Source organism: Lytechinus pictus, chromosome 4, assembly GCF_037042905.1.
Source record: "Lytechinus pictus isolate F3 Inbred chromosome 4, Lp3.0, whole genome shotgun sequence".
Taxonomy (NCBI): domain Eukaryota; kingdom Metazoa; phylum Echinodermata; class Echinoidea; order Temnopleuroida; family Toxopneustidae; genus Lytechinus; species Lytechinus pictus.
This window is the reverse complement of record NC_087248.1, coordinates 2,944,176-3,016,264: the sequence shown is the minus strand read 5'-3', so window position 1 is coordinate 3,016,264 and position 72,089 is coordinate 2,944,176. Positions and strand designations below refer to the sequence as shown.

At 35.3% G+C, this 72,089-nt stretch overlaps 1 protein-coding gene and 3 non-coding genes across 4 annotated transcripts; 3 read left to right on the top strand and 1 right to left on the bottom strand.

The window, feature by feature from the left end:
- Positions 1–12,446: 12,446 nt before the first annotated feature.
- On the top strand, positions 12,447–27,065 carry LOC129259704 (glutaminyl-peptide cyclotransferase-like). The gene is made up of 6 exons (XM_064098869.1): positions 12,447–12,783; positions 15,445–15,717; positions 19,847–19,987; positions 22,177–22,276; positions 23,506–23,610; positions 24,822–27,065. Exons 1-6 carry the CDS (start codon positions 12,553–12,555, stop codon positions 24,980–24,982), a joined length of 1,011 nt encoding a protein of 336 aa, XP_063954939.1. The 5' UTR covers positions 12,447–12,552; the 3' UTR covers positions 24,983–27,065.
- Positions 27,066–52,899: 25,834 nt separating this feature from the next.
- Positions 52,900–52,972, top strand: TRNAK-CUU (transfer RNA lysine (anticodon CUU)). Its single transcript has one exon. It is a non-coding gene; the product is annotated as a tRNA-Lys (tRNA).
- A 530-nt stretch (positions 52,973–53,502) lies between these two features.
- Positions 53,503–53,575, top strand: TRNAK-CUU (transfer RNA lysine (anticodon CUU)). The gene has a single exon. It is a non-coding gene; the product is annotated as a tRNA-Lys (tRNA).
- A 13,476-nt stretch (positions 53,576–67,051) lies between these two features.
- On the bottom strand, positions 67,052–67,124 carry TRNAK-CUU (transfer RNA lysine (anticodon CUU)). Its single transcript has one exon. It is a non-coding gene; the product is annotated as a tRNA-Lys (tRNA).
- Positions 67,125–72,089: the final 4,965 nt, after the last annotated feature.

The window sequence follows — 72,089 nt, the reverse complement described above, 5'->3', positions numbered from 1 at the left end:
ATATTGAATCGCGTGATGCAGGTGAGACCGCCAGAGGCATTCCACTTGTCTGAATATCAGCATTATCAGCTCGCGCGGCGCGCTCTCATTATTTGTGTTGTCAAGTACCTATTCGCTCCGTGTATTCCATAAAGTTCTCAAACTATTCGTTTTCAGGATTGATGGTCAAACCGCGCTCGCATTTTGATTTGGGAGTAATTACTGCTATCAAAAATTTCGGCTCGCAATTCGCACTCGCGTTAATTGTTATAAATATATTAACCCATATGCACCCTATTCATAATTACAAAAATGCTTAAGATGTCCAGTTTTCAGGCCTTAATATCAAGAAATTTCGCGCTCTCATTAGGCTTATTAGATTAATAAGAGAATAACATTTTCATCAATATTCCTGATAATTAAATTGTCCTTTTTCAGAAAGGAAAGTCTTATCTCACTCTTATGAAGAGGAATAGCAAGATAGTCATCATTTTCATATGATGACAAAATGTCCTTAGGATGTCCCGGTCCTAGGTCAAAATAATAATTATAAAAAAAAGCTCTTGCTTCGCGCTGGCATTTATATAATCAATGCAATTCATATCCGCTTCACAATTTTCTTACACAGTGGTCGAATTAAAGTTTAAATTGACAATTTTTTCACATCGGAATATCAAATGTATTTTCAGCTCGGATTATTGATTTTATGATAAAAAAATGCAATTAAAATTAATGCCCAGATTCTAGGTCTAAATCTTGAACGCAGATTGTTCTTCATTTAAAACATTCTTACATTATCCAATTTCAGATCAGGCTGTCAAAAATTTTCCGCTCGCGCTTCGTGCTTGCATTATTAATGTAGGAAGTTACCAAATTACCCATGCTTTTCATGATTTACAAAACACGAATAGAGTCTCCCGTTCTTAGGTTTAAATCTCATTTTTCCATCGCTTAATTTAGTTGTATATCTATCCTGTACAAACTGTGCTTAATATGTCCATTTTTTAGGTCGGAATGTCGATCAAAAATGTTAAGCTCGCGCTCGCATATTTGATTGTTGAAATTTAAATCGTCTTCATTGCTAACAGCAAATCAGGCCAGAATGTGTATTTAAAAAAATTATGCTCGCGCTTTGCGCTCGGCGCAGTAATTATGTAGTTACATATGCATTTTTGTTCATGATCAGAATGTTCAATTTTCATGACAAAATACATTAAATTTCCCAAAAGAAACAACCAAAATCAATTTTGAGCGGCAGATCCGGAAAATATGGGTGAAAATATTTCGATCCCCAGCCCCCCCCCCCCCCCCCCTTTGCGAAAGCTGGATCCGCCTCTGCGGTGGATATGATTTCGAGGTAGAACGATATCTGCCGTTAGGAACGATATCCCCCGGACGAACTGTAACTGCCGCTACATCGGCGAATCATGTAGATCCAGGCCAGCGCCATATTATCGAAGCTCTTTTGTTGGAAAACTCGACTGCGTAGGCTTATTGGGCGTATATACTCTAAGGTATCCGGAAGTATCGTTGATTTTAATCACCACTTTAAAGGATACAGACTCCTGTTTTCACGCAAATCAGTGTTGTGATTGTAAGTACAAAATGATATCATTATTTTTCTGATTTAAGTTTGTTTCTTTCTTGAATATTAAGCTAGTAATAATTATAACTTAATATAATTATGAACAATTGTGAAATTAGATTTGACCTATTACGATTTTACGAATAAAAAAAATTGCAACTGCATGAAGGAAGCTTATTTCAAGGTTGTTGAATAAGAAATAAGGGCATCCTCATCGTTGAAATCTACAGGAAGTGCGGGTTACAATTGCTGATTCTTTCATATATAAAATTCAAAGTTGATCAGTAGCGTACCACTGATCTTTCCCCTATCTGGATGGGAACAATAACGCTGATTGGCCTATTCCGTGTTGAAGCACCGGAAGTTGGTACCTCCGCCCGGCGAGTTCCCCCAAAAAAGCCAAAATCGAAGTAGAGTCTGGTTCACGGCAATAGTGTCAATTCTTAATTATACTTACCAGATAAACTCTTTTTACAGCACTTTTCAATGTGAATTATACCTGATACAAAGTTAATCATGCCGTCCTGTGCCGCGTATGATTGCACTAATCGGGACGACCGTGGAAACAGAGAAAAGGGGGTTACTTTTCACAGATAAGACAAGCTGGTGAACTCATAGTTGTAGACTTTATGTAGTCCCATGTGCTCAAATACATGTGTGGTAATTTTAAATTACCGGAGCAAGTTTCCAAAACTTTAAAACTCCAGGGGGGGGGGTTATCGATTGTTGTGATTTCTCTGGAAGCGTGATGAATTTAAACCGTGATTCAAATAAATATTCAGTTTATTAATATTCATAACTGTCACCAAGTTTTATGAGTTTATCAGTCATGTTTGGACAGAAGAATATCACGAGACATGAAAATACTGACCGTGTAGCCTGTATTCTGAAACTTGACTTAAGTTAAGACTGAAAAATCTGCCGTTTCGGAGGAGTTAAAAATTTGATTTTTTGCGAAGCACAGATCCTGACCAAAACAGACTGATTTTTCGGTCAAGGACTAGATCTACAAGGTATTCTTAAAATTATTTTATCTTTTATTTGTGTTAATTTCCTTGGAAAGGACAACAAAATTTACAAGCTAGGACTTTAGGAGGCTAATGTAACTTGTGGCATGTGAATTTGTGATATTTCTCTGTCAACAATAGATCTAATTATTTATTCCAAGAACTTATTTTTTTTTAAAAGTACGTAAAAAAGACATTAGGCTACAGAGACGGTTTACAGACTTCAGAAATTTCACAGAACTTATTTTTAGATGATGAATGTCTTCAAAGAAAAAAATGTCTCGGTAGAGCAAAAAATGGGGGGTTATCAACCAAAAATTTAGGGGGGTGACGCAAGAAAAATAATCTGACAAGCAAAAAAAAAGGTTATCAACCCAAAATTTAGGGCGGACCACAACCATTTTAGGGGGGTCCACCTGAATTTAGGGGGGCCGGGATGCAGGAAACAAATTTGACAAGCAAAAAGAACAAAAAAGGTTATCAACATAAATTTTGGGGGGTCTGTCCCCCCACCTAAAATTTAGGGGGGACAGGACCCCCCCCCCCCCCACTTCCGCTGCCTATACTATCAACAAACTGGGGAGAGGATAATTGAAGAGGGTCGACCGATGTGACGGAGGGAGAGAGAGAGGGAGATACTCTTAAAGGGCGAGTCCACCTCATGGAAAAGATTATTTGAATAGAGAGAAAAACCACACAATAATGCTGAAAATTTAATCAAAATCAGAAGTAAAATATGAAAGTTATGATATTTTAAAGTTTTACTTAATAAGCGATGAATTTTTCGGTGTTATGCTTGTTTGATTTTTTTTTTGGGGGGGATGACTTAAATAAAAGGGGGTTTCAAGCCCAGTGTTATAAGCCTGCATAACATAGAAAGTCCTCGCCCTATCCCTAAGATGTTATTTGGCAAACCTCCAAAATACCCCTAGACAAGTCAAGGATTTCATCCATTCTTCCTTAGGTGAGAAAAACACCAACCCCTTCAAAATTATGTTTCCGAAATGTACTGGGAAAGTACCATGGTTTCAAGAAAATTGCGAATTCTGGCAAAGTATGAAGTTTTGTATGAAAAGCAATGACAGCTTCAGTGGGCAGACAGCTAGCGTATCGCTCACAATGCACATGCTAGTGGAGCGATCGCGTTCCTTTTGGGGGAACTGGTATGGCGGACAATAGAACTCGCGGGCTTCAAACAAAGGACCCTCCCCGCATATCCAGTTAGTGGAGAGATCAGTGTAGCGTACCTAGGATTTTCCACAGGGGGGGGGGGGGGGCAAAACCGTCCGCCAAAAAATGACAAGCAAAAAAGTCTTCAAGCTCGTCATGCAGGGGGGGGGCAGGGATACGTCCTTTGCATGGGTTGTGACTCGTCAGGGGGGGGCAGACTGCCCCCCGTAGGTACGCTAGTGAAGTTGATGTAGTAAATGGAATTGTGGCCCACATGTCATGCGTTATTCGTTCATATTCATTCATTTTGTAGTAAATGGAATTGTGGGCCACATATATTCATTCAACCTTACCCCTAGTTTTTCTCCAGCAAGCAACCTGTTCACATCTTTTCTTCATATTCTGTTTCAAACGTTATAATCAGCTGCGTAGCCAGGATTTAATTTTGGAGGGGGCGTTGGGAAGGGGAAGGATGCAGGGAGGGGAAAGTCCCGGCCCCCATCCTATTCCTCATGTCGCTTTGAATTAAAATCAAAAGGAGACGTCTCTTGGTAGCTTCTCTAGTACCCATGTCAGTTCGAATTTTATTGACTTGCTGTGATCAAGAACGTTTTTTGTGGAAAAAAATTATCAACACACAAAATCAAATTTTTTGTATTCCAGAAATAAGAGAGAGAAGTCTTCTTGTTAAAGTTTTTATTCCTTTGGGTGAAAAAATAAGAAGGAAACCTTCGCATTTTCTATTTCTCCTTTTTTGGAGGGGGGCGACTGCTCCCACTACCCCCTGGCTACACGCCTGGTTATGATCAACGCACACACACGCACATACACCAATTTTTCAGAAATTCTTGTAGAATTTTTATCCAACTATATAGTTTTTATACACCTCCTTCCCCCTCTGGAAAAACAACAACACGCGAGATCACAAATATGCTTCCAATTGCTGACCAGCTCTGATTTTATGACTTGTTTGTCATTATCTGTTATTACTGAAAGAAAATTGATTGCCATGTTTCCATTAGCCGAATTCTTCAAACTTAAAAAAATTTGCAAAATGAAAAGCTAACATTACATGTTGATTTTGTGTATGCTTACCTAGTGTGCCCTGTATGATTTTTTGTTCACTTATAGATGCAGTACAAATCAATAGTAAATTGATAGGACAACGTACAATTATTTCTGCATAAAATGCAGAAATCAATTTCTCAATCATATTTTCACACAAAAGCTAGTTTCCATTCAGAAATTTAATCTTTAATTAAAGATTAATGGGCTATTATATGAGGGGGGGGGGTAAGGGCATCCCACTAAACAAAGAATAAAAACATAACTCCCCTCTTTGATATACAATAATTTTATAAATGATGAGGAAGTCTGCTGATTAGCAAGAAGTCCGATCATCATAATATTATTTTATGCCATTTTGGCGCAAGCCTCCTTTTTAACCCCAGACAAAAACATTCCGTGTTCGCTCAAGCATGAACGAAATTAATTTTTATAATGGCATTTGAAAAATAAGACTTCAGAGCACCTATAACACCAAAATATAAACATCATAATTTGAAACAAAAAAAATATAGACCTTTCAAATCTGTCCCGTTTTTTATACGCACCGTATAAGCACCCCAAACTTTTGAAAATGGGTGCACATGTGATTGCATCGCCAATAGCTCATGTTTTTAATTATTCAATACGAAAAGGTAAATTTCCTTACGATTTTAAACTTGCCAAGATTGTACCTGTACCTAATACCTTGGTCACATTTGCTCTACGGCGGCCGTACGGCGAGTCGAAAACAGCCGTTTTATTAATTTTGATTCAAACCACCTATATGTAGTTGGACAAAAAAATGTTAAAACGGCTGTTTTCGACTCGCCGTACGGCCGCCGTAGAGCAAATGTGACCATGGTATTAGTGAAAATCATGCGATGACTTATATATAGCTTTCGTCCAATATCTCTTTTATCCGTGGCTGCCAAAATTTTTGAAAGGGCTGTTCATTTACAGTTAGTTACCTGAACACACGCCAGTCCGTCTTTAGGTCAAATTACTCAACCGCAACATGCTTAACTGAAATCAGTGATTATCTGTACGATAGCATTGACAATGGTCCATTGGTTGGCGCCGCTTTCTTGGATTTACGAAAAGCGTTCGACATCATACCACATAACCTCCTTTATAAAGAGGTTAGAGTATTTTAGTCCAGGATAGGCCCCATAGAAACTTGACCAAACCTTGTTTTTTTATATATACAACATTTTTTTGACGGTTTCTTGTCAATTCGAGGGTGCTGATTACGAATCTGGATGATGCCACTCGTGTAACCTTGAGCATTTTCCGCAAATTGGCGAAATCAAATATGACCGCCAAAGTATGCAAATTACCCATGAAAATCATAAAATTGTCTGCACATTGGCTATGAAATGCATGAAATCGTGTGGCAGGAGTGAAATACTCTCTAAAAATAATTTTTGACAAAACATTTATTTTCCTGATATCAAAAAAGGCGGCCATATTGGATTTTGCCAATTTGCGGAAAATGCTCAAGGTTACACAAGTGACATCATTCAGAGTCGTAATCAGCACCCTCGAATAACAAGAAACCATAAAAAAATATTGTATATATAAAAAAAAACAAGGTTATGCCTCTTCTATCATGGGTATTACAGGACTGGAACTGGAATGGTTAAAATCATACCTGATCGTTAGAATGCAGTGTGTATCTTATGAGTGAGTTTCTCCCTGTTTATTCAGGAATGCCTCAGGGCTCCATTTTGGGGCCCTTGATTTTTTTGTATGTACATTAATGATATTACTAGTTTACCCTTCCAAACCTAAACACACTTATCTTTATATGCAGATGATACAGCTATTTTTATCCCAAGTTATGGAAGAAACTGTACAAAAACAGCTGCAAAGAAACATTAATATCCTTACGAAATGGTTTTGGAAGAACGGTATAATTGTCATATTGTTTTCAAGCAGAAAGAAAAAATATCAAATTTAGAAATAAAAATGAATGGTGAAACACTTCAGAATGTAAATAAGGTTAAATATCTAGGAGTTGTTGTACACCAGCATCTTGATTGGTCTCCTCATGTCAACGAGGTTATTAGAAAAATAACATATTCTATCCATTCTATTAGAATTAAAACAATTGTATTATACATTAATTCTCCCCCACATTGATTATTGCAGTACAGTCTGGGCGTCGTAGAAAGACCTCTTAAGATTACAAAGATGTCAAAATAAATATGCCCGCCTCATATTACACGCTGATTATTATACCCCTACTGTTCAATTACTTAATAGTTTAAAATGGCAATCCATACACACTAGATTTAATTATTAATATTGCGTTTTAGTTTATAAAGTATTGAATAGATTATCCCCTCCATATCTCAGAAGATTAATTACTTACCGTCATACCATCTACCCTACTCGACATGTTCTTACCAATCAGTTATACCTTCCTAAACCCAAAACAGATAACAAAAAAACGTTCCTTTTCTTACATTGCAACCAAACTTTTCAACTTCCTACCACTTCATATTATCATCCCCTTCCCTCCTATCTTCAAAAGACGCCTTAGGCAACACCAGACCCATTGAACAAATTTTCTATTTAACCATAATGACCACTGTCTTATGTTCTTTTTTCGTTACTTGTAATGATTTGGGCCCATCATGCTTTGTCTTTGTGTTTATATATTATTTTCGTTGTTCTATATATACTCATTTCATTTATGATTTTTATTTTAATGAAAACGTTGTTTTTATTCATTTTCATTCACTGTTTTTATTTCTGTATTTGTTATGTTTATTATGCATGTATATTTTGACAGGGCTCTCTTGTAACGCAGGCCATTTGGCTTGAATGGGCCTATATGCCCTGTCTTTTAAAGAAAACGTGAATAGATAAATAATAAATAAATAAGCACAAAGCCTTTTGCAAAGACACTAAACAAACATTTAAAAAATAATTACTATATTCTATAATCATAATTATTAGATTATAATCATGACAAAATTATTTTTTGAAATTATATTGTAATTTTGCAATTTTTCGGAATTCTTTGGAATTGTTTCTCCATTTGAACCAATGCATAATAAGCATAATGCGCTAATGAGCATATTTGTGCAACGTATACATTTTATTGTAACTGTAATGTCTAGAAAAAACCCAAACAATGAACAATACAGCTCTTCTAAGGTTCCCTAAGATGAGGAATTCATTTATGACACCAGGTTTCCATTCTTACCAATGTAATCATGGTAATTAACGTAACTAACATAATGCATTGGCGGCGGAAGCATAACAATTTAGGGGGGGGGGGCGGAAAAATATTTTCACCTACATTTTCTTAGTCGGCTGCTAAGAGCTGATTTTGTTTATATTTTTGGTTACGGGGTAGTCCATACTAAAGTCTTAAGTTTTAATCACCTCTTTGTTTTCCTTACAAACAAGATGACATATCAGGCAAGCGCATAACAGGATTTTGCACCCCGTGGGCCCTACCTGATTTTGGCGCCCTTGTGTACAATTCAAAACAATGGCGCCCCCTAAAAATGAATGATGAACAAGATTGGCCTCTAAAAAAAAATTATGCGAGCGCAGAGCGCGAGCTTAAAATATTGATATTCTGACCTAAAATTTTGACATTCTAAGCACTTTTAGTCATCAAGCAGGATTGGTATTTAACTAAACATTTTATGGGAATGCGTAGCGTGAGCTGAAAAATTATTCCAAGGTATTCCAACATAAAACTGGACATTCTATTAAAACACTTTTGTGACCATGAACAGAATGGGTAGGCCTATCTATCCAAACTATTGATGCGAGCGCGAAGCGCGAGCTGAAAATTTATGATATTCTTACCTAAAATTAAGACATTGTAAGCACTTTGGATAATCATGAACAAAAGGGTATCTAACTAAAAGTTTATGCGAGTTAAAAATAAATGTTATTCCAAGCAATAACTGGACATTCTAAGCACTTTTTTCAGCCTAACAAGATCTGTCCAAATAATCTGCCTATCTGTCTAAATAATTCATCATAGCGCGAAGCGCGAGCAAAAAATGATTTTCTGATCCCAAAAGCTCAGATTCTAAGCACTTTTTGAAACGATGAACAGAATGGTCATTTAAGTACGACTTGAAACGGTAACACTTGAATTACTGGATTATTTCATTATTAAGGGTAATAAATAAATCCCATTCGCCCTGGGAAGCATGGGTGTTGAGTCACCGCCAAGATGCTTATTGAAATTTTGTTCTAATTATAATAGAGAGATTTGACCTAAATCTCCTTCATTTTGGTGTGAAAAAACTTTTTTTGGTTGTCAAGTTTTCTGAACAAAATCGCATTGGGAGTGATTTTTTTTTCTATTTTCCATAGTAAACATTGCAATTTTTGACTGTTCAATTTACTTATCTTTTTCCTTTTCCTTTCTGCTTTTCTTTTTCTTTCTTTCTTTCTTTCTTTCTTTCTTTCTTTCTTTCTTTCTTTCTTTCTTTCTTTCTTTCTTTCTTTCTTTCTTTCTTTCTTTCTTTCTTTCTTTCTTTCTTTCTTTCTTTCTTTCTTTCTTTCTTTCTTTCTTTCTTTCTTTCTTTCTTTCTTTCTTTCTTTCTTTCTTTCTTTCTTTCTTTCTTTCTTAGCGCATTATGCTAATTATGCCAATTTCATTGGTTAATATGAAAAAAATGATATCATAAATTAATTCCTCGCCATAGAAATCCATAGGGGGCTGCATTATCTATGCATTGGGAGTGTTCTGAATAGACATTCACAAATACGTATGTATTACACATAATGCCAATTAGCTCATTATGCTAATTAGGCTGATAACGATAATTGCATAGATTATGAATTAAAACAATTTAATTTCATTCACTTCATAGGCTCCTTAATAATATCACATTACCAAAGACATCCTAGCTGATGTTAGAGAAGGTAACATATCAGAGAACCAATGGACATGTGTCTATAAGAATTACACACTACAGCGATGCAAAATGAGAAGATGAATTATCTTGGAACCAGGAAATTCGTAACTTGGCCATCATCAGATCATAAAATATAATGAATTATATATCATTCGAAAGAGGGAGATAAAGCCATTGTTTTGCACCTAGTGAAAAATTGTGACTGGTCACGCATCAATGACTATGAATTATAATTGCAAGAGTGCATATTTTCAGACCTTGCTGTGATCACTGAAGCATAGCACGCAATGCTTCAATGATAATGACTTATTTTCTATTTTTCAGAGAGATAAGATGAAATGCTTTAATTTGATAAACAATTCTTGATATTTCATTCTTTATTACGGATTTTATAAAAACAATTTTAAACGAATTGATGTATAACTGGTGTTGCCTCATTGATTTTATTATTTGGTATAAATATATTCATTTTCATATTCAAGTTCCTGTCAAAATAAATAAAACCGGTGAAAAGGATTACAATCTTATATGAAAAAAGAGTGTCATATCTTCTCTCAGGAAAAATAAGAAATAAAACATGATCATTGAAGCATTGCGAGATATGCTTCAATGATCACAAATAGGTGTGAAAGTATGCATTATCAGGGGCAGATCCAGGATTTTCCAAAAGGGCGGCACATTTTTCCGAGGAAAAATTTGACAAGCAAAAAAAAACTTTGTTTTAATGGAATTCTTACATTACAAAATTTAATTTTGCTTCTTAAAGGGGGGGGGGGGCACGGGTTGGGTGTGCCACCCCCTCTTGATCCCCAGCGCGCATTATCACACTTCATGAATTATAATCATTCATGCATGAGTGATCACACTTTGCAACTAGGTGAAAAAACAAAAACTATACTTTTATCTTTCATGCCAAAGTAAGGCATGAATGCAATGAATGAACCCCAGATGCCAATGATGTCACAATCCTACATGAGTAAGTACATTTGCAAATCCCTTTCCAATGAAATTAACTCGAAAATTGATACCAAAAAGTGTTTATTGAACAATTATAATGTAAATTACTGAAAAGTGTTTTTAAATGAATTTTAATGCAACTCCTGTAGGATTACATGACATCATTGACATCTGAATTTATTTACTGCAGTCATGCCTTTATACTTTGGCGCAAATAAAAATGTATATCATTGCAAAGAATACCACATGAATGAATATCACATAAATATGGGTATCAAAGTATTTAGGAGGATATACTCTTTCCAGCCATATAATAATAATGGTAATGTGTTCATGACACATTTTTTCTTCAAATGGGAATTTGTGAGGTGTCAATTTTGTTTACTCACACGGTAGTGTAGGCTTCAGAAGATTGTAAATAGAGTACCTTTCTTTCTACCAGCATCTACCCAAGTATACCCCTGTGCTTTCTTTTTAGGTGATCTGAGAAATTTGCGAGACCCTAAGCCAGACACAGTGGGCAGTCCTTGCCATATATTTTCTTTCTCCTAGAAGACTCTCTTTGAATATGGATTCTAAATAAACAAAATATCACACATATGAATATAAATGACATCTTTTACTTCAAAACAGATAGTTAAAACAAATAAATTATCTCAATTCATATTTGCAAGCTCTCTTCTGTTGTTTAATCATTTCAAATGTCTTGGCAAAATTAGCATCCCTTCTTTAATGGAAATACCACAAAGAAGTGTTATGATGAGCTCAAATATTATAATCAATAAAGGAAGCTTATATTTTTATTCAATAAAATATTTCTAAAATGTTGCAAAAATAATGTGCACACTATGCTAATCGTGATTTACTTAATGAGACATGCTTACTTTTCATTTGTTGTACAATTCTTGATATTTCAGTTGGTATTACGGATTTCATTAACGATTTTAAACGAAATGATGTCCAACTGCTTTGCCTCATTGACTTTTTAGTCCAGTAGAATTTTTTCATACCAGGAAAAGTTGTTAAGTGCAAGGTGTTTTTTTTTGTTATTGTTGATTCGTGTTCTAGATGGATATTGTAAGTTCAGTTTGGTTGCCCTAATTATAGCAACCTTGAGCAATTTCATTAGACTATTTAGCATAATCATTTAAATGCATTTACACAATATGTAATATGCTCCTTCTCTTAAACCAGAAGGTAGGCTTCGATGTGCCACTTCTTTAGCTGGTAGAACAAAACCTACTTTTTCCTCTTCAAGTGGTTTCAAGGCTGTACTGTTTAGCACAAAAGACTTTTGCCTCAATGTGCGCTCCAAAATAGTGATTTTCTAATACGCATTATACAACAAGAAATAGCCAAGGGGGAGGGGCGTGTGCACGTGCTATGCACCGAAATCAAACTCGGCATCTTGTCTTCTTCTCCTAAACAATCGATTTGAATAACTCGTCTTCTTTTCTTCTTGTCACAAACAAGTTGTCTTGCCGAGTTTCAACAACTCGTCATCTTGTATTCTTGTCACCAACAAGTTGTCTTGCCGAGTTTCAACAACTCGTCATCTTGTATTCTTGTCACCAACAAGTTGTCTTGCCGAGTTTCAACAACTCGTCATATTGTCTTCTCGTCCTTCTTCTCTTCTCTTTAGATTTTCAAGATAATGCTGAATTTTTTAAAAATGTGTTTTATATGTCTAGAATAGGCCTAGATTTTAGTTTTGTTTCAGACCATTTTTGTTTACCTTTCTGTGCTTTGACTTATATATATTTTTTTAAATACTGATGACTGTTTTATATGCTTTCATTATAGGTTGAAACATTTTCATCATAATACGTCAAACGTATCATCACAGGGGTTTCACTTGAGTGATTTATTTCATTAGCAGTTGACTTTAGTGAAGTGTTAATCCAACATAATGCAGGAACCAAAGTCAGAAGTGACTGCGCTGGACACCGAGTCTGCGAGAACGTCGCTCATATCTGGTTTAACAAGTGCGCCAACGCCACGCCAGGCGTCCGGGCTGTTCCACCTCGGTCGGCCCCTGCTTGGCTGTATAGTTGTGTCACTAACATTATTAGCATCGACAGGCAAAACAGACGCCGACAGAGATCATCACGTGATTAAGAGATATATACCAAGTTCCAATGTACGTTGAATGTATTTTTTTAAAATGTTTTCTCGGGGAATGCAAGCTTATTCGCTTGGACAGACATGTTTAAATGCTTGACATGGGATTACTGGAGAAACAAACATACTATGATTATTCCCATTCAAATATGCTCCTTAGATCGAGCAATATTTACAGTTTTAGTGTGATATTCAGGACCAAGCTTTAAGTTTCAATACATTTTGGACAAGGTCATTTTTTTAAAATAAATTGACAAGGCCACAAAATGATACAATATTATTCAATAAGATATCTAACGTCATGGTCCCGATGGTCTTATATTGATTTAAGCATTGGAGAATAGAAGTTAAAGAAAGTACAAATTTATGATTATTCTGGTGGTTAATAAATATATGTCTAAGGCATGTGTTGCCTGCATAGCAGAGCGAGACTATAGGCGCCCCTTTTCAGACTGCGGCGGTGGCGTCGTCAACATTGAAATGAAATCTTTTTAAATGCCATCATTTAACTTAAAAAAGTATGCGGATTTACATGTTCACATGATAAGGGTCATTTCAGGTCAATGAACTTTGACCAGGTCGTGGTATCAATATACAAAACCTTACCAAGGTTAAGATTTTGATTTTTTAATTTTACAAGTAGAAGTCCCTATTCCTTTAAACTATCATAATATGGTTATCAATCATCGACAAATGGAAAAACATAATTTTATTTCATAAAGGTCAAATGACATTTCGGGGCGAATAAGCTAATATCAACTTAACAAAACCAACCAATGCTGTAATTTTGAATTTGCAAGATGATTTTGAAATTATCAGTCAGTATATAACGTGGATATAGTAATTAAAATGTATCAGAAATTAGATGAGTGTATTTTTCTGGTCACTGTGTGAAACTTGGTCAAAGGACAAAGGTCAATTCATTTCAGATCAATCAACTTTAATAAGAATTTGAATTTTGTTGAAAATTCTATATCCGGGGAAAATATTGAATCCAATTAAATTGAACTTTTAATATTTATATCACAGATTATATGAAAGGAAATAAAAAGAGTCAGCTTAAAATGTTGATTGAGATCAAATGCATTAGGACTTTATTATTAAATGAATGTCTTATTTTTCTCTCTTTCTGGAAAGACTTCTTGACATACATGCAGTTGTTTCAAAGCCAACAATGTTGTTAAATTGCATTAGGTAATGCAGGCCAGGCTCAATTGTTTAAAATTATGCTCTAATGTTGTATTATTACAGAGAGAACACAATGTATCTTCACTCGACACGACTTCCCTTATATCTGTGGCAAATGCAGTCAATGTACAAGATCTCAAATTATGTGATCTGAACCCTCTTCTCATTACAAGAGTTCCTGATACAACGGGTAGCAGAATACACTCTTAAAAATGTTGGGCAACATACGGTCCACACAACAATTGGTTAAAACTTTATCCAATTCTGGGTAGTTTTACACCAATAATGTGTGCTTTGGGTGAAAACTACACATTATTGGTGTAAAACTACCCAGAATTGGATAAAGTTTTAACCAATTGTTGTGTGGACCGTATGTTGCCCAACATTTTTAAGAGTGTAGCACGTGATGTAAGTTCGTCATTCGTTAGACCAGAACTTAACCAATGTTGGGTATTTCAATTTTTAAAATAATACTGAAAGCATATAGTAGTGCCTATAGCATAATTCTTAATGTGGACCGTTACCACGCACCCGGACCACGCATCGGCAAATTGATGAATGGAATTTCAAATCACTAATTGACGGTCAAAAGCAATCTGATGGTCAAGAGACTGATGTCAACTTTAAAAGTTGACGATACGTTAAGTTAGGGCCTTATTTGGGATTTACTTGATCAATTAAGGCCGAAAGTCGCTTCAGATCAATAAGCTTGGAAGAATTGATATTTTGTTCATTATTTGAAAATACAAGTCGACCCTGACTTGCAGGTTTCGACGACGGGGAAATTGGTGATTAAAGGATTTTACATCGAATGGTTGATGGTTGTTTTCTGAAAAGAGATGAAATGATTTGAGTTGATGACATGATGGATGGACTGTCCTACCAGTGGTTGGACAATCCGAGCTAGGTGACTTACAGGTGGGAGAATCCCTTGATGGATACAGTAAGCCGGAGAGGGACATTAATTTTATGGATCTTGGGCTGGCCAAAGAAAGACTGGGCAGGACTGTGGCGGATGGTGAGTGGAGTTTCTAATATGCTTTTTCACACTGTACTTTTCCCCCTTAACCCTGGGAAATTGGTGGGCCTAAGGGGGGGGGGGCTAGCCCCACCAATTTCCCAGGGTTAAGCTTAGCCCACTTCGTTTTCACACTACGTTTTATGGCCAATCACAGAAGTCGAAATTGCACGTTAATCACGCTCTGTATGGTAAAATCATCAATATTCATGAGCTGTGGGATAGTCCGGGGTTAAGGCGTTAACCCCAGCTAAGCAGATAATGGGGTTAAGAAAGACAGTGTTGAATCCAAAAAAAGATAGTATGGGGTTAACGATAGTCTTAGGTTAAGGATAGTATGGGGTTAAAGAAATGCAGTGTGAAAAGCATATAAAAGAGCGCAAAAAATGAGTGAAATTCTCATGACTCAGTATAATTTGCATTAATATTATATTTACACAAATAAGTACGGTTTATCCATTGATTCCACTGCAGCACATTGTTGAGCAGCTGGAGAGTATTGGAGGATGGGACGTTAATCTGCACATATTCCAAGACATAACTCCCCATGGCACGAAAACATTCACCAACATCATTGCAACCCACAACCCCAATGTCGAACGGCGCCTGACCCTTGCCTGTCATTACGACAGCAAGTACTTCAATATGTTCAATTTTATTGGAGCAACTGATGCAGCCCTTCCATGTGCCCAGTTGCTCTACTTGGCCCGATCCCTGGCAGAGCCCCTCAGGCAAGCTTCCAACCCCGTAAGTCAGATAAAGGGGTCGATTGCTGTTAACAAAACTATATTCAGCTTTAATACACGAGTAATGATCATGATGATGGTGACGAAAATCAAATCTAAAAATGTTAATATCAAAGTAATGATGACATTGAGAACCTAAAACAATATTTTAGATATTAATAATCTTACAGATGTTAAATTTGATACCTTAAGTACCACATCAAATGAATTTCTGAATGGAAATATGACCCTTTTCCCTTCTGTTGTCGTTTCAAGTTAACTGAATTGATATATTGATATTAATTAGTTTAGTCATTGCAGAAGATCTATTTATTACAGACATATTTGATATCATTCAAAAGATCATTTAATTTTCTTTAAAATGATACCATGCTTGATAAGATCATGCCATTACGAAAAGAGCAGGATTCAAAAGTGTGGGATGAGGTCTGAATTGAAAAGCTGCAAAACGAGCAGAAATAATCATGAAGGGTCAATACAGAACATGTAGGTTCTTTTGTCTGTGTCAATAGAGATGAAAATCCATTCAAATCAAGCCCCCGCTTCTTCACTTTTGATGTTTTGTTGTGTTTTATGTAGTGATGGTTCTGTGAGATAACATGATTTGAGTCGTGGTTTGAAATACCCATGCATGTTTCGTTTGTTATGTGTTTGCTTGTGCAGAGGTGTGTTTGATCCCATGTTAAAGGGATGGTCCGGGCTGAAAATATTTATATCATAATACATAGAGTAGAATTCACTGAGTAAAATGCCGAAAATTTCATCAAAATCGGATAACAAATAATACAGTTATTGAAGTTTAAAGTTAAGCAATATTTTGTGAAAACAGTCGTCATGAATATTCATTAGGTAGGCTGATGATGTCACATCTCCACTTTCCGTTTTCTTATGTTATTACATAAAATCATAATTTTTTTCATTATTTCATACTTGTGTGAATAATATGTCTCCCTTATAATGAAATAAGTTGCAGCAATAAATATCTAATGCACTAAATCAGTTGTCATTCCAATTTTTCTACTTCTTGGAGGAAAAAATTTGAATAAACCTCATTTCATATAATAAAATACAAAAGAACAAGTGGAGATGTGACATCATCAGCCCACCTAATGAATATTCATGACGACTGTTTTCCCCAAATATTGCTAAACTTTAAAATTCAATAACTTTGTTATTTGTTATCCGATTTTGATAATTTTTTTGGCATTTTGCTCAGTGAATTCTACCCTATTTATTAAGCTAAAAATACTTTCAGCCCGGACCATCCCTTTAATGTTGATGTTAAGGTACATGAAAACAAAAGAAACCGCTGAGAAACTCACGCATCTCCACGGAAAAGGAACAGTGACTTTCAATATTATGTCATTTTGCAACTTTTGAATTTTGACCTTGCCCCAAATTTCAAGGCACTGTACCTCCATTTGAACCACAATTATATCATGTTAGGGTATCATTTAAAAGAAAATTGAATGATTTATTCATTAATTTCAGTCACACATTAAAGGGAGGGTCCGGGCTGAAAATATTATATCCTAATGCATAGAGTAAAATTCACTGAGCAAAATGCCGAAAATTTCATCAGAATCGGATAAGAAATAATAAAGTTATTGAAGTTTAAATTTTAGCAATATTTTGTGAAAACAGTCATCATGAATATTCATTAGGTAGGCTGATGATGTCACATCTCCACTTTCCGTTTTCTTATATTATTAAATAAAATCATAATTTTTTCATTATTCCATACTTGTGTGAATAATACATGTATGTCTCCCTTAAAATGAAATAAGTTGCAGCAATAAATGTCTAATGCACTAATCAGTTGTCAATCCAATTTTTCTAGTTCTAAGAGGAAAAAAATTGAATAAACCTAATTTCATATAATAAAATACAAAATAATAAGTGGGGATGTGACATCATCAGCCCACCTAATGAATATTCATGACGACTGTTTTCCCCAAATATTGCTAAACTTTAAAATTCAATAACTTTGTTATTTGTTATCCGATTTTGATAAATTTTTTGGCATTTTGCTCAGTGAATTCTACCCTATTTATTAAGCTAAAAATACTTTCAGCCCGGACCATCCCTTTAATGTTGATGTTAAGGTACATGAAAACAAAAGAAACCGCTGAGAAACTCACGCATCACCACGGAAAAGGAACAGTGACTTTCAATATCATGTCATTTTGCAACTTTTAATTTTGACCTTGCCCCAAATTTCAAGGCACTGTACCTCCATTTGAACCACAATTATATCATGTTAGGGTATCATTTAAAAGAAAATTGAATGATTTATTCATTAATTTCAGTCGCACATTAAAGGGAGGGTCCGGGCTGAAATTATTATATCCTAATACATAGAGTAGAATTCACTGAGTAAAATGCCGAAAATTTCATCAGAATCGGATAAGAAATAATAAAGTTATTGAAGTTTAAATTTTAGCAATATTTTGTGAAAACAGTCATCATGAATATTCATTAGGTAGGCTGATGATGTCACATCTCCACTTTCCGTTTTCTTATATTATTAAATAAAATCATAATTTTTTCATTATTCCATACTTGTGTGAATAATACATGTATGTCTCCCTTAAAATGAAATAAGTTGCAGCAATAAATGTCTAATGCACTAATCAGTTGTCAATCCAATTTTTCTAGTTCTAAGAGGAAAAAAATTGAATAAACCTAATTTCATATAATAAAATACAAAAGAATAAGTGGGGATATGGCATCATCAGCCCACCTAATGAATATTCATGACAACTGTTTTCACAAAATATTGCTTAACTTTAAAATTCAATAACTATGTTATTTGTTATCCGATTTTTATGAAATATTCAGCATTTTCCTCAGAGAATTCTACTCTATTTATTAAGCCATAAATACTTACAGCCCGGACCATCCCTTTAATATTCACTAAAAACCGAGGAGGAATTATCGATCAAAGTCAGATTTCCAAACTTTTTTAGGAGTTTATTTACAGTGGTGCTCAAAATTTTGTGAACCCCACCAAAAATGAACATATTTAAAGTGTTCAAGTTCGCTATGTTTTAGATATTTAACTGTGAAGTCCGGTGATAAAATATTACAGACAAGAAAGTTTGTTTCTCTAGGCTTGCCTAACATTGTAGTGTTGTTGTCTACATTCAACACTCGGCATAATGGAGTGCATTTTGTGGTGGGGTTCACCAGGGTCCTGTGAACTATTTTTTTTTATTTGAAAAGCAAAAAAAGAAAAGGGTGTCACTTCAAAACGAAGGTCGTATTGGTCCAGAGAAATTTGACAAGCAAAAAATGGTTTCATTACAAAGTGAAGGTTACTTCGGTCTAGAGACTATTGAAAAGTAAAAATACACAAATTAGCACAAAATGTTTGTCAGTTTGGTTACATTTTTATTTCCCCCCAGAATTCCAGTTATAAGCCAACGGAGCACCCCTGCTTCCCAGTCCAATGGGATTCACTAAATTATGAGTACAAATGTATTGTACTTTTATTCAGACCATAATCACAAATCTGTGCACCCAACAACCTCTACAGTGTGAATAATGGACAAAAATATTTTTCCGGGCCATTCATGTTACATGGAAAAATAGATATCTGCTACTGTGATTGATCACCTTGATCAATGAGGAGTGTATTGCCGATAAGCACACTTCAGGGGACCGTTTCATCAACATTTTTGTCTGACAAGTTGTCAGATCTGACATCTTTCCTTGATTTTGATTGACTGAGAGGCACTGTTACTATAATAACTGTCGGATAAAATGGGACTTGTCAGATAAAACGTCCGACAAGTCCTTTCATGAAACGCTCCCCTATATAGTCTTAATTTAACAGAATTGAGTTTTTGTTCGCGTGTGGGTGTGTGCGCGTGCGTGTGTGTGTGTGGGGGGGATGCTTACTTGTGTGTTAGGTTGGGATTGTGAGGATATGTGTGTCAGGTGCCTTTCTTTTTGGTGGTGGCGGGAAAGTCTGGACTAGAACTAAGATTCTTCATTTATTAATTCTGAACTCATTTTGATTCTGCATTGAAATTGTTTACCAGCTGTCGTAACTAATATGAGCAACGTTGTTAATTGTTTCTGATTGCTTTTAAAATTTTATTGGATTTGTTTTCTTCCTGATGTAGCCTGTTACACTTCAGCTAATATTCTTTGACGGTCACGAGTCCTTCATACGATGGTCAGACAGAGACTCTTTATATGGATCACGCCAGCTTGCTGGAGAATATATAGATAGAACCTCTATCGGTACTCTCCTTGATGGAATGGTAATGATGATGGTCTTAGTCAAGAGGAATATTTTGTAGTTTCTCTCATAAAGAAATGGCTAACCATATATTTGTCTCAATGTAATATTCGGGTATACCAAATCAGGGTTGACTGATTTAAAATCAAGTTGACTTCAATTGACTTTTTTTATTTTTTTGGGGGGGGGTAATATTTGACAGGGCCATGGGAACGATTTTTGACTGGGGGTGCTGATGTAAATTTTCCAAGCAAAACAAGAGGGGTTCACTCCAAAATGAAGGTCATCGTCCCGAGAAATTTGACATGCAAAAAAGGGGGTTACTGTACAAAATGTAGGTAGATCGTTTTGGTTACATTTCTCCATTTTATCACACCTTCCAGAATTCCAGGAGGTGCTGCCTATGAAAAATAACGCAGCACTCCAAATAAAATCTTGGGAGTGCTTCAGCACCCCCGCTTGCCAGGGTCATGATGACAATGACAATGACAATGACAATGAAAATGACAATGACAATGACAATGACAATGACAATGATTTTATTTCTTTGACGGCCCCTCCTGGGGGCATAGAAGAAATATAACAACTTACAACAATGGCAATAATAGGCATAAGAAAAAAAACCAAGGTAACAAGAATCTAACATGATGATAATAAACATATGTACAATACAAGAGCAGTAATAGAAATAGAAACGGGCACAAATTAACCCACCCACTCCCGACAGACCGGTGCCCCACTGAGCATTTGCAGGTGCAATCCAACAAAATCTGAAATCATGCCCTAATACAAGAAAGTAACCAAAACAGCAACTACACTTAAGATATTAAAATTTTGACATAATGAATTTACAAAATCTTGACAGATTTTTCAAGTCTTTTGTATTTCGCATATTAAACAGCTTGTGCATTTTAATCACGTTTGGTCTGACAAAATAATACCCTCTAATTAAAGCTTTCCTTTCACTTTCAAAAGCAGGACAATTAAACACATAATGAATCTCGTCTCCTGGCTCATGCGAGTCACATAGAGTACAAGTTTGCAAACCTTGATTAGGCAGGTAACGACCATTAGCAATTGGCAATCTAGGATTTCCACAACGATGATGATACCTGAAAAATATCTCAAAAAGATACAGATAGACAAGTGTAGAACAGTGCTGCAAGACGTGTATAACGAACAAGATGGAGGGATTTAATTACGCCCAGGTTGAAACACCTTCATTGGTTACCGGTATAGAATTAACTGTAAAGTTCTAATATTGTGTCACAAAGTCATCAATCGAAAATCTCCGACTTACCTATTTAAAATCATTAGTTCCTATGTACCCACCAGAAACTTCCGTTCTTCAGGTAAACATCTTTTTACTGTTCTAATAGGGTTTAAGTCTGGGTCTGAATGCATGTGATTTTTTTTTTTATCTCTGGACCCATGTTACAAAGCTGGATGCAGGCTTGGGAATACTCACATGCATCCAGATCTAGGCTGGGTGTACGTTCATATACTCTTATTTGATATTTTGAGTTACATTATGTTATATTTTGTTTATGTTATTGTTATAATTGAATCAGTTTACTGGCTTTTTGTATATTTATGCTTTGTTTACTCGTACAGTCTAAAAACAAATCAGTCAAAATGACTAGTTAATGGGGTCAGCTGGGTGCATCTGGTCTCATTTTAACTATTTTCTAGTCTATTTTACTAAAGAACAGAGTTATTTCTGACTAGAATATATGTCAGAAATGTGACTAGACATTATCAGTTGCACCCAGCTGACTTCTGGTCAAGTCAATTTGACTGATTTGTTTTAAAAGTGTAATTGTAAAGCGTATAGAGAACTATACCCGTTATCATGAATATCATCTATCCTCTATTATTATTACTATCAATACATGTATAGAAATCACTGATTGTTAATACTTTTAAATAGGAACGTGTAAAAATAATTGTAGTTTTACATCAAGAACATTGCAACTTTGATGATTCTAACCATCAAAAAATCATCAGTGAAACTTAAATCAAGTAAAAATCAACAAACTCTTATAATCTAGTCAAAATCATTCAAAATGAATTAGGACGTGATCAGCAGTGATTTGATATGTGTTCATATTTTTACGTCTGAAATTTGATTTTCTTTTTCAGCTATTGATATTGTAGAATTTTGTTGATAAAAAATTAATCAAATAATTATATCTTTTTCTTTTCTTTCAGGATATTCTTGTTTTGCTGAATCGTCTTGGGTCAAAGAATTCGAATTTCATTAATTTCTTCTATGATACATCTGTCTGGTACAACCACATGATAGATATAGGTATTTAACTTTAATTCATTCTCGAAGATTAGAAATGGCTCTTTTCATAAAAATGATACAACCGGATTTATTTTTTTAAGGACCAGAATGGAATCTCTTTTTTGGGGTCTTGTTAAATTTCTCGTGACCAAAATGACCTCTATTGTGTTGTGAAAACTTTTTTTTTTCTTCTTTTGACTGTCAAATTTAAACCAGCATCCCCTGTTAGAAAATTCATTCCCAGAGCCCTGGGTTAAGTTATGATCAAATAATTACCATTATTATCATATCAAGTTCTCAATGAGCGTTTCTTTCAATAGGCTACTACAACAATTATTAGAAAGCGCTATCACTGAAAGTCAATAATATTCTTGGGTTGTTTTTTTTTTATGCGGGCGTGTCGTAGTCTAGTGGTTCTGAATTTCGCCTTTCCAACAGGGGGTCGTGGATTCGAATCCTAACCATGGCGTGTTTTCCTTCAGCAAGAAATTCATCCACACTGTGCTGCACTCGACCCAGGTGAGGTGAATGGGTACCCGGCAGGATTAATTCCTTGCATGCACTGAGCGCCGGTGATGGTAGCTCGAGCTACAGCTTGGGTAATAATAGCAGCGCTTTGTATCCTCAGGCAAAAAGCTCTTTATAAATACAGCTATTATTATTATTTATTATTTATTATTATTATTAATATTATCATCATTATTATTATTATTATTATTATTATTACATTGTCTTGTCAGTATTTTGAATGTAAGACAAAATAAACCTAAATTTTAAACCTCAAAGAATAAAAATAATGCGTTTTATTGGTAATGAGTTCTTTAAGTAGTGTTCCATAAGGTGTATTGCAGCGATTTTCACTGAATATAAGTCTGTGAGTCAATCAGACGAAAGGATCTCACTAACTTATAACAAAGTCATTGAAAATCACTGTTATCTGTTTTATCAAACAGATTTCATATTTTGTCGTATCTTGAAATTAATTTCTATATTAGTTATAATGATTATGATGATGACTATTATTATCATTATAATAATAGTCATTATTATTATCATTATTATCATTAGTATTATTATTATTATTAGTAGTAGTGGTGGTAGTAGAAGTATTAGAAGAAGAAGAAGAATCATTTATATTATTAATATTCATATTGTTAGTATTGTAATTATTATTGTTATTAAATATGATTAATATCACTACATAGCTGTTGTGAAATAATGTTACCACTCTCTTTCTTCACCATTCACAGAGCAAAGGTTAAAAAGAAACAAACTGTGGTATGGTAATGATAATTACTTTCAAGACAATGCTCATTTCAATGTCGATATCCAAGATGACCACATCCCATTCAGAAGTAAGTGTCTTCTAATATTTAGTTCCGACCTCGGTATGGGATCCTTATTTCTTTATATTTAAAAAGGGATTCCATCCGATGTTGAATTTTGAAAAAAAAGGAAGTAAGGGGAAATATTGGATCAGTAAAATTGGACAAACAGTATATCCCAACTAGAGTAAAAATGGTCCGGCCCAAAACCTGCAATCTCTCTGAATCCTCAATTAAATGTACAGGACTAGAAAGCTCATTGCATGTTCTAAGTTCTTTAAAAAAAATGATTGGTTTCGCTTCAGCGGTTTTGAATACACACTGTTACGAAACAGTGGTGCATTTCCGCCCATTCCAAGTTTGGAGCACTGTTGTATTTCTGCATTGTCTTTATAGCATGTCAACAACAAAAAAATCAGGATTTGATCAGGGACATTATTTTCTCTAATCCATCCAGGCTCACAATCATAAAATCATGAACTTGGACATATTTAGAAGGGCAAGAAACATCCAGAATGAAGGTTGTGTGATGATTTAAAGCAGAATCACCTGAGAGATATATATTAGTAATAAGGGAGGAGTGTGATCAGCTGAATACTTAAGGGCAAGCCACAAAGTGTATCACACTTTGCGAAAGCGAATATGTTACCAGTGGAAATTCTAAAAAAAAAATGGGTAGCCCTTCATTGAATTAAATCAACCTCATTAAAAATAGTAATAAAACAAGAATGCAGTTGTTGGGTTGGAATAAGGAATGCAAATGACATGACCTGATGTCCCAATACCAATCTCGAAATATATTGTCAAGAACTGCTCTATTGCCCTTCTGTACTTGCTCAAGGTTGTGATTTGATGAACCTGGTCAGATCAGGGAATTTCCTGGTGAGGATGAAGTGGTGTGATATGCTAGACAGTGCATGCAAACTTGGAATGAACACCAATTCACAAAATGAAGGATATTCTGTTATTCTAGTCATTTTGGCTACATCTCTCTTTTTTAACATCTACCAGAATTCCAGAAGTACCCCAGCATCCTGCGGCCATGCAAATTAGAGGAACATTTTTTTTTTTTTTTTTGGGGGGGGGGGGCGCTGCCATCTGGCGTATCTCTAACAACGCATTAAAGATATATTCTTATATCCTCTGAGAGAGGGCGCTATGAAATTATGGCGTCTAATGCATATAGGCCTAAACATGCCCGCTTTGAGTAAATCTTGTTTTATCTTTATTTGTACTTCTAGATACAATAAGAACTTTGCTCCTTGCCACTTATCCTTTTCCGGAAGTTTGGCACACTGAGGGGGACAATGCAGCTGCTTTGGATGACGACACAATCTCAAATCTCAGCAAAATGTTTCATGTGTTTGTGATTGAGTATCTCGGCCTCTCTGTCCTACAATAACTTAATTCAGACCAAACGCGTGTTTTTTCTTATTAAGAACAAGTACCGAGACATATTTTGTTATAATGTTTGGTCATTTAGTTAAGGTCAAGGTCAAAGGTAATTTCAGTTTAATTGACTTGAATGGAAAATTATTTTTTTTGTTTTTTAAAAACAAATAGTAAATCTGAAACTTGTATAAAAATAGGTTTTTACTTTTTTTATTTCCAAGTTGAGGTCATAGTTAACTTGAGATATATGAACTGAAAGTTTTATTTTCCCTTTTTTCTCTAAAGGTTTTTTATTTTTCTACTTAAATGTGTTTTCATAATCCATTAATGTTGTATATATATATATATATATGCATCAACTATTAGCTGTCAAATATAATCTATTACTAAATTACATTATTGTCATAGATTTAGTCGTGTTTCCTTTCTTTTTTTGGTTGTGGATTTTTTTTCATTTACGTTTATTTATTTATTCATTCATCTATCTATTTATTTAGATGGATATTCATATGTTTATTTTCACTCATTGTTTATTTGTTTTTTATTTTACTTTATTTATTTATTCATTTCATTTATTTTTATTTTTATTCATTTCATTTATTTTTATTTTTTGGGGGGTGGGGTCCAGTGCCCCAGGCTATGTATACGCCAGTGTATCATCTCACAAAATATTCTGACAAATACAAACATTATTTAGACAGCAATTTATTTCATAGATGTTCATGTCTTAAAAGGGGGTAATTTGTAGATACTTGATGATTAAAATAATATTATTCGAGCAGTATTTCAATCGGGCATGCATTTAATATTCCAATAAAGCGTTAGAAGATCTCTATGTCTATGGGATTAACGTATACTCCTCGAAGTTATCGACATTCCGCCCTCTACGTTTAAATTATTAAAAAAACTGCGCGATGGAGAATTATTTATCTTTTGTTTAAAGACTTCCATTTTTGTAAATGATATATGTTTTTAAAAATAGAAAAAGTGTAGGCCTAACATAGAAAATGACTTAACAATGAATGTTAAAGTACTATATCATGGGAAAATAAATCAAATTCCATGTGCTTTTCAAATTAATCGTTCTAATAGGAATACAAACATAGAAGCATTAAAGATAAATGAATGCACCAATGAGTGAAAATGAATATATTATATCGATAATAGATAGAGTAATAATGGATAACTGAATATATAATCATTAATAAATCAATAAACTAATCAGTATTTTTAGAACTATATAACAACGTGTATTTTGTATATTCACTGCCTTGGAGAATGGGTTAATGATTAAAAAACCCGCATTCCAGAATTAAACTTAAAATTTCGGGGAAGCATGGTAAGCGCGACGGCTTTCTGTAACTCACACATACAAAACAATACAGTTACAAATCTCCTGTCTTTATCATTAAATTTTCTTTTATCATTTTTTTTGTTTCGACTCCCCCATATCAATCTGTAATACATAGCCAATAGAGATGTATATGTCTATTACTCTATTATAATCATTATATCAGCAATGTCATGAAAATGATTTTTCGGCAAATCGGTACAGCAGAATGAAAACAAACAACTGATTGCCTCTTTAAAATCTCTTTATTGAAATGATTTAAATTGATTGTTTATTTGTCATGCACAAAACAAAATTTGCATAAAATTTATCTCATAATAATAATAATGATAACAATAATAATTAGACTTATATCGCGCCAAATCCACTCCTTAGAGTGCTCAAGGCGCTTTTTAGGAAATTATAGAAGAAATTAAGAAGAATTGAAGAGAATCCTTTAAGAGGTAATGTTTGAAAGTTTCAGAGGTCAAGCACTGTTTGATGTTTTCAGGGAGGCTATTCCATAACTTAGAGGATGAGGAAACAAAATGATCTTTTCCCCAGGTTTTGGAAACTTTGGGGGTATATAACAAGAGAATTGGAAAAGGAGGAACGTAAGGATCTTGAAGGGGTATAACTTTTGATCAGTGAAATGGGGTACTGGGGAGAAGAGCCATGGACACAGTGGAAAGTTAAAAAACTATGGAACGCTTCACGATTTTGCGTGTCATTCCTGCATGGCTGACATTTCATAATACACTTGAAAAAAAAAAACATATACACAATGATACAAATTGAGGAACATAACACTATACATATTTCATATTCTGCTGAGGGCCATGTCAGGGGAGAGCAACTAAATAGGTTATGTCTCCTGCCTCGCCCCCGGATTGAAACTAACTTAAAGATTTAAACAATAATTGCATAAAGTACATAACATCAATTATACATCAGGTGATTGGAATAACTATTATTTTTTTCTTCTTAAAATTGTAATTAGCCAAAGTACCTGCTCCTGCTGCCCGCCTTCTTTCTTCTTTCTTTCTACTTAGTGTACTGCACTCCTCTGTCCCTCCTGTCTTCTCCCCTCACCTCCCCCTCTCTTATAATATTGTAAAACGTAATATTTTCTCACACGATCCATCAGTTACGTTTTTGCCAAGTGCACAAAAATTGTTTGTATTTATTTTTAAACAAAATTATTATTAACACCCAATATTTATTTGTTGTAATTTTGTAATGTAACTAAGTAAGGGGCTTGCCTCTTGTACAAGCTTTGCTTTTTTTCGGCAAGTCCCTCCGTTTTACTTTTAATACAAATTTCATTTGAGATATCTTTATTTACTGAATTTTGATCCTTAAATCTATAATTATGTTATATATATTAAAATTTGTCTTGTAGTATTTTTGACCATGTTATGTTTATCATATTATATACAATTGTGAAACGAAAATAAATAAATCAAATCAAACTATGTAGAAAGACAGAGAGTAAAAAATACAGATGAAAAATTTCATGATTTCACATTTGAGTTATTTATAGCTACACCTGTATCGAAGTAGAGCCGCTGCGACCATACACAGGGGAGAGGAAGGGTATTAAAAAGGGTGAAAGAAATAGAAAGAAAGAAAGAAAGAAAGAGAGAGAGAGAAAACGGAGGAAAGAAGGAAAAACAAGACAAACTAAAAATAGAGAAGGAAAAGGTTAAAAAGAACACGAAAAACGGACACAACGAAGAGATAAAGAGAAACGGAGACAGATAACGATTAAGAAAGAAAAGGGGACAAGAAAGTCTAAAAAAATATGCATGAAATTTTAATGCGATAATGAATATATCACTACATGATTGTGTCTCATATATTGTACATTTTGGTTATTGCGTTGTTTATTGCAATTATGTTCCGAATTCTTACATGTTTATTACTTTAAGCTAGTCGTGGAAGCTATCTGCGGTTTTACAATTACAAAATAAAGTAATATTGGATGTAAGGAAATAAAGAAACTAGGTATTGAGAGAGATAATCTTGAACAGAAAGGAAATCTTAGTTGTGACTTCTGTCACGGCTCTTCAAGATAAAGTGATCTCCGTTGTTACGTCATAATGTCACGTGATAATTAGATCTCAACAGGTGCACGGGTGAACGCAAGGGTAAACGTCAGAGGCGCCAGGCCATGCACGTGTGGGCACCAATTAAAGATACACAATCATGAATATAGAAGTAATTTTATGTAGGCCTACAGAGGAATGAATAAAGATTGATTTTACTTTAAAAAAAAGTAGGGGAAACATACATCAGATAAAAGAAAATTAAGCGGAAGATATAATATAGAACAGTGTGTCAGTAGAATGAAAATGAAAGTAATGTCATTTCTGGATTTGATATTAACTCACAAAAAGAGGCTTATATAGTACTCTATGGATGTTAAGTGAATTACAAATGTATTATTACTATTATAATTATTATTATCCTATTATTATTATTATTATTATCATTATTATTATCATTATTATTAGTAGTAGTAGTGGTAGTAGTAGTAGTAGTAGTAGTAGTACAGTAGTAGTAATAGTAATAGTAGTAGTAGTAGTCGTAGTAGTAGTAGTATAGTAGTAGTAGTAGTAGTAGTAATACATGTGGCTTATAAAGCGCCAAATCCACTCTGTAAAATGCTCAAGGCGCATAAAAGAAATTAAGAAGTAAAATGAAAGGTTTTGAGAACATTTTTGAACATTTTTTTTTTAGTAGTAGTGTTTTGCCATCCGACCTCTCACTCCCTTCCGATAAACCGGCTCCTCCCTGTCCTATATCGTTACCGTCAATCAAAATCATCATCATTAAAATGAATGCATATGAGGACACCTGTATATCCGTTCAATTCCCGCGGGAATATACGGGAATAGAACTTTAACCAACTGACTACTTTGATCTGAGATATCGATGAACACAAAGCACTGTTGTCCATTTCACCGCGATCAAAAACCCTTTGTTTTGAAGTGCGAAAAAGCCCCGAACAATGCTATTGATTCGTGTACATTTCAACTGTAGTGGACGTCTATCAGAAACTTGGACGTTTGGCGTTTTGTTACTCGGTACGTATGAGACTCATCCCCCCCCCCCCCCGAAAAAAAAAGCTCAGGAGGAAAATTAAGAAAAGGCAGATTTAAGATTTGTAATAATTTCAATGAAAAGTGTGTGTTTCATTTTGCCTTGCCCATCGTTGCAGCTCTCGTAAAGCAATACGATGACCGTGTAGGCCTACATCATGGGGAATATACTATTTATTTATTTATTTATTTATTTATTTTGTTTAAAAACGGGGAAGCCCATTCAAGAATGTGTTGGTCTCCCATGGGGCCCTGTGACAATGTACACAGCATAACATATAAACAATTACAACAATTCATTTACATAACAACATCATACGATCATACGAGGCATAAATAAATTAGTAAGTACATGCGAATGAATCTTAAAGCTAAAGTGGCAAGTAAAAAAATACAATTAACAATAAAAGTGCAATGATGTAAAACGCAGATGACGTGAAATTATTAAGGCGTGTATTGTTACAATTACAATTAGCCGAAGTCTGTAAAAATTAAGAAAGTAACCTGGAGTTGTGAGTCGAACAATGTGAAAGTGATTGAGATACAACTAGTTACAAAGTAGCTGCAACAATTGACAAAGGCAAAACGAAACACACATTTCATTGAAGTTAATACATTTTTAACAGATTTTTATAATTTGTTACACTTTAATGCAAACATTTCTATGATTAAAAAAGAAAATCCGATGCAAAGTCTTTCCTTTCAAAAGTGATATCTCTGAAGAGTAGGCCTATATAATTACGTTGAATAATGCACTTGTATTAACACTTAAATCGTATTTCATACAAGCTTATTGATATTTTTTTTCATATACTGTATAAACTTTTGTATAGGCCTATGGATTTTCCTATTAACATTTTTATGATATGAAAATGATATGAAACTTTTATTGATACTTAAACTTAATCAAGTTACCCTTGGATTACACATAGTCCAATTCCATTCTTGCTTTCAAATTTTATTACCGAATTGACGAACCGTCTGAAGGGGCATTGCATGGGAACCAAACTTTATTTTGTATGGCCCCCAATCGTATCTTGAAACAGAACACAATGAGTTTAGCAAGAGATCTCGTATTTACCAAAGTACTCAATAAACCACTTGAAATTTTATTCAGGGTGAAAATTGCTTCCCTTTTCTCTCACTTTAAGTCATTGTTAAGGGATTTTCTCGCCGATACCATCTTCCCAACGCACGTGTGTTCGGGAAATAAAAGTGTAAACAAAACAAAGACTGGAAGGACAAGTCTGGAAGGTGCAAAATAGATCATTTTCACTATTAAAAAAGATCGCCTTTTCGTAATGTTCATGGTATAACTGACCTACGCATCACTGATGCAGGCTGAAAAAGGGTGCGCCGATACACGATAACGAGAAAAAAAAATGCAGGGGCAATGCCAGCATATTTCTTTTTTATTGTTACCCCCCCCCCCAAAAAAAAAAAAATCACCAGGGTGGTCGTCCCATGACTGCACCGTGCGGTAACGCCCTGCTCCAATAATTATACTGCACCTCTCCCAATTCGTTTACACAACATTATCATGCAAAGCGCATCTTCATTGCCTAATTGAGATCAATTTCAGATTCAGTCATAATCAGTTATCAATAATTATGTATGAGAATATTTAAACATTCAAAGGCAAATTCATTGTAAAAGTACGTACAATGTAGACTCCGCATACATTCGTAATTCCGAAGCTTCGTTATTCCGAAGGTTCGGATATTCCGAAGGTTCATTATTCCGAAGGTTTGTATTTCCGAAGGTTCGTAATTACGAAGGTTCGTTAGTCCGAAAACGAAATGAGGTTCGTAATTCCGAAGGTTCGTTAGTCCGAAAACGAAATGAGGTTCGTAATTCCGAAGGTTCGTTAGTCCGAAAACGAAATGATTAACGAACGTAATTTCGTTTTCGGACTAACGAACCTTCGGAACAACGAACCTTATTTCGTTTTCGGATTAACGAACCTTCGGAACAACGAACCTTATTTCGTTTTCGGATTAACGAACCTTCGGAACATCGAACCTTATTTCGTTTTCGGATTATCGAACCTTCGGAATAACGCCACAAATGTTCGGATTAACGAACCCTTTTACGTTTTCGGATTAACGAACATCGAGGTATAGGCAATTAACGTGTTTCAGAATTACGAACCTTCAGAATAAAGAACCTTCGGAATTACGAACCTTCGGAATTACGAAGTGTAACCGTAGACTCGACCCTACTTTATTTTGGAAGCATAAATATGGATTTGATTAATTGAAAACATACAAAATCTTTCCAAAAATAATCCAACTTCCGACACTAACTTTTACCAACAAAATCGACTTCAAACAGACCGATGTAATATCATTGGTTATAAATGTGATCTATGCTGCTTTAGGTCTGGGGTAGGGTCATTCGCAATTGCTATAGCAGCATATAGGCGAAGAAGGGGTCCCCCGTATTATGTTTCCTCCCCCTCTTTTATTCATTTCTTTAATCTCTGAAAATCATCTAATTGGTCGTCCCATGCCCCCGTCGTGTGGCATTGCCCCTGCTTGAAAGCATATAAATATTTTTGATGTCGACATTCCTCGCAATTTTTTTATCACTCTCATCGAAATTACTTTAATATTACAACATGCAGTTCTTTAATGAATCAAACAAAAGCCAAATTTTGAAGATGTTAAGGATAAAAAAAGGTCACATTTAATCTGCTGTCTCACCTTTAACGACCAAAGGAGGTATACAAAATGTGATAATACAAGTTAATCATGTAAATACGATAATACTAACGTATCATGAGGCTGCACAGCAACCATTCTCTCTATAATTCATATCATATTTTGTTTTGTTTTATTTATTTGTTAATTTCAAGGTGTTATTTTAAGGGAGCAGAATGTCGTTTAAACTCTTCATGAACTTGGTGTTCTGTAGAATCATCTACCTGTCCAATATCACCTGTGCTAATTTGTATCGATACGATAAGTACAAAATGAGAATTTCAACTTCACTATTTGAAAAACCAATTGAAGTCATTCACATACCATGCCGGCAATTCATCTCCGTTGGGATTTTATTATTCATTCTACAATTTGTTTTGGGACTCCAGTACTTGTTTCGTTCTTTGAGTCTGAGTTTACTTTCGATCTAAACAAGTGTTGACTTAGTCGTTGTCGTCAAGTAGGTGTAATAAGAGGATCAAAAGGCCCCAAAGACAGAAAACAATGACGAATGGAAAAATAAATCAATTTCGGTACAATATTGACAACTGTGGTTTTCAACAAACAAAAAAAGAAGAAGAAAAAGACTGCCCTCTACCTTTTCCCGTGGGGAGGGTACCCGTCTATTCTTCATTCCCTTTCATTTACATACAGAATAATCTCAACATTATAAGGAACTTTAATATACAGTGGAAGGCGAGATGGATGATAGATTCAGATGGAATTCCATCTGCGAATGCTCTGTCGTTAGGAACCTTGGACTAAACATGGACTGCGCATAATATCTAAATTAACCATCCTCGACGGCTCCCCTCTAATTGGGTTCTGTCGTTTTCTGGGATTCTCTCAATCCTTACTGAAATAGGGCACAAGCTATACAAAAGCAATCAAGCACATCTGAAAACATTTCTTTTCTTATGAACATTATTATTATTGGGATTATATTGCTGATTCATTTTTTTCCCATTTATTGAGGACTTCTCTACATAGTTGCCCAACAGTCACCCAACAGAATACCACATGCAGTCAATGTTAGTGATATTATTGGATGCAAACCTCTAGCGAGGAAAAAAAGCCGAAAACATGCTCCTATATATCTTAAGGATATGAGGCATACTGGACGATCTACTAAATGAAGACGTTACCTTAAAATTAAATGTTTATTAACATTTATCCCTAATTACATTTTTAATTATATTTTCTTAAACATGAAAACATGACATCGGGGGCCTATTGCATAAATCTTTTTACCTGAGAAAACTAATGTAAAAACTGAAAACTAAGGTTAGTCTGATTTCTGCCATCGACTTTAACACAGGGCAAAAACTCCGGTAAAAACAACCTGAGTTTTCCCCTAGGGCCCGTTGCATAAAACTTTTTACCTGAGAAAACTCAGAGTAATATAATTATAGAGTAATATAATAGGAGTGCGACCATTGGTTTTGATGACAGAAAGTTAAGGCCACCGCACTCCTTACGATTGGTCTGCGACCCGATTTTGGAATAAAATGTATTATAATTCGATGCCAATATTAAGACATGGAATATATTACTGTGCAATGTTCTGAATCATCGTAAGAATACCTATGTTCATATATGTGACTATGCTATCATCCTTATTAGAATAAAAGCGGATTTAATATCTTGTCGTTATGACGTCATAGCAATCGTACGATTTGCTAAAATTTGAAACTAATTTGAGTTTATCCCAAAATAAAGGCTAGCAATAATAAAAAATAATTAAATTGGTATTCTTACAGTTAATTTGAACTTAGAAAAAATATACTTTTCATTCACATTTTCAGAAAATGAGCAAAACGCGATTTGTTCCAACATCGGAACATGGAAAAGTCGGAAGGTGCCTTTATTGCCCTCGTTGACATGTATACAATCGAGGGGCCAACGTTTTATAGGTGTAGGCCTACATAAGATAATGACGCGAATGCCGTTAATTTGACACCCATCTAATCACCTCGTTAGTGAAATCTTCTAATTACTTGACATTACACAATATCCGTGCGTTAATAACATCAATTATAGCTGAAATCCAATATAACCTCATTAAGAATAACTGGATCTCTCCCCAGAAAGATGGAACAATGATATTTTTCTTTTTGATAAATGTGATTAAAAATTACGACTTTTTGTATAGATTTGTACAAGAATATGAAAGACAATAATCACAATATCAATAATGGATATAATGAAAGACAATATAAAATATTTCCATATATAATGGAATCAAATTTTTTCTTAGGTAGTGAACTATTGTTTTACCTCTGAGCATCAATAGTTAAGAAATCATGAAGTATACCTACTCCATGATTTCCAGATTTTCTTCTTGGTACAAATTTATTTTTGTACACACTTAAATGTGACATAATTATCACCAGTTGATATACATGAATGATATTACGGAATACTTTCCTCGGTTTAGCTAAGTGCCAAATTATTGGTTTCTATAATGGGGGGGGGGGGTCTCTTGCCCCCCCCCAAAAAAAAAAAAATGATAAAAATAAAAATAAATTCACGACCAAGAAAACAAAAGAGAAAAGGAAAGGAAAGGGGGTGAAATATGATACTATTATGTCAAACTTGGATTTTTGTAATAAATGTCGAAATTTTTGCTCGCTTGCTTCGCTCTATCGCAACTTTTTGTTAATTTTACCCCTCAAAATTTTGGGCTCATTACGCCACTGGTTTCTAAGATGTTCATTCGAAGATACTCGTTTCTTTTAAATCTATTGTGATTGTTTTGCTGTCTGTCAACAGTTTTTTTACAAGGTGTTTGACAAAAATCACAAAAATGGCGGATAGAGGGTCTATACCTCTTTCAACATCGATATCTATTTATTGCATCATAAAGAATTTGTGTTAATTGCAGTACCCTTTCCACATTCATGTCTATTAAAAACTTGGTGACAAGTTTTAGCAGGTTTTGCGGAAAATGAAGGAAATTAATGAATATCCGATTGAGTTCAGAAACTATATCATGAAGGGAGAATCGTTAATTGGTTAACATGAGCGTTATCATTTATTATGGGCAGAAGTTGTTAATTGGGGAGGCCGTGTACAGAAGTGTTACTTGTATACACGCCACTTAATTTCTAGATTAACGCAACTGTAGAAAGCAAACACTTTTTCTCTTTTAGAATACCTTTCATACCGTTTGCAAGAATTTTATGGGCGAAAAATACAATCTTGATTTACAAGAACGATTAAGATAATGATGATAATGATAATAACAATAATAATACGACTACTGCTGCTAATTATATTGATAATAACAGTAATGATAATTATAATAATGATGATAATAATAATAATATTAATAATATTATTAATAATAATAATAATAATAATGAATAATAATAATAACAATAATATTGATAATGATGATATTAGTAATTTGAAAATGATGTAAAGGCAAAATAGTATTTTCAAAAATGACTTTTCTGAGACAGCCATTTAACGTCACACTCTATAACAGATCTCCTTCTTATATAACATGGACCTACAGGTCCATGTTCTAACATATTGTTTGTAATGTGATCAAATGCCTCTTTTCTATGGAAAACACGCCTAAGGGTAGATTCACACTTTCAAAACTGTTTTCTTCGTAGTTCAATCTGGATAAGAGACGATTCTGTTGCTTTCTGTTGACCAAAGTGTCACTTCCGTTCTATCATTATATACCTGAGATTATTGTTAATGAATGCTCTTTCAAAGTACCCAGTCCGTGCCGATACCTTTCTGTCTACATGGCGGTCACACTTAACAGATCTTAGCTTCCCATTTTATATCACTTTTCATTTTTTCTTTGAATTTTCTCTTTGGATGATTTTCTCCCATGTCTAAAAAAGAAGAAAATCATCAATTTCTTCATTTTATTCGGTTTAATTTAGATTAACATTGTAAGATGATTTCAAGAAATGTACTTTAATTTTGTTTAGCCACTCATTATTAACAAGAAACATTATCGTAATTAAAGAGGACTGCGTTTCATAATTCTCATTTGTTATCATTTAATTATTGGGAACAACTCTTGGTATATATTCAAGTTTCTTTCTTTTTTATTTTAGATGATGAATAATGCCTAAAAATAAACCCAATAGGTGAAAAGTAGTATTACTTATTGGTAAGGTGTGACCGGGTTCCTTTAAGAGTGACACCTGCACGCGAGGATCTCTCCAATCCATCAACCCCCCACAGGTAACACCTCCGAGTGGTCCTATTGTACCTTTAGATTAACAACATAAAACAGCTTTGAGATTAATGTCAGATGTATCTTTGACATCTCAATTCGATTCAAAGGTGGCTTGTCAAAACTGTTATTCTTATTCATTCTCACGCGGATCAATACAATGTGGTCTGGTAAATACGACACATCCGATTTCTAAATTTACGGTATGTCTCACTGAGGATACCATCTGTAATGTTTATAAAAAAAAGTTTACAGAGATTTTATTCGTCAAAGCAAATTAAGGGTGTATTATGTTGCTGACATAATGCTAGCAATTAAATAATACGTTAATAAAGGGTGACTTTGACATTCTTGGTATTCAAAATATTAATATGAAAATGTCCAATATCAAATTCATTCTTCGCCTCGAACCTTTATTAGGTTCCAGTACTACAAACTTGTACTGTCGTACAACCATGAGTTTCAAGGTTAATTGAAAATGTATGTTGCTGTTATTTTTTATTCACATTTCGAAAACATAATTTGAAATATAAATACATTCTATTCTTATTCAAGATCCTATTTTTATGCAACATTTGATAAATCTCTTTTCCCCCCATTGTTTCTAACGCGTATAAAATCAGGCATAGCGGTTTCCCTTCCAATCTTCAATGTTCGTTGTTCTTTGAATGATTGACGATACTTTTGAAGCTACCCCCATGTATCGGTAAATTGCCAATTCGTCTACTGCCAGCTCGTCCACTGACAACATAGTCTACTTTCATTTATTCTAATGCCATTACGTCCATCAACATTTCGTCTAACAACCATTTGGTCCAATCATCACGTTGTCTAATCACCATTTCGCCTATGACCATTTTGTCTCATAACCAGTTGGTCTAATATCCATTTCATATTGCCCAATTAACACTAAGTCTAATTAGACCAAATGGTATATTTACTAAATGGCCCTTGGACCATCTGGTTATTGAACGAAATGGTGAGTGGACGAAATGGCAATTAGACCATGTGAATATTGGACGAACTAATGGTAGACCAATACGTGTTGGCAATTGGACGAATTGGCCTTAGACGAATGGGAAATAAACCAGTGTATCACCCTCTCTCTCCCTTTCTCTCTGTCTATTTCTGTCTTTCTCTTTCTTTTACTGTCTGTCTGTCTGTCTGTCTGAACCCCCCCCCCTCCCCATTTCTCTATCTCTCAATCTCCCTTCTAAGTATACTTTTATATCCTCTGGTTTCATTTTTATTCTTGCTCACTCATTTTTACTTCGCCTTTCCTTTTCACCCTGCATTCCACCACTCGTCTTTTTATCTCCCTCTTGAGAGCTTGCTACCCATGTGTCTCACTCCTACAATCCGACACATTGAGATGAACAAATTATTATGCCCTATTTTCCATTATCTTATGTCTGCTATTGAACAAGCCTGACCTATTTCGGACAAAAGAAGCCGGTATGTTTGACAATGATGATTACCACGGAATCAATTGCCCATACTAGATAGTATACCCCAACCAACTTACCCTCCATCGAGAATGGTGCATGGTATAGGGGGTTAGACGGGGGTAAATCATTACCCCCTCAAAGATTCAAAGAGACTCTTAAACATTGTTCAATCTATATGCAAACAAACAAAATCAGTATTGAGGTAAACTGTGATCGATCTTTTTTAATGAGATTGATGATAATAATTTGAATATGATCATGACAGTGACAACAGTTTTGTAATGCCATCTAAATTTTCTTTACATCCTGGCCCACCCCTTTCTGAAACCCATCCCTTATTCTGCCAACTAGATCCATTGAGCCTAGGTGTACATTGACGACCATGACAATGGGTGCCTTTTAACAAATGCTACATGCAATGTTTGATGATGTTCAATGATGTCAAAGGTCAAACGAAAAATTAGTCGCCATCAACAATACAGGAGATAATAAAAGGCGCTAAACTAGTAATTACGATGTATTTCATTTGCCTTTTTTTTTGGTCTGGTGGACCTCGCGGTGATGTTAGGTCATGGCCTAATTTCATATTCGTTCATATTTTTTTCTTTGCTGCATTTTACTACTCTACCTAGGGATCAAGGGACGGTGCACTCCAAGTTTAATGTCGATTTGATGATAACTTTTTTTTAAACTTTAGTTTATAGAACTGAGGTTAAACTCTAATTGGCCGAACATTATCCAGGAGCAAAGGTTTGCAGAGTTTAATGGTCTTCTTATACGATTAAAACACTGTCATACATCTCAGAAGCTGATTTCAGGTGACCGGTGAATACATTCAAGGCAAATAACTATTTCTTCAGAAAAGTAAGTATAATTAAATTCTTATAAATAATATAATCTTTAAGAAAAGAGAACGTTCATAAGCACAACTTAGCTTAAAATGTTTTCTACTTTTTGCCAATAATATAACGTTACTTTTAAAATCTTCGCTCGAATATATTATTATTTACCATTGATTATTGATAATGATTACGAATAATATAATTTTTGTACGAATTTTTAAGAGTAATGACGATTGGACAAACATACATAATTCAGTAAACAATGTTAAAAAGTATCTATCGTCAACATCAACCCTACATTAGGATTACGCATCCAACTTATAAGTACCGCGGCTACAATGCAGAGTCTGACTCGTATGTTTGACTATTTCTTTTTTTTCTGAATGAGAAAGATAAAAAGAGAGAGGGAGAGGGAATTAAGGATAAAAATATAGAGAAATTATCGTACAACTATACCGTGTCTCTCGGAGAGGGGTGAAAACCTCCTTTCCCCTGATCGATTTTTACACAATTCAAAGCATATGCATTTTTTTGGGGGGAGGCTATCGGTGTAAAGTTTGGTTTTCATTTTTAATTGAAGCACTATTTTAATTAATCTTTCTTGTTTTAATTGTTATGTGAAAAGTGTACTTGGTTTTTGTTTACCTAGTTGACAAATTTCATTGAGAATATCGGCTAAAATGGAAATATACTTAAAGTGAAACAGGAGAAGATGCGTTAAAGATGCTATATTCGTAATTCAATGATGTCTTCATTTATATTATAGAAGGCTCTTGATTGTCTTTAAAAGATTTTATACTTGATGGCTCAGAAATGTGTCGTGAAACAACCTATGACAAAGAATAACATTTAGCATGTTAAAGTTAAATAAATTATAAATTGTATCATAATATATATCGGTCAGGATTTTTCAAGAAGCCAATACAATTTTATCATATTTTTTTACATCAATCTATATAGAAAACTTTTAAAGTGCACAGTGACTATTTCAACAAAACACTTTTTTTTACTTGATTTGTTGCAAGATTTGCAAGCTATTGAAAGACGCAGTATAAAGCCCCCCCCCCCCAGGGTAACTTACATAAAAAAACCTTCGCAAAATATGTCAATTTTCGTCTTGTAACATGATGATATATTTTTTTTAATAAAGGCGGTCTCCATTTCTTTGAAGTGTTTGACCATAAATAATCTGAAATAAGACATTAAAAATGAATTTGAAAATGGCAAAATCATGAAGGAGTTTCTAGTGGAGAGGGCGTCATATTTATTAAGTAATTATATTCATTAACAATAAATTTTGAATGAAGGCTACCTCGATTCTGTTCATACCAATACAACTGGCTAACAAGTATAACACCAACTTATCTAGGCCATGGAATAATAAATCCTCGCTAAAAGAAAATAGCTGACCCAGCTGACAAACCAAAGAACACAATGAAAATTAGGTCACCCAAATTTCGTCAATAGAAGAGTTAGGAATATTTCAATAAGGAGAGGGGAAAATAAGTTGGAAAAGTTTGCGAACCTTGAGAGTGTTAGTATCGAGTATAGTACTTGGAAATTGAGAAAAAGGTTTCGGCACTCTATAAACCCTTCGGCATAAGTAAGAGGCAATTTGCTCGTTATTTTGAAGGTGATTTTATAGGAGATTAATTATATTTCTTGCTCACTGAGGTCAGTTTTTCCATTTTACTTTAACGCCCTATAATGGAATTCCCCCTTTTCAAAAATGGTCAGTGGGGGTTTTCTGTGACAATATTCGGTATTTTTGTTTCATATGTCATGAAATATCAACATAATTCTTCAATTCTTATCATTCGATCTGCAACCATAATAGACTTGTTTGTAGTTATATTCTCGTGATAATAATTCTCATTGTTTTAACACTATATATGCAGCAAAAGATAATTTGATCACCCCAAAAACTCATACCGAAATGTTTAAACACTCTTTATCTTACTTAGCGATTTTACTTTGGAACAACTTGCCATTTAAATTTGAAACAGTCAAAATCTCTTTCAATCTTTAAACAGAAACTGAAAGTGCATCTTTTTAAATTTTAAATTTTATTATTGCCTTTTAATTTGAAATCAAATTTTCTATGTCTATCTAATTTACTTTATCTATATGTATTGCTTTGTATGTAATTTGTTAATTAGTATCATGTTTTTAAGGATGCCGTATGCTTGCTACTCTGTTTTTTTTGTTATGATATGAGTTAAGTTATTTAGAATATTTCTGTATATATTTCATATGTATTTAAATGTTTTTATACTTGTTGTTATCATGTATTCCAGGGCCCCACGGGAGACCAGTTTATTGCTGAGTGGGCTACCCTGGTTAAATATATTGAAATAAATAAATAAATAAATAAATAATAATATTGATTTCATCTATTTGACGAACACTATATAAACGGATTAGGCGAACGGATTGATCATACTGTTATGAATAACGGATATATCAGTATATATGCACCATTGATTTCTGACAAAATTCATATAACGAATTCCTCCATAGAAATAGAAATACATCACACTCGTCAAATATTTTTATACGTAACATTATAAAAGATGAATATACCTACTGTTAGAGAGTTAATAAACGGGTGACAGATATTCGTATTTTGGTTCTTTGAAATGACTAAGCCCTGACCACTGGAAGTGAAAAAAAACTTTCTAAAGTACAGTCACTTCTATCAAAACGTATACTACAGCATACGTCGAGTATTCGTAAAAGCTTAAAATCGGGACAAGCCCATTGTCTTCTAACTCAGTATTACCAATATCCCATTGTAAACTTTTGAATAGTTGACCCCATTTCTTGTACCCCATCGGGCGGTGTTGTAACGCCATTGTTAATGGGTGGGACTAATAGCATTTTTCTGGTGTATTTTAAGAGTTGACCCGAGGGTGTAGGTGTTTTGTGTTGTGGTTTGGTGTCGAAGGTATCATAATGAAATGTCAGGTAAAGGTTACAATATGGCGGTAATAGGGGTCTGTTTCAGGAAACAGTTCCAAGTTGAACTTCTTTGCAAGACCATTGATGCCCACGATCTCTACTTATAAACCGGTTTTATAAAACGGAACACGGGGGCGTTCATATTTCAAAGCCATTCTAATACCAAGTTCTTAGTTATCCCATAAACAGCAACTTCGTAAAAAAAAAAAATAGATATGCCCCATAACCAAAGCGTTGGGGTTACCTGCATGTATGAAAGGTATCTTGCAATAAATAGATGAGGACCTAACAATATATGTTATACTTGACAATTTTTTTTTCTTGTTTTACCTTTATCATTTTGGCTCGGCGATGATCACCATTTGCCACACTCGACCCAGGTGAGGTAAATACTGACAGGAATTTATTCATTGAAATGCTAAAGCGCCTTATTGGCAGCTACGTGCTAAAGCCAGATTATGATATGCAGTCTTGTAGACATGTATGAAACGCTATATTAATTTGCATTTTTATCGTTATCGTTTATCATATCATAATATTATTTGCGTCATCTCGACTGGATTTATTGTACTCATATAATTATATTTACTGTATGTTCCTTTTTATCACATCTACAAATATTGTGTTAAATTACTAATTTTCTTCATAAATCAATATAAAAACCATTAATAGAGACTAAATAAAGCATATATCACTAAATTCATCTTAGATAGCTGAACCGTTAAAGAGTCGAAACTCCTTCAAACTGGGTTTTCAGAGCACCTTTTAGTAAATTGTTTTACTTGTATAATTGTAGAAAAGCAAGGGTGGTACCATGATGTTTGATGGGTTGGGGGTGGGGTGACGACGACCAAAAGTGGCGTCTTTTTTCTCTAAGTTCTTCCCTCTTCTCCCATTTCTTATTTTGAAAAATGTTATAGGGGGCGGGGCTTTGATACCCCTTCCTCTGTATTTGTGGTAAAGTTTCAGTGAAGTTGGTACAATGAATATTAATTGAATATTACTCCCAGTACCATGGATATATTGATTCATTATCTAAATCCATCACATGATTATGATCAACGATGCCCATGACAGCGTTCGCTCTGTTCCAACTGACATCATAATTTTCACTTTATACCTGGCATGTGTTTCAACAAAACTATTGTATTGGGCAGATTCAACAAAGAAAAAGCAAAGACAAATATTATGCCGGCATGTATATGCCTAATCCGTCTCGTTTCTCAAAGAATCGGCTAAAAAGTAAGGGAGGTGAGGGAGAAAAAGATCGGCACAGATGTTAGTTTAAGAAGAGAGTAATACCTTTTGTTGGTGTCACGGTTTCATTGCCAAGCTACGCGCGAAAATCCGATAAAAAATCACGAACATCATAGTCCCACGTATGCCGTCTGAACCTTACCATTTTGGTACGTACGGCCTCTTTGTGAGAGAGGTTCGATAAATTTGGGTGCGTTTTATTTTAACGATAAAGGAACTAGGTAAAGAAGAAGTATAAAAGAAGAGGAGAGAAAAGAGGTTAAGGGGTGGACTGAAGCGGGTGGAGAGAGAGACAGTGGAGAGGGAAAGAAGAAAGAAAGAAGGAAAGTAAATAAGAGAGAGAGGGGGGGGGGCAGAGAGGGAAGAAATTAAATGTCGCTATTTGTTTCAAATATTTCTTGAATCTATTCAATAATACTTCTTCGAGAGAAATGATTAATGTCAATCTAGACTTATCAAGATCAACAATAAAATCCCACTTTATCAAAAGCCACTTTTAAAGCTTTCTGACTTTGTGTGAAAAAAAGATAAAGAAAAAAGGTAAATGAAAAAGTGACATATGGTATTGGGGTAGAATGATGTAAACGAACTTTGCTATATTTATCATGTTTTATCTTTCCTATCATATGCTCTTCTTGATGAAAAATTAATTGAGGTCATCGCTTTATTTAAACATGTCTTTGTTAAAAAGCGTCACACGATTTGCTAATCCATTTCATCTCCGTGGAAACAGATCATTCAACTAAAAAGTAAATGGAAGTTAAGCTGAAAAATATTGATCAGATTGCAAGGTTACATTAAAAAAACTTCTTTGTGATATACTTAGAATATATCACATGTATCAAATCACCTTTGTATACAGGTGAACTTATTACGTTCAGGAACTGTTCAGGATTTAAGACGTCAAGCTCTTTTTCGAATAACAATGATATTTGGTATCCGAACACATTCGAATGTTCATCTTCGACAGCACCCCCTCCTCGTCTTCGGTGTCGTCAGCACCATTGCCATTGTTACCACCACGTCATTACCATCAATTCATCATCAGCAGCAGCAGCATCATCATCAGCAGCATCATCATCATCATCATCATCATCATCATCATCACCATCATCATCATCATCATCATCATCATCATCATCACCATCATCATCATCATCATCACCATCATCATCCTCATCATCATCACCATCATCATCATCATCATCATCACCATCATCATCATCATCATCACCATCATCATCACCATCATCACCATCATCATCATCACCATCATCATCATCATCATCATCTTCATCTTCATCATCATCATCCTCATCACCATCATCATCTTCATCATCATCATCATCATCACCCTCTTCAGCTTCATCATCACTATCACCTCCGTATTGGTAAATACTGAAATCCTTCGTTCTGCATAGTCCGACGCTTTAATATAAAAGACGAGTTTGAAAGAGCATGATCAGTGGCAATTGTCTGTATAAAACACAAATCCCATTGAAATACCTCCGAGTATTTGCAAAATTATACCATTGTTCGAAGGACATTTTTCATGTGCCAATGATTATTTATATAAACACTTTTCATCTGAAGGATGTTGAAGTGTATTTTGTTGAGGGCCTCAGGAGTAACATTTTCCGAAGGTTTGTACAAAGTCTTTGTTGTCGGAACACTCAAATCTCGATTGTGTGTGTGTGTGTGTGGGGGGGGGGTGTACTTGAGAGAGAGAGAGAGGGGGGGGGGGGTGACGCGAGTATATATCATACACATACTTTCATGTCCTTCTAAGTTGAAAGAAAACAAGCACAAAACGTATATTCTGCAAATCCTGAGCGACGGGGCCGTTTGGTTTGCTTAACGGTTTGAGTTTCGAGTGGCAAACACGGTTTAAATGGCGTTGGACGAGGACGCGTAACACCCTATACTTAATGGGTGGGGTTTAGAATTCAAGGTCAAAATCTCAAATAACTGCGGCCAGTCGGAAAACCCCTGTGGGAAGGAATTAAGAATCGTTTACCGGTGTTCCGTCAATGCCTTGACATTGTGTTTAGACCAATCTAGATTAGCAAGGAGGTTCAGGGTCGAACTTCCCTCCTCTTATTTCAGCAAGTTAAAAAAGGAAGAAAATGAAGGGTTTTGAATATGTATTTTTGTTCTCAAAGTACTGTCATAAGTTGTGTATGGAGACTCATATCATCAGATCTTTATAATGTAATTTGCTAAGTTTGCTATGATACACGATAAAGCTCCAGCATTATCTTAATACCCCTCACTCAACAGTTTCATTATGCAGTCATGAATGTAGTTCATGAGGTTGATATATTGCCTTTTTGCTTATTTTACAAATAAAAGTCAAAGAGCAAACTACGAAAAAAATCTTCAACATTTTTCTATTTGAGGTATATATGTATATTCATCATCAATTATTGTTTATGTTAATAAAGAACCAATTCCGAAGAATGATTTAACAGAGACGTTGATCCGTTACTTTTAATCACAATGTTTACTCCTACCCCCTCTCCCCAAGCAATTTATACTTCGTTCTAGTTATGCCATTTTTTAGGGTGATGTTGTGTACTCATTTCGCACTAGCCGAGAAACCGAAAAATTGCACTTTCTGCAGCGCGTTGGTGTGTTTGTATTCGAATGTTCTGTCGTTAAACAGCCGTTAGACAGGACAAATAGAATGACGTTTAAGAAGATTAAATGACAAAGACCGGACAAATTTCCCAAATTGGTCTTGAAATTATGTCTGACTTGATCATATTTCGAGGTCAACAGTGAAGGCGAGATGTAGATAAAAGTGAGAAATCATTTTCATTTAGTAATGAAGTCAAGCGCCATTTCATACTACCGCAACCCATTCGCCCAGACCAATCGCAATAGAAGAATGAGCTCATAGATTGGAAGTTTAATGGTTCGAAAAGTAGTATTTCATTTTTCTTCACTATTTCTTTTTGTTTAATACCCTTTTAATGTGGTCAATGTGAAAGAATAAAGACTTTAACGTCTGAGGCGAGTTTGAAATTTAAAACACAGTAGTCTCGTATGTACAGAAATCTTCATTAAAATTAAATTATGTAATATAATTAGGTTTTCGTAAAAAAAGCGTCACAAATATTAAAAGCTCAAATGGCATGGATTCTGCTATAATTTATTAATGTGATTATCAGATTTTTTTTGGATTTTATCGATGCTGAAATATAAAAAACGTCTAATAGGTCATCAAAAATATCAATACAATAACCATAGCATTCACAAAAGCAAAATAAGGTATCATCTATTCTGTTTTGTAGTGTGATTGAAAGCATTGTAAAATAACCTCACTAGTTTGGGTTTCCGTATTCATGTAAAATGATGAATGATTTGAGCTCAAATTTCAAAACAAATATTCATATCAAATATAAAGAATGATCACGAAGACAGCCACTTCCTATTCTACTTGGAAACATTATTTAGGATAATTATTTTCGCACGCTTTAAATCAAAGCCCACAGGGGGTTGTTATGCTCTGATAAATCTTAAAGAGAGACATCATATTCAACATATTAACAACAAATCTAACAGCGCAATACAATACACTTTTGTTGTGATTCTGTCTTTGACTCTTGCCCTTATTTGCCTTGCAGTCTTATGTATAATTTATGACCCATTTTGTTGTATGGGTATTTATAACATTTTCATAGTAACAGATAGCTGACAATTTTTTCCTGCCACATGGACTACAATGAACTGACATTCTGTATTAAGTCATATACAAGCACTGCTTTTTAGTGGATCCCTCCATTTTCTCAGAATTTTATTTTATAATGGTTATGATATTTTGCTTATATATAATACTCTGTTTTGTTTTACTTTAACTTATAGATAAATATCATATACTTTACATGCCTGAATTTATTTTGTCTGTATAAGTTCACTGTAACTATTTTGACCACATTACTTTGTTCTGTTGAAAATGAAATAAAATAAATTGAATTTAAAAAAAATATAGGTTGCCCCCCTATCAAAATGCCCAGCATGGCGCAGCCCCCTCCGTACTAAATTTCTGAGAGATAATAGAATTTTACACCGCAACGAAGAACGTTTTCAAGAACATAGAAAATGTATTGTCAAATGACAAAGTGCAACCAAGAAGTCTTTGTCGAAAATTGGTGAATCAAACAGCAGTTTGGTCATGGACTCTGCACAAACGACATAATTTGCAATTTTTCGTCAACAATTTGATTCAACACTTACGCGTGAACAAAATCATTTTGAAAAACAAGACATACTCTGGCCTTTTCTGTTTTGATTTGAAAGGGATGGGTTGCTAGTAGTTAAGCCCGAGATTAATATTCTATGCATATCCAAGAAGGAGAATTCATCTAAATTATAAGAGATGGGTTCATCTAAATGCTTTCCTTTCTGTCCAAGTGATAGGACATCCGATTTATGTGGTTATAGCTCGCGAGGAACGGACTGCACAAGAAGATATGTGTAGGTATCACTTCAGTTAGACGTCTCAAATTCCTAATTGAGTGGTATAGTCGTTTCTTGCGAAGAAGAAAAGTTTAATGATCTCAATTACATTCAACGCGAATAAAGTTTATCGGACATGAATTTGAAAAGGGTATGAATAGTTTTGGAAATTGTGTAATTAACAGTAGGGTTATTTACGACTGATGAAAAACGTGAAAATGAAGTAAATGTATAAAATGGGGTAATAACTTCGGTCTTTATCTCATCTTATTATCACGAGTATATCCGTTACAAGGATTAGCATTTGCGGGACTAAGGAGAAAGATTTGTCAATTCGCTGGCGCTTTGAGACAACCGTCTGTGGATTAATGTGGGCGTAACGGGCGTAACTTACGCGCGCGGATGCGTTTTAAGTCTGAAATTAGACACCAGTATCACTTACCGATCGCGACGTTCACGTGCGTTTGATACGAGTTTTGTGATATGGGAAAGCCGGATAGGGGCTTACTTCAGCAGATTCCTGAAGCGGGGTTTTGCTATATATGCCTTCAGGGTGTGCCTTACTATGATAGGCTCTATTTTGCATCACTTTATGCGATGATCAAAAAGTAGGATGGGTGAATTTCATCCAGGCAAAATGTGACTCCTCTTAGCTGGCTTCAGGGTGCATTCTTATTCATAGGAAAGATATGGTGGTGAAAGAAACTCATATACAATATGTTTCCATTTTAGAATTCTAAGGGGGAATGTCCACTCTGATAATTATAATACTAATGAGTAATATTGGTGATAATAATCATAATGATGTGGAAGAGGTTCACCGTGGTGAAGGATTGAGTAGATGAGAAGCAATCGGTTGTCTCACAAAGTTTGATCCATCGTGAGACAGACCGATTACTACTCTACTCAATAATCGTAATGATAAAAATAGTTACAATAATGATATTAATAAATAGCAAGTTTAGTCTATAAGTTCAAATGATATTGAGAACATAATCTGGGTTTTATTCTCTTCTTTATTGAGAAGGGTTGTATCCATTTTGGTCTATAGATGGTCTTTTGTCATGTGGTCTAATAATCACTCGCTCCAATGCTCACTTTGTCTATGTACAGTATAATATCCAGATGTCAAAATTTCCTCTACTTCCAGCTTTGTCAAATGAAATTTGGTTCATAAACAGTTTATCTAATCATAAGTGGTATAAGATCAAATGGATATTATGCCATGTGGATAAAGCCTAACGGGAAAGTGAACAAAGTTGTGAATGGGCTAGGTGCATGGCAATTAGAGAAAATGTTAAGTAAATGAACTGGTTGTAGACGAGGATTAGACCATGTGGAATTAGACCAAATGGAAAGTAGACCAAGTGGCAATTAACCGCTGAATGTAACATATTTCCTCAATATCTCACGGTAGAAACTTACAGCGAATTAATATAGAATTGTATTTTTTTCACGATCACACCGCCCAATATAGCACTGGACAATCTTCTAGTATGATGCTTCGTATTAAAGATATACCATGTCGGGCAAACAAGTTATTTTTGTCTTATTTTGGGGTGTATTGCAAAGCCTATAGTGACGGTAGGCCTACATTTCGATTTTGGTGCTGTTTTTATGGCAATTTTTAAATGGGGGCTTCAAGTATTCCTTACATAAGCACTGACATAGCACCACATCTGGCTTATTGCCTAGCCCATTGAAAGCGCTTGTTTCTTCTTTGGAAGCCCTCCAGTTATTACCATCCCAAGTTAGACTGTTCTGAAGTCGGATTCATCTAATTTAGAAATAGAGGTTTGTCAGAAAGTTAAATAAAAGAGGCGAAGTCTTTACTTTATCAGTTTTTAACAAAATTGTTGAATGTCTCCCTTAAAACATCCATCCACCTATTTCATTTACACATCATTTTAAAGAATCATGAAACCAGTATTTTACTAACATGCTTATGATGCGGAAACTGTATACCATTTCGATGTCATTTAGCCCCCAAGAGCCGAAATTGTTCACTTGTTAATAACAAACGAAAGTGATTTTAATTCATTGGTAATGTAATAAAGACTCACTATTCCCGAAGCTACGGTGGTATTTGTAAATCGGTAATTGAGTTATGTGGGAAGCGCGCTGCCGATACTGCTATGTGATTAGTTTATTAATAGGTTGGATATCTTTCATGTTCAATTTCTGGCAATTTCAATAAACGGGGAGGGGGAACGCCACTTTTTTTTTCAAATTGAATACTACGATAAGAGACTGGATATCTTTCATGTTGAATTCCTGGCAAATAAAATAATCAGGGGCGGATCCACGATTTTTCCAAAGGGGGGGGGGAGTACATTTTCCCCAAGATTTTCCCCTGTATTCGCCACTGATTACAATAAACGGGGAGGGGAACCCCACTTTTTCAAATTTAATATGACGATAAGAGATTTTTTATTTACAACAATATTCTTCATTGTTACTGATTTTTTTTTATAGTTTCCTATAGGTTTTATAATTCTTATTGCGTCGTAATCCCATATCGGCACCGCCGCGGTCACAAGATAACAAGCACAGCAAATGGATAAACAACACTACACCTTCCCGCTGAGCGCAAACACACAGTGTACGATACACACAAAGAGAATACACTTGCTTCAAAAGAAAGCGCAAGGAGGGAGTAAAAAACGCCCTTCCCTTCCCGAACGGCTCAAAAGCGCGGCGCCACGAGCAAACGCTTTTCCTCTACTCCACCTTAATCAAATCTTGGTAACTCGCCACCACTTGCTTGTCTGACATTGTTAGCTAACATCCCCAGGAATAGTTTATTATATTATCTCCATTCTCTTCTCATTAAATTCAGAAGAGGAGGAGGATAATATCTCTCTGGCGTATCGAATGTTCGAATCGTGAGGACTACACTCGGTTCGCCGGTTGAAGATACGCCCCGATAAGGCGAAAATCAAAGACTTATTGAATTAAATTCATATCAATTTGTTACCCACGTTGTTTAAATGAGGGTTTGGTGGGTAAGGCATGCGGTAAATGATCATAACTATATCAGGAAAATGGATTTATGTTTTATCATAACACAGGGATAATAACGCCTGCGGAGTAATTGTTCACAATTAAATGAAGTTAACGTGAGACCGTGCAACAGGAGTTATAAGGAACCAGCCCTCCACTTAATGTATATTTCATTATTTTAACACATTCGATGTTCGGTGCATATGGTTTTGGTTAAAATGTACCTTCACATTTTTTTTTTCATTTTGAAATATTTTCCTTTCCAAAATATTATTCCAGATACATCTTAGAGATGTCCTTTATGTCCTGGTTTATAACGTATATTGGAAAATGAAAATATTATCAACTATATACTTTTTATGATAAATTGGTTTATTACTTTATAAGTATCCTTTTTTAAATAATCTTTGTTATCTTCAATTTAATTGTTGATATATTATTTCCATAAATTATTCAAGATTTCTTTCATCTAAGAGCAGATTTTCACTATTTCATAAACCTTCAATTTCTGTAATAAAGATGAGTTCCTGATGAAAAGCCCATGTGCGCCCCATTATGCATATTAAATCTTACTTGTGGGACTATACCTATGACGTCATCGTATACATATAGTTGTATTTCGATTCTGTATATTTTAATGTAAACATATACATTAACTAATTGTCAGATTGGTTTTCCATTAACTGTAAATGACGGAGCATGAAAATAGTAAATGAGAGTGAAATTGACTGCAATTGAATATCAAAATGGGCGAATCCAAGCGACACGTATATTCAACGGCATCGTCTGCGTGACTGGTGACAATGGAACACGCGGTCGCACGCGTGCAAGACAACGGGTATCCCGCGTTCCAAAAAAGAATCTTTTGAAATAACAAATATGTTAGTGAATATGTGCCCAATTGAGACAATAATGATCAAAATCAACCCAAATTCTGATAAAATCTAACCAAGAATTTGGTTGATTTCGACTCACGCATTTTCAATCGGGCACATCACGAACTATATGTTATCATCCTTTTCAAGACTATATGCATCCGTATATTTCTCTTACACTCCAAAGAAGAACATTTGTGTACTCAACAGGCATATTGAAATTGAAGCCAGTCCTCATTAAAAATATATATATATATGTACATTTGTTGAATGCAATCTTGGAGTAGAAAACGGAATAATATTGTAATTTTACTTGAAAAAAAGGTGTATTGACTTATTTAGCTCTTCACCAATATCTCAAACTTAAAAATGCCACAACTTCGTAATTTTTCATATAATTTCGACAAGTTCCATTCATTCGAGATAAATCTGGGGCACCCCTTAAAAGAGTAATGTTGTTATTAGCGATAGAGTAGGGTGAAAATCGGAAGGAAACAGTATATAGCATGCTAGAATTTATATATTTTTTTAATATTCCCCAAAACTATAAAATTATAAGGGACGTAACTATTTTGGTTCTGGGAATTCGCGCGAACCTCCCTCCCCCGGAAAAATTAAACACGGAAAATTGGAAAATATATTTTTATTTTTCTTCTTTTTTTGTGGGTAATTGCTGGTCCTTTTTTCATAAGGAAGAAAATGTCAACCGTTTTTGGTGTACTTCAACCTTTTGTTGTTGCTTGTCAGATTTTCTAAGACACAAACGTCGACGAACTCTGGTCAAAAATTTTGCCGACAAGAACCTGATTATTGAATATCAAATGTGTGTCTATAAAACATTAGGGTTATATCAGCCCGGTTAGCTCAGTCGGTAGAGCATGAGACTCTTTAACTCAGGGTCGTGGGTTCGAGCCCCACATTGGGCGAATGTTTTGCAGTGTGAAATCAACAATGTTTCTAACATCATGAACATGTGAATAGTTCAATGTATATCCATTTGTTTCAATGCAGTTATTACTTACAATCATGTATAAATTATGAAACACATACCATACTATTCACGTTCAATAAAATCGAATAATGTCGACTTTATTTGATTTTTTTTTTCGAAAGGGTGAATCGTATTTTACTTAACAATGAACAAAAATGCGTTTTGAGGATATGTAGTTTAGCGGGATAAATATAGACACCCAGCTGAGCATTGTAAAATAAAACATATCTGGAAATAGTAGGTATGAAAGAAAAATACGATCTTAAGAAGATGCAGAGAAGAAGGAGAAGAAGAAAAAGAAGAAGAAGGAGAAGGAGAAGAAGAAGAAGAAGGAGAAGAAGAAGGAGAAGAAGTGGAAGAAGGAGAAGAAGAAAAAGAAGAAGCAGGAGAAGAAGTAGAAGAAGTGGAGCGTTGTGGCCCAGTGGATTAGTCTTCGGACTCTGAAACAGAGGGTCGTGGGTTCGAATCCCAGCCATGGCGTAATTTCCTTCAGCAAGAAACTGATCCACAGTGTGCTGCACTCAACCCAGGTGAGGTAAATGTGTACCGGTAGGAAGTAATTCCTTAAAAAGCTGTGTGCGCTATGAACGCCTAGCTTAGCCGGGTAATATAGGAGCGCCTTGAGCACCTAACAAGGTGGATATGTGCGCAATATAAATACCCTATATTATTAGAAGAAGGAGAAGAAGAAAAAGAAGAAGAAGAAGAAGAAGAAGATGAAGAATTTAGACACATCGTCACTCAAGTAGGCCCGGTTAGCTCAGTCGGTAGAGCATGGGACTCTTAATCCCAGGGTCGTGGGTTCGAGCCCCACATTGGGCGAACATTTTGCAGATTGATTTCAACAAACTTTCATATCTGTATAACAATAAGTTTAACTTTAAGTTACAGCAGAATATCCGTTTCTGCTATGGTAACTCCCGTAGGAACGTTTTTCTGGTATAACGACAAGCTGGTTTATAACCAATTACATTAAAAAAAACATGCTACGTCTTAATTTCAACATGAATTTCCATTTCCCCCTTCAAAAAGATTTCCTTTATATTGGAAACAACTATAGTGCATTAACATAAAGTTAAATATACAGGATCGAATGATGCGATGACGAAAGTAATTGTTACATCTTGTGTTGTTTCACGAAAACTCACATTCAATTATAATTCTTGTGTGGAAGTGTGAATTTGTACCTCTCGATTCTATTTAAAAAGAATATTCTATTTTGTTTCTGCACATAATAATCATCCAAATATGCAAATGAGTTAAAAGGAAATCAATTTAGCAGGATACATGGACACTTTGTTGAGAATGTTAAAGATAAAAAAGACAGAGAAGAAGGTGAAACTCTTAAGAATGCCCGGTTAGCTCAGTCGGTAGAGCATGGGACTCTTAATCCCAGGGTCGTGGGTTCGAGCCCCACATTGGGCGAACATTTTGTAATTTTATTACCCTCCGAGGCGTTGCATTCTTCCGGAAAACCATGCACCAAGTCAAGGAATAACTTTCTTCATTGAATTCATAAAAAAGAAAAAGTAATAAGCCTACAGAGAATTTAAGTATACATGACCTTCATGTACTTCTCGTTGGTAGTAAGCATTTCTAATTTACGTGATCGCTAATTTCTTGTAAATGGTTTATATATTAACCAAGGAGCATTCACTTGGATCTTTTCAAGCTCAATTAGATTTAATTGACGCTAAATTCATTCGAGCAAGGACATTCAACAGCATTTCAATTGAACACTTGTTCGATGCAAACGGCATTCACAATGATATTCACAAAATGACGATTCCGTTTCCGCGCGCGCGCCAAATGTCGCAGAAAAATTAAGCCTTTGTATGAAAAGTGGAATCTGCTGTTTCTCTGTAAGCACTCTCATTTTGATTCGATTTCTTACCGATTCACCTTTCCTTACGAAAACATCGAGGTGTTATTTTGAAAAAGATCCTTTACGTTCGGCACTGTGGGTGAACCATTATAAACTAATTACTCTCCCATTTAAAGGAGGGATGATGAAATTTCGCGCTGAGCGAGCACGTACGCGTTCGCCGTCTCAGTACATGGCGGCACTCAAAACTGTCCAACATTCATTTTCTTTTTTCTTTTTCTTCATCTTACTTGAACTTGAGCAGGGAAGCATTCTTAGCTAGGCCGAGGCTGGAGGGGAATAATAACTGTGCATGATCGCTGAGTACATGGGACAAATTTAGTCTGACTGATTTTGAACCGCGCAATACATGAAATCTAATTAACTTTTGACGAGGAACGAGAATGATATAGACGAACAAAACATGGGAAGAAAATGAATTTGAAGGGTGAGCGATATGATAGATTTGATCATTATATAAAAAATAGCCGTTCACTCAAGATCCATTATAGTAAAAAAGAAAAAGAAAAAAGATCCATTATAGTGACATTATATCTCACTGTGAAAGCTTTGAAAGAACATTAATATTGAACAATGGCACTGGGCAGACGGAAGTGCCATTCAATGATTTTGAACGTGTATCTATTTGATACAAACAAATTAACTTTTCAACAGTTAATTTTTATCACAAATATATTTTAAATTATTGCTGAAAAGTCAGTTGACAATACGTTTCTGTTTAGAGCCCGATATGAAATACACAGTCATTATGACACGAATGACCATTGACGCTATTTCTATGTTCTGTCAGCATTCTTTCAACGTGTTGGGTTATTTCAAATGCTCGAGCAGGGGCCGCGGAACGGTTTTGAAGGGGGGGGGGGGGCACGGACTATGCAAAAATCACAATCAGATGGTCATTTTTACGTTTTTGTACACGGTTAAAAAAAAAAGGGGGCTGAAGCCCCCCAGCCCCCGGTTCCGTGGTCCCTGTCGAGGTCCATTTATACATCATTAGGGAATGTTCGTACCGCGACTGAAAACGGATTCAAGAACACAATAAATGTATTGAAAGAGCCCGTCAAAATAATGTAAAAAAACAGTCGCGAGGTATTTGTCAACAATTGATGAAAAGGAAAAGTAGTTTGGTCCTTATTTTAGAAGCTGATGAAAAATTGCAAATATATCGTTTGTCCAGAGTTAAGGACGGAACTGCTGTTTTTATTCACCAATTTTCGATAAAGACTTCTAGGTTTCCCATTGGCATGAAGGGAACTTGACAATACATTTTCTATGTTCTTAAAAGCGTTCTGCGGTGAAGTGGAAAAACTCCCTATTAATTTCATGGCCTACTAACATTTCCACTCTCCCTTCTGATTTACATAATATTGGTTCTACATGTATGTTTCATGCACTACTGCTACACTCTCGATCATTGTCAATGATTATAGTCATAATCAAGATTAGAAGTGGAGAGACACTCAATACAGGTGCGTGCAGTCGTTCTGGCACAATTATCATGGTCATATTTTACCATAATGAACGCTACTAAGCCACACAAAGCCCCTGTAGACTGTATTTTACTTTTCCAGCCATATCCGCATCACCAATTGGGACCTTCAGCTATTTCGTTTTTTTTTTCACATATCATATAAACTTGACGTGAATTGGGTAAATATTGGCTGGATATCGACGGCTAAAGTTTGCCGAACATGACGCGGAAAGGTACAAGTGGGATTAAGAAATATATTTTCATGATTTTAGGCAATCGTTTGGTATCATTCTTCTACTTATTTTCCTAACCATTCTCCGGGGACATTTATTCAACACATGAAATTACTGGGGTACGAAAGAAGAACATTGCAAAGTCGTCTTAATTCCCTCAAAATACCACTGCTTTCATCTATGATCAAAATACGTAAGCAATACACCACCCCCCCCCCTCCAAAAAATAAAAAAATCGTGATAATAATGATTTAAACTAAAAGTGCGAAAGAGGACCCTCTTTATAAATGCTATACATCCAACCTCAATGATATACTCCTTGACAAAATGTCACGTGATTATGCGAAATGGATTGTGAATTATGGCTGTTATAAAGAAGAATAAAAAACATACTTACTTTGGAATGTCTAGTTTGAAGCATTTGATTTAGCAGGTTGTCCAGAAATTTAGTTCAAAAATATGATTCGCAAAATTATGAAAGTCAATAATTCTTTTGTAATAACTTTGACTCATACTTTAAATTGAAATGGTAGGTTAGCAGATGCCGGAAACCTGATCATCAAAATGACCAATGATATTTGACCAATTCTCTCTCTCGAAACAAAGATGACGTCATTTGATTCGACCATATCCTTTTCTATCTCTTTACTGACACGTAATTATCATACTAGTAGCGGTTGATCCCATGTCGGCTAACACATGTCCATTGAACCTTGTATTATAAAGTCATCAGTCATCTTGTCATACCCTGACACGTCTAAACTACCCAGTCAATTTTTGTGCCTTGGACAGTATCCATCTTTCATATGGCTATATTACAAATACCAACCTTTCCCCCTTTACTGAGTTTCCCGCTCTTGTTCGAGTCAATCCCAAAGTTTGAATTGTATTAATAATTTCGCTGGGATATGTAGGTGCCGTCTGCCGGAGAAGCCTGCGTTCATTAGCTTGTGCAAACAGTGACTCGCCCATGCGGATCTTACTCGACGATGCAAGCCGAATGATGCAGTGTCAGAAGTGGGATGTTAAAAGAGTGTCATTTGCTGATGCCATGTATGCGTGGTCTACATGAAATAAACGTAAGAAGCGTAAGAAGAATTAGATAACAACTTATGATATATCACACGTAGGACTTTGTTCAATAATAAAACAAAACGAACGATACTTTTTTTTCAAATTTTAAGTGCATGGTCCTGAAAACGGATACTTTTAAACAAGAGATCCATTAAACTACTAGAATAATCATGTAGTCATTGAGCCATGAACACAGTTTAAACATTGCTCTAATTTCAGTAGTTTTATATACAGTGCGTCCCAAAAAAAACTATACACTTTTGAAATGGCTGCCAAATAAAAAATATATCACTTTGGGGGAAAACACTTACATACATGGAAGCCTATAAAGTCAACTTTAAAATGACACCAAAAAGTTGAAAAACTTTTCATGCTTGAGCGAGCACTGCCCACTAAAACAAAGGGTATGAAAATTAGGGTGGGCAGGAATTAGCCTTCCAATTTCTTTCAGTTTTTGAGATGCGAGTCCCTTGGAACTTGCAAAGTTGAGGATGTTTTGATAAATCAATGATCAAGCATTATCAATTTAGGTTTTTAGAGCAAATGTTAAGAATTATTAAATTGAAATTTAATGTATGAGTGAACATGAAATACAATTTTTCACTTTTTAAGTGGATCTCAGCAATGTGTTCATGGAAGTCAGAATAGGGATAGGACTTAGGTGGGGGAAGTAGGTTGACGGGATATGGGTCAACAGAACACTTAACCCCCCCCCCCCCCCCTCTCTCTCTCTCTACCCCTTTCACCCCTCCTGAGAGACTAGCCTTTGCTAGGGTGAGCAGGAATTAGCCTTAATTCCTTTTTTTTTTTTTAGGTGAGTCCTTTGGAACTTGCAAAGTTAAGGGTGTTATGCTAAATTACTGATAAATGGAGATCCGTTTTGGTTTCTTAAGCAAATTTCACGAGTTACTAAATTGAAATGTAATGCATGAGTAAACAGGAATTGTAATTTTAGTGTAGCATTTTTCGTTTATTATGTGGATCTTAGCAAGTGTGCTTGTGAGAGTCAGAGTAATGTGATGGTACCTGTTACATGCAAGGGGATGAGATAGGGTAAGACTGGGTTAAAGGGGCATTCTTCTTTGTGTTCTCTTACAAATTACATGTCATGTACTCACCCCGCCCTCCACCCCTTTCTTTCTCTTGGATGGTATTTAAAACTTAAAATGCCAAGTGACTGATGGTTGATGGGTCTTTCTTTTCCATCGAATGATTTATTAAGAACTTGACTAATTATGATAATTTATGAAATCATTTATTGAAAAAGCTGAATGTTTGATTGATAATTTATTGGAAAAGGTGAATATTTGATTGATGACATTGATTGAGTTTATTTACTAACAGATTGTTGATTGAATGATTGATAGATAAAATTTGATGATCTAATTTTCAGAATTTATTATCAAATTGACAGTCCGCTTTGCACTTAATGCGTACATGTAATAGCAATCAGTCTCAATCTCAACAGGAGGGGGGAGGGACGGACCTGTAGGAGGGAGGCTAAACGTTCTGTTGACCCTTTTCCAATCAGCTTACTTCACACACTGAAGTCATTTCTTACCCCTATTCTCCTGACTCCAATGAACACACTGCTGAGACCCACATTGTAAGTTAAAATGCTTCACTAAAGATTGCAATTCATGCTCACTCATGCATGGAATTTCAATTTGATAATTCATGAAATTTGCTCTAACAATTAAAATTGATAATGAATGACCATCAATTCATCAGAACACCCTCAAGTTTGCAAGTTCCAAGGGACTCGCCTCTCAAAAACTGAAAGAAACCGAAAGGCTAATTCCTGCCCACCCTAATTTTCATACCCTTTGTTTAAGCGGGTAGTGCTCACTCAAGCATGAATAGTTTTCCAACATTTTGGTGTCATTTGAAAGATGACTTTATCGGCTTTCCATATGTATAAGTCTTTCCCCCCAAAGTGATATACTTTTTATTTGGCAGCCATTTCAAAAGTGTATAGTTTTTTTTGGGACGCACTGTATATCTCAATCACATTTATAAGCATACTAAGGGCGTACGTGTCCGTTGAGTCAGTTTTACCAGTGCCAGGTTTCCATTTTTTTTTCACGGTTAAACAGCTTTGAAAAGTGCAATACATTCATTAGATAGACTCATAAAAGCTTTAATGAAGCAACCAGGCAAATAAAAAATTATATCGAACGTTTTAACTATTAAACTGGACATCTCCATTCCATCCAGTCATTGCAATCAGTCATTCAGGTATGCTTTGGTATATTATACATCAAATTGCTTCTACAAATATCGTCCCATTTTAAGCCTGTTTAGATAAGAAACTTTTTTATCAATCTATTAAGGAAGAGAAAAGTAGCTGTAAAATTGAAACTTTTATCAGCGCAGATCGAGATATGAGAGCGCATGATGGCTCGCCTGAAAATTAGTGGCATTTTCCAGCACACACGGCTTGAATAAGATGCTGAACCTGATAGCATAATATTTACTAAAAAAATAAGTGTTAATCTGCATTTTTTTTTCGTCTGGGGGTTTGATGGGGGGGGGGGGCTGATGGGTAACCATGCTATAAAGAACACAGTATCACACAGTGTGTTCATATAGTGAACTACGTGAAGACGTGATACACATTGTTAAAAAGCTCAAATGTATAAATTCACGCTGAACACTGTGGACACGTTGTGGCCCACAGTGTTGGACACTGTGTTTCACCTTGTGTATGCACTCTGCTCCATACTATTGTAAACTGTGTTTCACACTTTGTATACATTGTGCTGAATGTGATCTACACTTTGTGTACACTATGTTCCACACTATGTATACACTATGTTCCTCACTATGTACACATTGTGCTCCACACTTGGTATGTAATGTGCTCCACACTGTGTAGAAATTGTTCTCCATACTGTGTAGACATTGTGCTCCACACTTTGTATATACTATTTACACAGTACGTTCCACACTGTATATACATTGTGCTCCACACTGGTAGACATTGTTCTCCATACTGTGTAGACATTGTGCTCCATACTGTGTAGACATTGTGTTCCATATTTTGTATATACTATTTACACAGTATGTTCCACACTGTATACACATTGTGCTCCACACTTGTAGACATTGTTCTCCATACTTGTAGACATTGTTCTCCATACTGTGTAGACATTGTGCCCCACACTTTGTATATACTATCTACACAGTATGTTCCACACTGTAAACACATTGTGCTCCACACTTGTAGACATTGTTCTCCATACTGTGTAGACATTGTGCCCCACACTTTGTATATACTATCTACACAGCATGTTCCACACCGTGTACACATTGTGCTCCACACTTGTAGACATTGTTCTCCATACTGTGTAGACATTGTGCTCCACACTTTTTACATACTATTTACACAGTATGTTCCACACTGTATATACATTGTGCTTCACACTTGGTATGCACTATGCTCCACACTGTCAGATACTGTGTGTTCCACACTATGTACACATTGTGCTCCATACTGTTGGGCACGGTGTGTTCCACACTGTGTACGCATTGTGGTCCATTAGGGTCCATGAGTGTTTTCACAGTGTATACACACTGCGCTCACATTGTGAACACACTGTGTTCCACATATGTACACATTGTGTTCCGTGCTGTATACTCTTCATTAGACACAGTGTTCTTTCCAGTAAGAAATGCACTGTCTGTGGTAGATTTACCAGGGCATTTTCCCACATCCCTCTTTTTTCCGATTGGAAAACTTTCTTATTTCGCGCTTTTGATCCGATTCATACGTTACTCTACTATTGGTTTTATGATACCTATCAATAAAGACTTGGAAGCTAAGGATTGTCTCATCTGTAAAATTTTAAAGAATTATGGCCTGTTTTTTTTAGTTTTTCTTTTAAAGAAAACCCTCTATATGTATTTCGTGATAAATGGCGTTTCATCAAACCTGATAACCACATACTTAAATATTCTGAAAAAATGTCTTCCGGTAGATATGAGTAGAGAGAAGGTTTGCCTCATCTAGCTCCAGCTCTTCCACATGGGGCAGGGATTTAATCAACCAATTGTAGCTCTATCTACACTTAAACTTATTACAATTAATTCAATTGGTAGGCGACATTTCAAAGAATAACCAGTATTCCTTTATCCTATTCGATGTCACTACGTTCACATCTAAATGAGATAATAGGCCTATTAACAAGTAATCGCTAATCAAGAAAAAAAAAGATAGGCAAAAGTATGAAGTAGAAAGAAAAGACACAGACTATCAGAGAGTTTATGAGGTCAAGCAGGGTAGAATAGAACCTCGCGGACCTCAGGCGGGTAGATCGGTCAATATGATGACCTTTTATAGTAGTCACTGCTGACTTTGCTCAGCGGTCAAGTTTTCGCCGCTCACCTTCCTCGTTGCATCGGCTTGTGCATCGGTGTATTTTGACACGCCGTAAACCCGTCAATCAGAGATCTGCGAAACTTTTCGGCAAGTGCACATAAAACATGGAAGGTTGAGCCGAAAAATTACTCCATCAATAAACGATTATGTTGTTGTGTTTATAGGTGTAAACGGCTCGCTTTGTATCGCTACACCCCGGCGTTCAAAGCGATGGCGTTCCTCGATCCGGTCTCGTGCGTGATGGTCTTGTTAAAGGTAAAACAAATAAAGAGGGGTGTAAATTATCCTAGTTTGTCAGAAGATGAAAGCGGAATGGTCAGAGTGTGTATAACCTCGGCCGTACAGGTGAGGTATAATTTTTGATGACCATCAAAGATTTTGTTGAGCACACATGGAAATTTTATGGACATGGTCTTGGCATGCACACCTCTGCTAAGTCAATAAACATGAGTTGAGTCGTAAACCTATCAGAACAGCTTGGTAGGTGAAACATATACGTATTGATAATGAACTTTAGATAAGATCAACTGACGATCTGAATCTGAAATATCTTATGTTGAAAGATAATATTTCAAATATTACTGTTACGAAATGATTTTTGGTCCATGGAAATTTTTCTTTTTCAAACAAGCAAAACAACACATTAAGTCCCATACAAAAAGGACTATAACATACCACATTCTCTGTCTGTCCGTATTTCTGTCAGTCTGTCTTTTTTTACCCCCTCCCCCACTCCCCTCCCTATTCTCATTCTTTGCCATTCCGATAGACTCCAAAAACAGATAATGTCCCACTTTTTGACATGCATTCTCAAGTGCATGAAATCTACTTTAGTATTTACATTCTCTTGACTGTTCATATTCATTGATTGATCTTTTTAATCATCATAATAAGCAATGTTCTCAAAGTCATTGATACTATCATATCTAATTAATCCCAAATTTTACAAGTAACTACAGACCTTTAATGAAGGGGTGGGTTGTATGATGAAAGAAGACTTCATTCCTCCCCGTCCCTGACAAGTTTACGATTGATGGCAAGATCTCAACACCACAATGGCTCACACGTGGTGATCAGCGCTTGACATACAATTTATAAACGCCTCGTAAAAACCTGAGGCTCGGGGCGTGCGAGATACGATCAAGGCCTGCAATAAAATAAGGATCTAGTGTTTGATTTTTATGAAAAAGAATATCATGTAAGAAGTTCTGAGCTACTACTCATCCGGATAATGAGGGTTGAACGTGGAATGATGTGTTTAAGTTTGCGTGACATATTTCATAATTACCTGTCATTTCTGTACAAATCCTGGAATATTTTATGAGTATTGCCAAATTTGAAACTAAAGCGATTGTCGTATGAAAGGTATGATATTGATCTATGCCAAAAGCAGCACCGCAATATTCTACTATTGGATGGGGATTGATACAAAAAGGGGTTGTTAAATAAAACTAGATTAAAAATAAAATCATGCCTAAAAAGAACCCTATCATGCAGGTTTCACCAGGAAAGTAAACTATATAGAGAACTTAAAAAAAAAACGCATGACACAGATGACTTCCCGTGGTTTACATGTATACCATGCAAGATATTATAATGCTCTGAATAATTCGTGTCACCACAATTCTTTCCTCTATTCTTAATCCTTGTTTTTTATTATTGAAAACTTGATATCACCCTCCCCTTTATCGCTGAAGCCAATACTGAGATTAGTGAGGTAATAATAATTCATGAATTTTATGGAATGTGTACCAAGCCTATACATAGAATTGATGACCGGGTAACATTTTCGACATTCTAACTTTCGTCAAAGAACTTAATTCTTTAAGATTGCCTTAAATTTAGAGACCACATCCATAAACATTAGAATTGAACATTTTGATGGCCTTGGTATTTAAGAACTACCAATAAACCAAATGTTCCCATATATTTATGTCACGTCATTTAGACACACTATACGAGAGACACATCCTACATCACAGTTCGAAATAGCCACCCAAAACTTGTTGATTATAACATGACATGTTTACAGGCACATTGCACTATCAATGCTTATAAAAGTCCATCTTTTAGAGGACGAGAGATTTGTTTTTGAGGGCTAACCGTTGACGGTCCATCTCAATTATCCATTGACGCAGTCGATGTCATAAAACCCGTAAAAATCCTTGCCTTTTTCCCTCGCCTTTTTATGGCTGACCGCCAATGCTGCACGTAAAATGTAAGGGGTTTCTGCGTATATGTAGAAGGATTGAGTGACCCAAGTTCTGCTGCAATTTGAATGCGATGTTGCAGATATGAAAATGAAAATGACAAACAAAGATTTGAAACTTTTAAATGATAATTGAACCTGAATTTCGTGGAAGAGCAAGAAGTCATAGTCAGTAAATATCGAGCTCTGTGTATTTGTAGTTTATTCACCTTTTTATTTGTCGGACATAATGTTATTAAAAATGCGTCTGCGGATTAGCGCTAACGTAACTGACCCTGGCATCGGTGTCTATATATGCTCAGAGACTTAAGGCATTTTACGTTACAGGACAGAGCAGTATAGAACCCCAAATACTACAATAAAATTCAATTGATCAAACCTGATCAACCACATCAATTCCTCTTTCACGCATGTGGTAACGATGGTTCTCGCCGTTTTCTGCGTTTTCATGATGTTAAAACAAAATAGCGCATAGAACGTATAGAGAGCTTTATATGGGTTAAAACAATTTTTTACCGCTATACATATGGAACATTAAAATGAACATAAAGATTAGAACAGTGAGAGCCACGAACCATTCTTTGCCAAAAAGTCATGTTGGACTGTGGAAGATATGGTACTTTTAAGTTGAGTGAAAATAATAATTTCATGAACTCTTTTAACTGTCGATGACGTCAATAAAAGTAGGTGAAGATACCAGTCAGTTACCAGCGAGTAATCATTCTAAATTCCTTTTTGTCATTCACAGCCACCATACATCTCACAAATAACGTTGCTCTTTTTGCCATCTCTTCTGGCGAATCCCTAGACTATTTATTGTGACTTTCCCGCGATCTTCTTAACTACTTCCCCGATTTAGAATGAAGACTTCATTCCTGCATTACCAGCTCATTGCCGTGTAAGATTGAGGATAATTTTACACAAAAAGACCAACCGTCTTAAAGAAGCTATGGGTGTAACATAATCGTAGAAGCCGGGTTTTTAATCCAGATGATTCCTTGTAAGTCGCATCCGAAGTGACAACGGGACTACGGTTTGTTCACCGGTGTCCGGTTTCTACTTTAAATCCGCCAAATTGATTACAAAATATCGCCCACCGCGGCTTGCATCGTAACTTCATCACCTTTCATTTATTTATTACTTCGCGCCCAATTTGCCAAATTGCGAAACGCTCTATATTTCCGCTGCTGTCAAGGAGATGAACCCAGCTGGTGAACTGTGCTGCATTCCACTTCCAATATTTTTCTCTTTCTGTGTCTTTCCCTTTTTCAATCTCTTCCCCCTTCCCTACCCCTTTCCCATGTTTATGCACGCCCCTTTTATATTATGTATGAAATGGAGATTCTAATTTCACCCCAGTCTCTCATTTATAGGTGTGATTAATTACACTTATTCCATTGTTTGGAATGGTGTACTTTTTCGAGAGGACAACTTCACATTTTCCCGTCTTTGTTAATTTATTCTTTACTCATAATGTTGCTTTATGGCGACGGGGTTACTGACTCTAATGTTTTGTATTTTCATGTATTAAATGTTCATATGGTATTGATGCTTAATTGACATTTTATCTCTCAACGGAAAAATTATCATCACATTATTATTTTCATCATCATCTTCATCACCACCACCATCATCATCATCCCCCTCCCCCTCCTCCTCCTCATCATCATCCTCATCCGCATCATCATCATTACTTCATCATTATTATCAACATCATCATTTTAATTATAGCAATAGTTGTCAAATATCGACGAATCCTTGAGCATTACCATAAGAATAAATTTATATTACAAGTACAACGATCACATGGTCTTACAGAAAAAAATAGGCAGAAACGAATATCATGCGAAAACTGAAAGGGAAATAAAGATAACAAAGAACAAAATTAAAGGTAAATAACTTTTCACCACTGAAAACAAAATTAAACACAGACAGTTTTAAATAATTAATCAGTTAATGAAATATATCCTGTAATCTTTTTTGGACGTTAATCGTCTTGTGGGATGTATGTCCTGTGAGGGGATGTTTGGGATGGTGGGTAACATCATCTTAGGAGGGAGTGAATGAAATCGTAGATGATGAATGCATTCATCGTCTCATTGCTGATGAAACCCCTAGACAACTACGACTGCACTTTTCCCAGCCTCCTCCATGATATTTTTCTCTCCCCCTTCCTCTCTTCCACTCTCCCCGTCTCTCACATAGTTTGCTTACTTTCTCCATTTTGAACTTTACCTCCAAACGCTGTCTTTGTGTTTATGAAACTTTCTCCTTTTTGTCCTCTTTATTAAGCCTGTCTTCTCTTTCTCTATATCTATTTAGTCTTTTTTTTTCTACCCCCCCCCCATCGTCGCTCTCTCTGTCTCACCCTCTCTTGTTTTGACACTGGTCTTTTTTAACTACATTTATACCACTTATTTCTCCAGTCCCCATTTCATTCATAAAACGTTCACGTATATCCTCTCCCGTTTGTTCTTAACAGAATTGTATTGGCCTTTCCCTATTTTTTTACTATAATTTCTGTAACAAAAGGGGATCTGTGATTTCACGATCTCTTCTCCCATTTCTCCTGAAGTTTTCTTGCCTCCTAATTCTTTCGTCAATTCTTCCCCCTCGTTGTTTTACCCCCCCCCTTCCGCCTCCATTCCCTTTTAAGTCCTTCTTCTCCTGCTATAAATGTATGTCCTTACTTCTGTCTATATCCACCACTTCTCTTCATTCCAAATACTTTCTTTATTTCTCTCATCCAGTCTCCACTTAACTCTCACCCACCTACCTACCCTGCATCCATACATCCCGTCCTCGGAAAGGGGGATGCAATACAATCTCAATTTAGGAAATGAAAACCTCGCCTGAGGCTCAAAATGACGAGAGGGTTTTTTTTCCACCACTAAAATCAGCCTACCTTCGGCAATCAAGACCAAAATTTCTGCCCCGCGCATGGGGCGGGCATTTTCCCGCGCATTTCGATCCCGTTTTCATTTTCATATTTCTTTTCACACTGATCAATAGGCCTAGTTCTAATAACCCACTTACATATTTATTCACGTGTCGGACTATCACCTGTCCTTCTTGAGTTGCCTCTGATTTCCTGCGGGGACGATTAATATTGGTAATATTAATTCACGGACTGCAAACTAATCAATGACATACTTCTTATTCAAAGGATGTCACTAATCCCTTTTGACACCTATTCGGTAGAATTCATCCGATCACCGATCCTCGGTATCGATATATGAAGTTTTCGAAAGTTCAGTTGTATCAGTACATCACCTCCTCCATCTCCTTTCTATTTTACAATATAAAGATTTATTTTTCTAATATTTTCCAAACTTTCTTTATAACCATGTTTATCATTGCTAATTTTTTCTTTTTAAATCCGTAATTTTTTTTTCTCGAATTTCTCGCCCAAATATGATAATTTTAAACAAGTGTGTTTGAAAAACTCGAATTTTTCTGAAATTGTAGTTCATTTATTTATTTCAAATTCATTTTTTTTTCGAGATAAGAATGGGTGTAATATTTATGTCACTAAAATACGCACATTAAGCACTTAAAAAATTATTTTAGCACATTTCGATTCCATGATGAACAATTCAATATCACGAATTTTGAAACAACGGTATAAGTACCAAGTATCAAAATGTTCGCCCAATGTGGGGCTCGAACCCACGACCCTGTGATTAAGAGTCCCATGCTCTACCGACTGAGCTAACCGGGCTAGTTGATTGATTACCCATCCTATCTCTTTCTTTCAGTTTGCCATTTCCTTTTCTTTGTCAATTCTTTTTAGTTATGGCTCGATCAAAAATATCACTAAGGATTGTAATGAACGCCATACGAACAATATTTAGACAATATCGTAAGATCTTCTCAAGGCAATGCGAAACCAGCGATCAGAGACCGTTCATAGACCGTTCGTAAGTTCGCAGCTTAGTCCATTTTTTAAACGTCTTACGAAACCTCATCTTCGTAAGGCGGTCGTACGAACGTCGTAATAGCATCGTAAGAATCACGTAATATTAATCTGGTAGGCTTGAAAGGCATTTCCAGAAGCCCTAAATCCTTACGATGATCCTAAGAACGTATACGTTGTTCATAAGTCGTAAGAACGACTCTTAGCGTTTGTGAGGTGTTCATAAGGGATTCATAAGACGTTGATGTATACAATTTGGGCAACTCTTGGTTAAAATAATTTTACGAATGACCGAGAGTGCCGTGAGTAAGGCCATCTTGTGAAAAAGAAACAGAAACCTTAAGATGGCCGTAAGTCTGTCGAATGAATGACTCAAGGCATTCTTACGAACACGGTACGAATTCTAGGGCCACTGATGCCGAAAATTCTTCCGTATTTATGAAGGTCTTACGTTGTTCTTAAGAAGGCCGAAAGCATCTATGACCCTTCTTCGAATCTCTGCGAACTGCAGAATTCGTACGAAGAGTTACAATCGTACGAACCTTTGTGACAGTAGCTTATACCTTCTTCCCTCTGACACGATTTGAGCCACGATTGAAACGGTGGTTTTAATAAAGGAGTAATCGTAGTGATCGTATATGATCGTATCTGATCGTATCGTATCATATCAGTTCGGTCGTGGCAATCATATTGATCGTATACATTTTTGAATGGTACAAAACCTTTCGTGATCAGTTATGAAATGGTTATCGTGGCTTTCGTAAAGGATCGCAAGACAGTGGGATTGAGGTATAAAGTAACACTCGGCCAATTTTTTTATATATATAATAATTTGTATTCTTATTGTTCTGCCCTTTCTTCTTCTCTATCTTCTAATTTTCCCTCACTCTTCCCCCCGCCTTTCCCTTCTCATCATGTTCTTCGCCTCCTCCACTCTTCTCTGTCTTCTGTGTCTTCATATTCTCTTACCATTTCGTCTACTTCGTCGTCTTTAGAATAAGGATGGACCAAAAAGCTTACATGATTTTTGAAATGATAAATGGTATAATTTTCAAAACCGATATAGGCTATTATTTTTGGAACATCCATTCAAATAATACAAGTACATAATGCAATATTTTTTTATGCGATACATTAATCCAATTGCCACTCCTCACCAGGTCTTAGGACAGAGAGGGAGAGAGGGGGGGGGGAGGGGGGTGAGAGAAAGGGAGAAAGATGACATATAATATAACGATGGTATTCTGAACGGATACAAGCATAGGAGGATGACACCAATACGAGATGGGATAATATACAATCATGAACAAAGCGAATTCATGTATGATGTCAATCATTATTTACACAAGGTCATGTACAATCGTCATTGCGTCTGAGTGTTTTACGAGTGTTTTATAACTCGCATGTCATATCAACGTCTCCTTCTCACTCGTTAAGAGTGTTCCTCCGGTCAGCTTAAAAGTTGCACCAGCACATAAAGTGTCCTCCCTCTACAATAGAACTGAATTTCAGGTACAATATTGCCAATAATGAACTCTTTAATAGATCATAAATATCATAATATGGGGGAATTTCTATATAAAACAACAACAACCACCCCCCCTAAAAAAAGTTCCAAGCAAGCGAGTGTAATTTTTTGGGGACCTTTTTAAAATGAATCAAAATTTTGTGATAGGCCTTTATATAATATTCAGAAATGAAATGTCGTATTTCAAGATTCAAGATTCAAGATTTATTAAACATATGATCGCAGCTTGTTAAACTGAATTGACAAATGTTTTACAAAAGAGCATAAAAATATACATAAAATTAACAAAAAAGTAATGTTACAAAAGAGTCAAGAAATTACAAAAACAATTACGGTATAATCATGATAATAATGAAGTGATCTTAGTTTTGGAAAAAGTACATATGTTGGAAAAAATTCACTAAATATAAAATTATTGTGATTGTTCTCTCCTTCTTATGTTTTTTTTTTCATCGTAGTAGAAGCTTTTCTTTGGGATAAGTGGTAGTGGTTAGTAGTAATTAGTATAGTAGTATAAGGTGAAGTAGTCGTAGCCATATCATCCGTGATCAGTAGAATAGTAACGCCGAATTATTATAAGTAAATATCTTTATATCCGTCTGAAGCATTATCTGGTTATTCATAATCGCGTTCCTTAATGATGCGGACTTATTCTACACTCCCCGGACAACATGTAACGCTTCTCAGTGACCGGATAATTTTTACCTACCACGATGATGGTTTTCTCTCCATAATTTAATTTTCATTTTATTCATCTCCGATTCCTTCACGATTCTTCAACATCCATCCTGTTAAGAAAGCAAACCAATTAGTGGCGAGCTTAAACACCAAAGCTTTTACACATCAGCTGCGATAAATTTCAATTCATGTGCAATGTAATCGCGTACAGGCCAACATTAAAGTTCAAACATGATTTCCGACAGAAACAAATAATTGAACATTTACTACTTTTTATTATCGCTGAGCTACATTAAGTGAAAGAAATTATGATGTTCCTTTGCAAATATTACTCATGCAGTGTACAGTGGTGTAAGTTGGGTCACGGCATTGGGGAGGGGGGCACCAGCAAAAAATTTGAGTCACCAAGTGGGCGCGCGAAGTGCGCTCATTTGCCAGGTATACTGACCTAATAGAGACATTTTAAGGACTGGGCCATTAAACGGATATGTATCTCACTGATCAATTAATGCGACCGCGAAGCGCGAGCTGAAAATATATATATAGATATTCAGATATAAAAGGGACATTATAAGCTAATCATGATACGAACCTGTCTCGCTAAACAAACAGCGCGAAGCGCGAGCTGAAATTTTTGTATCTATATTGATCCCAAACAGGGACATTTTAAGGAATATTTTTTAGTAATCCAATAAGAGTATATCTCCCCATAGTCATCCAATGCGAGTGCCAAGCGATTGCTGATTTTGTTGATCTTGCTGATCTTACTAATAGAATATTGGATGTTTTAGTATATGATTATATATCTCGTTAAACAGAAAATGCGAACATCTCGGCCCCATCTTACAAAGAGTTGCGATTGATCCAATCAATCGCAACTACGGAAAGCCAGCAAAGTTAACATAGAAAAATGCATGTATGTTCAAAAACCTTTCTAGATATGACTGTATATCTATAAATTCATTGATTTCTTGACAATTTTGTGTGTTCTCCTTTGTTTTAAAGGACATTTTGCAATTTCCTGTATAAAAAGTTATGACACTGATGGATTTCCGTAGAGTTACGATTGATTGGATCAATCGCAACTCTTTGTAAGATGGGGCCCAGGAACGATGAACACATAGGCCCTGAGCAAATTATGTTTCATAAAGTTATGAAAAAAATATTTCTTATGTAATATAACATTAGATATATAATATAACATATTATAATGCAAAATAATTTTTTCTTTCCCACTACGTTTCTTTTCCTTTTCCCTCTTTCACCTCCTTTATTTGCCAGCAGATTGGGAGGGGGGCACGTGCCCCCGTGTCCCCCCACCGTACTCGCGCCACTGGCAGGGTATGCATGACGAAAACAATACAATTATAGATGCTATCCACATGCGATGTTTACGACATATTATAACATTTTGAATTTTTAAATAAAAGATGATAAAGATTTAGAAAGTTTTAAATATTACAGACGACAGAAAGACAATGGAAAAAAAGAAAAGCAGAATAATCTGTAAACATGTTAATATGACCTTCTCATAATATCTTTAATAAAATAAAAAAAATATTAAAGTTGACATCATGAACTCACTGGTCTGTATCTTTGTAGAAATTTAAAATAAAAATAAATAATAAAACCATTAATGCTCAGTTCAGCTACAACCGTATCCTCCACTAGATGAATATGATTCAAAACATACTACTAATATTATATATATTCCACAAAACGTTCTCTTAAAAAAATATATAATTTCCATATTTTCAAACCTTTTTTCCCACCCAAACCCCCGATCATATCATGTCACAAAAATTGCCCCGCCACATACAATATATATTCATTATTTCATCGCACCCGTAGGCAAAACTTTTCTCATGTTCGGAAATTGTGCTTACTTCGCCTCCCCGATCAGCATTTTTATATTCCAATTCCGTCATCGAATAAAAATTTCATAACCGCCCCAACAAAATAATAAAAAAATCGCGAACCCCGGATTATCTTCTTGTTTCATCTTTTTATCTCCTCTCTCCTGTATCCTCATTTTATGATACGATCCAGCGATCACCAAAACTAGAATTCTGACCTAAATATTGGAGCTATCTGGCCGCTATAAATCTACATTTCGATGATTCACGAGGCTTTCCGGTACGATCGGGTCATCGGAGATCAAATGACAACTGTCAGGTCGGGTCACAGCGCATGCGTATTGTGGCTTGTTAATGTTTCGGGGCAATTTTAGGCTTATTTAGTACAAGATTTATTTTGTCTATTTCTGTAATGAATAAACGAAATCAATTACACAAATTTAGAAATTACTTAAGATATTAGATAAGTTATGTACGGATTGCAAAATATTTACATTATGTAAATGCAAACATGAATGAATCATAGTGAAATATCCAATCAATATCTATGCATCTCTAAGCTTGCTAGTTACTTGGAACGACAGACAGATATTCCTTTGTAACCAAGGTAATATAGGGAAAGTTTTTAAAAACCATTTCGACAATAGAATGTTTTCATATAATGTAAATGAAGTATGAAACAAAATAGGTTTTAATTTGAATATAATA

Excerpts from the sequence above, each read along its gene's own strand:
- LOC129259704 (XM_064098869.1), top strand. The coding sequence starts at position 12,553 with ATGCAGGAACCAAAGTCAGAAGTGACTGCGCTGGACACCGAGTCTGCG. Across the intron at positions 15,718-19,846 it reads TCAGGCAAGCTTCCAACCCC|CCTGTTACACTTCAGCTAAT; the intron begins GTAAGTCAGATA and ends TTCCTGATGTAG. Across the intron at positions 22,277-23,505 it reads CAACCACATGATAGATATAG|AGCAAAGGTTAAAAAGAAAC; the intron begins GTATTTAACTTT and ends CACCATTCACAG.